Raw genomic sequence first — 72,089 nt, 5'->3', positions numbered from 1 at the left:
AGCAAGAATAAAACCACTAAATTTAAACATGTGGAACATTTCACCAAAACAGTTTTCGCAATTCATAGATGTGAAATAGATATCCTTGATTAGGAGCAATTGTTAAGAGCGTGTCTTGGCTTATTTGTCAATAAAAAGTTGCACTTTCGCCTACTGCGAGAGCCATTAGCAAAAATATAAAAGTCGCAGAAAGCTACAAGAAATAACAATTGTTGTTTTATCGGGCCAATATATTGTAGCAAATGTTCCCATGTACAAAGGTTGGCTCCCTCCGTGGACTAGGTCTATTACTATTAACTTCAGAGGTTTGTAGCTGCGATTAGCTTGTGTATTCACATTGCTCCGGCGTTGGGTAAAGTCTCTGTACTAGATGGAACACGTCATCTTTCTCGGTGGTCTTGTGCCTCAAGCAGCAATCTGTAGATGTGTCTTGCCTCTCTGGAGTCAAAAACATCTAGTGACCCCATTGCAGCTGCCACAGCTGAGCCTATTTTCTTACTCTCACAATCTACACGTTAGATACTTGTGGATATTGTTATGAAAGAGGATTCGAATTTTCCTGCAGTAAGTTTTCCGGTACCGCGAAAAATTCTGCCTTTCCTCTTCCAGAAAGTTATTTGTGATTGCATTTTCCCTCTTCTTAGGGTAAAAATTCTGGTGCTATCGCTCTGGCAATAACAACTGGCCCTGAATTCAATTCAATTCAGTTTATTTGGACATACATAGGTGGTACAGGATGTCCACGAAGCGCGGCAAAAGGAGGCAACAATGCCTCCTGACAGGGCCTTCACCTCGGGATCGCACATTATGACAGCAGGTCGGCATGACAAAATACTGCACTACATTGTGAATTCAAAGAAATCAGTGCAAATTCAGACATTCAATGCTGTGTCACATATGACAAATCATCCTATGATTTGATATTACACATTGATTACATGATTCTAATTCATGGAAACAATGATGTAGATAATCATTCAAATTGCACTTGCTCAAGTTAAAAGAAAGGTACAATTCTAAGCAAAAGAGGCAGGAGAAGAAAGCATGATTTTTATGTTTTGGTAAATTTGGAAAGGGTTTTGCAATCATTTATGCAGTTTATAGTTAAAGGATAAGTGTCACAGAGTGTAACTATTTGGTTGTCTATGATCTGAGTACCATAATTTGTGCGTGACTTCGACCGAACCGTAGATACGGTGCGCAAGTTATAGATAACGTTCCTGTTTTAGTACTTAGTACAGAAGGATGTAAAATGATGCCTAATCTTATGAAAAACCAGTGCAGCCAATGAGAAACTGTAAAGTTGATAGCACGGCAGTAACTTTACTGTGTCGTACAGGGATTCTTTGGTAACAGGTGCAGAATGGAATACCGTCTTCAACGCCCTGAATTGAAGCGAAAAAATGCGGTCTGAATCTGATTTGTTACATGTACCCCGAACTAGCTGAAAGTACATAAAATAGGAATGAACTACGGAAAAATAAATCTGCTTTCTCAAACGCAGAGGTGAAAGATATTTTACGCGTTGCAACAAACCGATAGACCTAGATGCTTTCAAACGAACCTGATCCGCGTGATCTGTCCATGTTAGTTCATATTTGAAACAGACGCCCAGGAAGCGGCAAGAATTTGCTGGTGATGTATTGGTATTATAGATCTGTAGTTGGATGTGATGATTCAAGGGTTTGTTTTAGGGGCGAAAAATAATGTATTGTGTTTGCTTTATATTTAAGTCAAGTTCGTTGTTATTTAACCAGATCTGTAGCTGACTCAGCCACTGATTTGCATATTATTCAAGAGAGGCTAGGTTTGGACCAGACAAGAAGACAGTGTCATCCGCGTTAAGGATAATATCAGGTGTCAGGGGGATGTTAATGAGGTCATTGATGTATAAAATAAATAACAAAGGCCCAAGAATAGATCCTGCCGGCACACTGCACTTAATTATTCCTATATCTGACAGAAATTGATTCATACTAGTATATTGTTTTCTTCCTTTCAGATAACTATATATCAGCTCATGTGCTATTCCTCTCATACCATACTTTCCCAGTTTTTCTATCAGAATTTCATGTTTAATAGAATCAAAGGCTTTTCGGAAGCCAAGAAAAATGTCTAGTGTATGTAGTATCTGTTGAAAAGTTTTCCAAAATGCTGTCCTTTATGTATAGCAGTGGTGTCTCCGTTGAATTCCCAGCCTAAAATCCTTATTGTTGTTTACATATTATATTATGAGCATTTAAAAATTTCTTTAACCTCGTGTACATTATGCGTTCTGCGATCTTAGAAAAGAGCGGCGAAACAGAAATAGGCCTGTTATCATTGAGATCATTTTTTCCTCCTCCTTTGAATATTAAGGTTACACGCGCAACTTTCATTTTATCAGGGAATATACCGGTCTCTAATATGAGATTACAAATATATACTAGAGGACTCACAAGTAATGGAAGTACGGCCTTGATGGGGCGTCTACTAATATCGTCATTTCCTGGCGAGCACCCATCCTTCATTGCCTTTACAACACTTTCAACTTCTTCCTCCGATGTAGGTATCAGAAACAGTGAATTGCTATTAGTGGAAGGAACATATGAAGCGATAGGCGTTAACGCTTGGCTCATGCGTGAACAATTTGGTGAACCTGCATTGAGAAAATGTTCATTAAACTTGTTTGCAAGTGGCACACGTGAAAATCTCTTACCGTCGATGTAAAAATCCAGCGGAAAGCGTGCTTTGCCACCTATTATGATGTTGTTAGCTGTTTGCCAATATAATTTAGGACTATTCATGACTGTGGTAAATTTGTTGTCGTAGAAAGCTGATTTTACTTTCTTAAGGTCTGAAGTTAAGTTATTACGGAATTTTTTAAATTCCGTGAAATGAACCGGACCTTTCGTTTTATAAGACGAGAAAACAGCCAGTTTTTTTCTGTTTATGCGTCTGTATAATGCCGGAGTAATGCACTATTTTCTTATCCTCCTCTGCTTTTTTATAGGCAGGAGTGGAAAAGCAATGTTATAGTGGTGAAGCACTTTCTCTAAAATAATGTTATATGCCTTACACGGGTTGCTTTCACTATATATGTCATCCCAGACTACGTCAGCCATCAGTGAATGGAACTGCGCAATGTTATTTTCACGGATTATTTGTCGGAGGAATTTAGTTCTATCCATTTTTTTCACCGAGGAAAAGAAGGCAAAAAAGGAAGGTGATCACTTAAGCTCGTCAGAAGTACACCGGATGTTACTTTATTTAAAGGTAAATTTGTAAAGCACAAGTCTATGAGCGTTTCAGCGTGTTATCTACAATATTTTCACAACCATATGATAACATCAACTCGAGGAGGTGCACCTGGCTAGCACTGTTTCTTAAGAAATCAATCTCCATGTCACCAAATATAATAACATGTAGTTTATTGAAGGTAGCATATTCAAGAAAAGACTCAACGTAAGTAAGAAAGGTGCTATCTAATCCGTGAGGGGGCCGGTACGTGAGAAGTATAATGGCATTATGGTTGGTCACACCAACTGTCTCAAAATCATCACACACTACGGTGAATTCCGGAAGAACCCCGTAATCAATGTCTTGTTTTATATACAAAGATACGCCGCCGCCACGTCTTTCTTTCCTAAATACAGAGACGCTGTCATAACTTGTTAACTGTGTAACATCGCTATTTGACGTATACCATGTTTCTGTAAATCCAATTATGTCAAAGTGACATTTTATGAGCTCGAGATTAGCCTTAATTTCATCAATCTTATTTCTGAGGCTTTGTGCAATTAAATGATACAAGGAGAAATATGTGGAATAGCTATTTTCATTTATGAACGCGTTAAGGGAGTCGCTAGTAAAATTCAGCGTGAGGGTTAATAACAACAGCACAATGAAAAAGAAACCAACTTAAGCAGTTAGCTCAAGGTCTTGTTCAGAGGCAATCCTTATTGCCCTTGCGCCAGGTTCTTTCCTTAAAAGACCCTTCCATCGGAACACCACTAAAATTGGTAGCCTTATTCGCGTGCTCTTGATTTGGCAAGCCATAAAAGCTTTCTGTCCAGTGCCGTCAGATTATCGAAATAGGAAATGTCTTTGTCACACTTCTTCACAACTTTACACTTTGCAAGCCAATTTACTTTCACCGATTGGCGGCAAAAGCTTATCAGAATGATCGGCACTTTGTTCACAGGTGCTGGCAGGCGATGCAAACCGTCCACATCACGATCATTCAGCAGAGGCAGCTCGAGTTTCTTAGCAAGATTATTCAGTTTTCCGAAAGGTTTTCTTTTTCCGTGAATGATACATCGTGAATTTTGATGTTGTGACGCCTACTGTATTGCTGCAATTTGGTTAGTTCCTTAGTTAGCCTTGCAACTTCATTTCTGTCTTGGTGCGCCTCTAAGAATTCTACTCTCTTGCTAAGGCTCTCGATCTGCCCCTCATGTCTGTCAGAAGTTTGTAGGAAAGCATCATACTTGTCTGACACATGTTCAACAAGCTTTCCAATGTTACCGACAGTTTCCTTTAGGTTTCACAAGTCTTCCACTTTGGCACCCGACACCCTTTGGCACCCTTTGGCACCCGACACCCACATACACTGGGTACCAGGGCATCATGGCATGACAGGAAATGAGGCGGCACACGCCGCTGCCCGCGAGAATACCAGCCGGCTTTTCCTGCCATCCCACTCCATGCCGGCCACCAACGTTGATGACATCGCCCTAAAGTACTCGGAGCTTTCGCAACACCACCGAGACTGCAGAAGAATGTACGTTTCACCACACAATAATCCGAGCGAAGAAGTAATCCAGCGCCGCCTACAGACCAACACCAACTTACACGCAATAATCATGCGCAGACTATATCCTATGCAGGGGCCCTATAACGTAAAACTATTCCAATGTGTTTTTATTTCAATCTTCTGACGTCAAATTTGCATAACCGTATACGCAAGCATCGGGGGGTCACCCGCCGGGTTATCTGAACAGACCAATCAAACGCTCTCCTCGTTCTTAGGAGGTCACTTTTGTTTGCTTGAAAAACGAATAACATTGCCTATACTGAGCGGCTTGTCTTATCTAATTGGCTCACAAGAGGCGAGGAGTACGCTCAAGTGGAGAGGGATTCGATAAGGCCGAGCCACTGCCCTGAAAATCGATAACCGGATGAAGAGAGTGGTGCCGGCGTCTGTGAATGTTCCGCTTTCCCATATTTAGCTTGCGGTGACTCGTCAACAATCACGGCGGCATGCAAATAAAGCATAAGAATGACGCTAAAACGGATCCTCAGGAAAGGAGGGTTGGCAGAACGAGGTCGTAAACGGGCCGAAAGTGCTCGAAAATGTTATATGGCCACATAGAAAGCTTTATTACACGCAAATAAACGCATGCTCTTGGACAGGTGCGAGTAGCCGGTGCCTGAGCGATCGGCGCAGCGGTCATTTATTTCTTTCGGAACGGGGCAGCCTGCGGCTATTCAGAAGAAAATTCACTTTTGTTCCGCATTCTAATGCATCTTTATGACGTGCACGTCACTCTGGCGCGGTGAGTTCTTGTGGTTTTGTGACCTCGCGTGAGAAGCAGGTGAAATGGGCGCAGCCCGAAAACTTTTGACCTATGGCAGAGGGCTAATGGCGAAGAGGCGTCGAATCAGAAATGACTATTTTTCTTTTGTTCGGTGGACACGTTATATCTGATGAGGAGATATCGCGGTTTTCGTGACGTCGCGTGTGAAGCATGTAATAGGGGGGCGGCCCAAAAAGGTTTTGACCAATCGCGGAAGGCTGATTGCAAAATTGGAATAGAAAAGTTTGAAATAGTTTTACGTTATAGCGCCCCAGTACTCGTACATATGTCCCAGACACCGTGCAACAAATGTTCCAGGATTGCCCACTGCGTTACAGATCCGTAGACGACAACACACAAGCCCCTCAAGACGAATCCAAAGAAAGCCGCCCCATGCAAGCACAAGAAGAGCGCCCCAGCCCATCGCGGATCCCTACGACAACTGAAACGTGGGAGGCCAAGCTCTCCTCTGATGACCTGGACGACCAACGCAGTCTCTTCGCCCGGGCCAAGGAGGCAGCCCAAGCCAGAGGGTTCTTGGAATAATTAATCCTCTTCCTAGGGGGAACCGGTTTCTGACTCCGATTACCGTCTCAGAAATAAAAGTTTAGTTCTCTCTCCCCTTGTGCGCCCAAGTAGACCTCAACACGGATTGTGAACCTCGTCTAGGGGTATCCTTTCGTTTTTTTCTTCCTTGGGGGCTGTCCGCAAAATATATAAGCCCATATCGTTCAACGTTTTTTCCAAAGAAGAAGCTCCTAAAAGCTTAACCATCAGAATAGGACAATATTATTGTCTCAAAAATATGCGCACTTATTAATCTCGAAAACTCACGGATGTATAATGCAAAAGGACCTGACATATTTCTCGGCGATTTCCGGTTTCTGTCAATTTCCATGTTTTGCTTCTCGCATTCTTGTGTCAGCTCTGCGTGTGCTGCGAGTTACTGCGTCTATTATGGTAAATGTTTTCACAAATATAGTTTTGACAATGAGCGCATCTCTGCTTTCAATAATAAAGGTTTATATCACTGCGCGAAACCTGGAAGTACTGTGGAAAGTACTGTGGCTATGACGTAAAAATATTCCAAACTTTTCTATTCCAATTCTGCAATCAGCCCACCACGATTGGTCAAAAACTTTTTTTGGGCCACCCCCACTTCACCTGTCTCTCACGCGACGTCACGAAAGCCGCGATGGCTCCCCATCTAATGTGACCTGCACACATTGAGTATGCATAATTTGACCGAGCAAAAGAAAAATAGTTATTTCTGAGTCGACGCCTTTTTGCCATTAGCCCTCGGCTATTCGTCAAAAGTTGTCGGGCGGCACCCACTTCACCTGCCTCTCACGCAACGTCCCAAAACCGCAAAAACTTGCTGCGTCAGAGTGACGCGTACGCGTTAAAGATGCATTAATATGCCGAACAAAACTGAATTTTCTTCTGAATAGCGGCAGACTGCCCCGTTCAGAAAGGAATAAAAGATGGCTGCCGCCGATCGCTCCGGCACTGGCAACTCGCCCTTTCCAGTGAGCATGGGTTTATTTGCGTGTAATTAAACTTTTTGCGTGGCCGTGTAACGTTTTCTAGAACTTTCGGTACGTTTACGACCTCGTTATGCCAACATTTATTGGCTGAGGATCCGTGTTAGCGTCATTCTTAGGCTTTCGTTGCATGCCGCCGCGATTGTCGACGAGCCACCGCAAGCTAAGTAAGAGAAAGCGGACCAATCGCAGACGCCGGCACCAGAATCTTTATCCAGTTATCGATATTCAGTGCAGTGGTTCGGCCCCGTCGATACCCTCTCCACTTGAGCATGCTCCTCGCCCCTTGTGAGCCAATAGATAAGACAATCCGTTGAATGCAGGCAATGTTATTCGTTTGTCAAGCTAACAAAAGGGATCTCCTATGAACGAGGGGATCATTTCATTGGTTAGTTCAGACAACCCGGCGGGGGACCGCGTGATGCTTGCGTCGGCGGTTACGCAAATTTGAGGTCAGGAGATTGGAATAAAAACATATTGGAATAATTTTACGTTATACGGCCCCTTATCTCTAAATGCAGAAGCCGAAAATAATTTTTGAATCCTGCAGAATTTTCGCATTTTCATGGGGCGAACCAAATTCCTCGTACATTGAGTGCTACCGCATATTTGCTCATCCTGGGCCAATCGACTCGATTGGCGAACTTCGACACAACGCTAAAGATTGCTTAAATTTATTGAAACACTTAGCTATCTCTGCGTGCTTTAACGACGGCCTGCACTGTTCCCTTGACCAACACATTACATCGCTAATTTCTTGAGAATCGCATCTGGTAGCATAATTTAGTGAACCTCTTCAACAAAACTACGTTTCCCGTAGATTGCAACATACGAGCCCGATCAACATATATTCTTTTTATAAGCCGACAGACTGAAGAAGACGGACAAAACGTTAACTGGTATTTCCCTTCAGTGGAGCTCTGCCATCCAGCTTTTGTGCAACACACGCTTGCGCTGTTTTAATGAGGTTCTTCAATTACGTGAGAACATGTCCTCGCGCAAACCTGTTTGAAGCGTTGTTTTTTCAATATGCAGTTGAATCTAAGCAGAACCGCTTTATCTGAACTAGAAGAAAACGGTAAAAGAAAATGTTTCAGTTTGACAATAGGTTTCTGCAATACGAAAATATTCACTGCTAGGACACGTATCACAGGTTTCGGGCGATGATGCTTATGGAGTAACATCTTTTAATGTAGGACGTACAATGTTAGATTAGTTCACTGTCGATTTTTGTTTCGGCTAGGTAATTCTCAGAATCAAGTTCTAACCGACTTATTCATTATCACTGTTGTTTAAAAATACAGTAACAAGCTACGGACGAGATTCAAAACCTAATTGTTTAAAAATGCATAATTTTCTATGGCTTGCATGGCGACAGTAGATAATAAATAAATTGAGCTGAAGAACAAAGCATGCTGAAACAATGCTCATGTGGTTGAGCTGAAGCTCACTTGCAGCAGTGAAATGCCTTTACGTGCTAGACAGTTTCTTGTATTTAAATTCTACTGCAAAATGAGAAGTAGAGATGCAGCCGCATGAGTCATCATTCTTGCTTTTATTAACTTGAAACTCATCACGAAAATTGTTACCATCTGAAGTGTTAGGAAATTTACTTAGTCGCATTTTGAAATTACGCAAATGTTTGGGAGGTTGGAATTCAACAACGCAAACCTCTTTGCAGAAATGTTATCACGCGGTCACGGGAAGAGGTAATAACTAAAAAATTCGCTTACAAAAAATCATGTGCTCACAGAACATAGGCCCGTCATAAAAACAATATCGGCGTTCATCATTACGAGAGGCGCACTAGGTGGCGAAAATGCATGTGAAGGAGTTCCTGAACGGCTGGTACCAGTAGACAACATAAAAGTTTTTCTTTCACCTGCCGTCTAGCAGGGAGAATGTTCGTGAAGCATCGGGACTCTCGTGTTGAAAAAAGCTCTAATTGAAGGTTATAACAGCGCAGGATCGAGTACACACTATTCATACTGCTGTGCCAAGCGTTGAGACTTGGGCTAGCACTTAAGCCAGTGATCCACCAGGTACATTAACTAGTACTTGCGGGAATAGGAGAGATAGAAGAAAGGTTTATTTTAAATTATTTACTTTGGTCGCAGATACTAAAGCCGACTCCTACCAGGAACAGTGGAAATATCTGAGGTCACATCAGGCCACACCAGCCTTCCCACTGTATCATTGTGTCCACTTTTAATGCACTCGTCTTCCCTAGGGGGCCAGATAATTGAATACCGTGTCTGTATCTCGGCCAATCATATTCGCCGAGCCCTTTTTCAGCTAGTGAGGTCTCACTGACGGCGAGCTTGCAGCAACCCTTCACGGTTGTTACCGCGTCTACAAAATCTAGGGGCCTTTGTCACATTGAAGAGAGCTTCGTTGTTGTCCCGTCAACAGTACGCGCCAATCGGCGTCGACGCGTTGACCGACGCTGATGAAGGAGGGGTGCATCGTCGCAAGCACCTAAGGAATGCCTTTTGCCGTGTTGAGCAGTAACAGCATGTAATGCAAGAAGCCGCGCATCAAATAATAAAACAGCTTTAGATAGTTTAAGCGAGCATCATGACAACTAATTGAGTGAGACGTGTCACTTGAAAGCGGATTTCCTAAAAATTTTATTGGTGCAGGATGGCTTTAGTTATTGTCCACTTCTGCAAGTCTTCATATGTCCTGGGCTATTTAGCAAGCATCCTGCAACCTGCAAAAAGAAGCACATGCTCAGAGCTAAAATTTTAAAGATTTATTATATTTTGTCATGAAACTATATTACTTGCAGTTCGCATTTGAAATAAACAAGTGACAAATAAATAACTAGGAAAATTGTTGCGCTGAATAACACTCACATTGTTAGTTTCAGTTGAGAAACATAATGTTCCAGAAAGTGTACGGGAATAGAGCGCTGGCGTTAGCGGAATTTATAAAAGGACAGCAAGCGTAATGCGAATATGTGGGTTCATATTGTTGTTGTACCCTCAAAACATCCTACAACAACGCCAACAATATGAAACCTCGTCTTCGCATTACACATAAAACGCTTGTAGGTGTCCTGTCCTAAACATTGTTTTTGGTCCACTTTCGCTGTCATTTGTTTGTTATTTGTGTACTTCTGTTCGGAGCTTTAAATGATTTCCCCTATGGTGTACTTCGCGTCAGTGTGTGGTGGCTTCAAATATCATGACAGCGGGCTGCCAAGTGCAGTGGGTTCTTGTTCATATCGTCTCTCATTCATATCAAACTCCTCTCTCTGTCACTCTCTCTCTCTCTCTGTATATATATATATATATATATATATATATATATATATATATATATATATATATATATATATATATATATATATATATATATATATATATATAGAGAGAGAGAGAGAGAGAGAGAAAGAGAGCGAGAGAAAGAGAGAAAGAGAGAGAGAGGAGTTCCTGCTAATTTTATCCCGATATTAAAAATATTCCCATGCACTCTAAGATGCCGCCACCAAATCCATGTTACTCCCTTTTGTATCTGTGTTGTCACGCTGTCTTTTGTATTTTGCCTAACTTGATGATTAGTCAAGATTAAGTGGCCGGCGTCTGAACCAACGAAGCAAAGCAACAAATTCTATGAGAAATGTTGCAGAGCGGTTGCAAACTGTCCGAATAAACACTTTCTCTCTTTCTATCTATTAGGTATTGATATTAGGTATTAGGTGTCAGCTTAGTGCGGAAGCCCGGGAAACACAAAAAGAAAGAACACCACGCAATATGCCCGCTTACGCGTCTTCATAGCAGTTGACCATCCTTTGTCAATGTATCTCACTTTGAGAAAGGCTACCAGAAGGTAGCGTTTCTTCAAAACTTCAGCTACCTGTAGGTAAGCCAAGTTTTTTGTCAGTTACGTGAAATAAAGATGGCCGGAAACGAGCAATGTACACCCATGTGCGCCGGCCCTTCCTTTGCACGCTTAGATGGTAGGCCTTGTAAACAGTAACAGATGAGCCGACATCTCCAATATCCGACCTTTGACTTTACACGGATGTATGATTCACAAGTATTTCTTGTCTCATAAACAGTTACCACTTCCTATGAGGGTTGAAGTTGTTGATAAATAATGTATCGAATCATATGCTGCTACATATGTCCTGGCGTTTTTTTTTTTTTCAGAATGCGCAAGTAATGCTTCCAGATAATTTTCTGTATTTCGAGGAGGCAAAATCCACAACCTTTGGCGGTGTCGCTTTGATTATTGATGCACTACTGCGTGATGTTATGTCCGTAGCATTCGCTGCACGTTCATGGCGCATTTTTGCCGTCGTTCTCGCCGTGGCGGTCAGTCTGATATTTCTCATAAATTCAAAGCCTGTTAAGAGCATTGCCGTGCGGCGGGGGTATGTGCGAGTGGAAGTAGCCGAGGGGGAGGTTCAATCTTGTGTGCGCAAGGGACAAAAGTGTGGAGGAAGCGTGCCGGCTTCCGTCACCCATGAGGTACAGGGGCAAGGGAAGGAAGGATGCGTAATTGGATGGGATTGTTGGGGCGCTATAAGGTAAAACTATTCCAAACTATTCTATTCCATTACTGCTGTCACCCCTCCACGATTGGTCAAAACTTTTTTTTGACCACCCCCACTTCACCTGTCTGTCACGCGATATCACCAAAACCGCGATACCTCCCCATATGATGTGATGTGTACACACTGATTATCCATGATTTGACAGAAAAAAAAAAAACAGTTATTTGTGATTCGGCGCTTTTCGTCATTAGCGCCCGGCTATTGGTCAAAAGTTTTCGGGGTGCACCCACTGCGCCTGCCTGTAACGCGACGTCAAAAAACCGTGAAATCTCAAAGCGTCAAAATGACGCGTACGCATTAAATATGCATTAATACGCCGAACAAAATTGAATTTTCTTCTGAATAGCCGCAGGCTGCCGCGTCCCGAAAGGACTAAAAGATGGGTGCCGTCGATCGCTCAGGCGCTGGCTACACGCACCTGCCGGAGAGCATGGGTGTATTTGCGTATAATGAAACTTCTTGCGTGGCCGTGGAACATTTTTGAGCACTTTCGGCACGTTTACCACCTCTTTCTGCCAACTCTTCTTTGCTGAGGGCCAGTTATAGCGTCATTTAGAAATTTCCGTTGCACGCCGCCGTGATTTTCGACCAGCCACCGCAAGCTAAGTAAGAGAAAACCGACCAATCGCAGACGCCGGCACCACCCCCTTCGGCTGGTTATCAGTTTTCAGTGCACTGGCTGTGCCTCATCGAATCCCTCTCCCCTTGAGCGTTCTCCTCGCCTCTTGGCAGCCAATTAGATACGAAAAGCAGCTCACTGTATGAAATGTTATTCGTTTTTCAAGCAAATAAAAGTGACCTCCTATGAACCAGGAGAGGGTTTGATTGGTTTCTTCAGACAACCCTGCGGGTGACCGCGCGGTGCTTGCGTCGGTGTTGACGCAAATTTGACGTCAGGAGATTGGAACAGAAACTTATTGGAATAGTTCTGCGTTATCGGGCCCTTGTACATCGGCAGCGACTTTGCATGCCGCGTCCGCTCGCGGGCTTTATCGTCAATGCGATATGCGCTAGGGATAGAGTCTAGATGGGCCGACGGCTCATACCCTTGCATGTGCTGTGTTCTCGCCATTCTGTTTGCGTCAAGGCGTTGGGCAGCGCAAAGGTCACTTCGCTCGCTGTTCGTACCGCGCTATCCGATGTGAGCGTTTTGACAGAGGGTATCCTAAGTCTTCGAATAAGCGAATGTTCACATCTTTGTACGGCCCATAAAACTTCTCTTCTTACTAAGTATCAATCGCTCTACTAATTGGCTGTCGGAGCAGATGCTTCACCTTCCCGGTGAAACTGCGACTTTTTTAGTGAACCTTTTGCAATTGCGGTCAATGCTTGAACTCTAGAAAGTGCTTTTATATATGGACAAAAGTGTAACAATCAAAAAACTCACGTAAGTGCACCTGGTCGAGACGTCCGTATTGCGGGGCGTTCTCAGGGTGTTACTCCACGTTGTCAGAGCGCCCTGATTATTAAAAAGGCGGTACGCGAGAGATGCATTGTCAGTTTAGCTTAATATTTTACGCTACATATCATACACATTAAGGCTTACGTTTATTCATGGCAATATTTCACTCTATTGAGCTGTTGTGGCATATGCATTTGAAAGAATCAATTCAGAAATTTGACAACGGAACTGACCATAAGGGCGGTCTCGTGCCATTTCTTCCTGGGCTACTGCCATCTGGAGAAGCCCTGCAATGAGCATGCAGCATTAGTGCAACATTCAAGTCGTGTGTTAACCTCCTGTTCCGAATAGATTGTTTCTGATGTACTAATCTCATACATGTTAAGTGAGGAAGAATGTAAATTCCAGTGCCTTTAATTTGAGTATTATTATCTTTCATGATATTGTTGATTTGCGTGATTTCCTGCTGCTCAGTCATTCATATTTTATGAATTGCGTCCTCAATTTGCTCTATAGACTATCCTTGCAATCGCTAATGTGTCTGAAAATTATGCCTAGTTAACGGACAACATCAACAAATTACCGCTGCGCCTATGAATTATTAGTTTCGTCTGAAGATATTACAAACCACAGCACGAGATCAAAGACGAGCGCTCGTGAACAAAACGCAATTCCTCTAAGAAAGATAAAACTGCTAGAATGGAATATGTACACTCACCAAGAGCGAAGACGGCGCTCAACGCCACTTGGAGAAGGAGTGCAGACAGCTTGGCCATAGCGGCTGCATGGATGAAATAATGAGAACCGTCTTGTTAGTACGAAACCTGCTGTGTTCTAAATATGGTTGCACTAAGACGGGAGAATGAATACAGAAAAGCAAAGTGACTATGAAAAGCAACAGTTTGGTGACAGTTCGGGCGGTGTGGCGTCTAGAACTCTGTGAAGCTCAAGGACTAGCCATGACCAAATATTGGAAGTTTCGAATACGAATCGAATATAGCGCGTAAGCTATTTCTATTTGAAAAATGATTATTTTGTGTTTTGGAATTTTGAAATACATGGATTTCTTAACATAACACTGCTAAACTATTGCGACGGTTCTTCGTCTTCTAACTATATCATCCTAAACAATCAAGACTGAAATGATGGCAAATGTTTTCATAGGAATGCACAAAGCAAATGGACAATAGGCATTTCGTTCTTCATTTCATTGCGCAAGCTCACGGGCAAAACTGTGAGACTTTCTCGCAAATCATTATTTTGTGTTTTCGGAAGTATAGGCATGTAGCATTCGTATCTTTCACGCTGCGACCAGTAATGTATTTTACGTTTGTTTTGCACGGGCACATTTACTTTTCGTTAGAGTGCAGAAGTTGTCGAGCAGCTTTTTCTTTTTCACCACGACGCCTGTTCCTTTTTTTATAAGACGACCTTTTATATAGAGTTTTTTTTTCAGGTCAATCATATGCAGCAGCCAATAATTATTGAAAATCATTTTTGAAAAGACGTCTTGGGTATATTTCGGCTGTTTTGATGAAATGAAATGTTTTAAGGACTCACACTCTTTCATCCGATGCAGTGGAATATAAGCGGGAAACCAGGCCTGCGGATGGGGATTTGTTAATAATGTGCTCAAACATCTTCCATGACTAGGGTGTGAGAGATATCGGCCTGTAGTTAGACCTAAGTTTTTTACCACCTGGCTTATACAAAGGCAGGAATTTTGGTGTTTTCATTTAGTTGGTTCTTCAACAGATTCTAACGATTTCAGGAATATTATGGTAAGGTACTGAGCTGTCCATAGGGAGTATCTTACAAGGAAAGAATTCGGCATTCCATCTGAACCTGTACACTTTTTGTGTCGAGATTCAAGATCAGGTTTAATACACTATCAGAACTTACGATGTTGCGTAATTTATTAGTTTGCGTATCGCAACTAAGCTTTGGAACTACATATTTATCGAAGGTGAAAAGAGACTAGAAGTAAGAGGTAAAAACGTTAGAAACTACGGTGGGGTCGTTAGTAATAGCGTCGTTAATCTTGAAAGAGGCACTGCGCCTTGCACTAGGTGAGCGTCATGTCCAGAACCTGCGAGAATTTAAGTAGTAGAGGGAGCTGCACTGAAAAATAGAAATATTTAGCATTATTATTACTAGTACGAAGTTCCTCCTTGCGCTTTTTACAAAGGAACGCGAAGCGCTGAATTTGAATGCGGTGATTTATGTAGTCCATTGATACAATTTTTCCCCAATGATTCGAGCACTAAGCAGCTATACGAATATTTTATTTGCGTTACAGAGGCCTAAACACCGGTGGAAAAAAATATGATTTTCAAATGTCGAGCCTGCGCGAAAAAAGACGAACCGCAAATCCTTTTTGAAACGGAATATGTTCTATGATATCAACGCACTTACGGACAGGCCGGCAGCTTCTTTGATTCTGAACGCAAGACAGGCTCAGATGCAGCGTCTATCTTTAATGAGTCCGATCCAAAGTGGTTTGGTATATATACCAACTCGAGGAATTTCGAGAATGTTTTTTTTTTTCCTTTTGACCACAAAGGAAGCCTTCGCCTATGATAATGGTTATTATTACTATGAAATGAGCTGGGTTGACATTACTTTGAAAGAACTATTTAAAACGAGGTCTGTTAGCTCATTCATTTAGACGCATGATGCTACGTATGACTGACATACCTAGTTTTCAGCTTGCGACTTTGCGTCAGCGTTATTCTCATAGCAACGATAACATTTGAAGGCGATACAGAATTATTTTTTTAAAAGGCGTATGTTCACTGAATTCGTTGATTGTTATACACTATGCGCAGTTGGCTCCACCAGAACAAAGGCAGCTTCACGTACTTAATTAAAAATAGTTATCGTTGACTCTGCTTTCCACTTCGTAGTTTCATGTTTGCGGCTGCTTATGTGACCTTTAGAGTTACCTTGGCACGTGCCTATGTATGAATGCATGAAGAATATCGATTGCGCATGGTTGCTTTCGGATTCCGCGATGCCAGAACTAACGCCGTTTGCTGTCGCCCTTACACCACGGCCGCATGAAAACAGAGACGGAGTAAAATACTTTACCAGCTTTCCTCCAATAAGCAAGCACTTTGAGGAGGTTGGCATGTTAGGCCTGGTGCAAAGCATAGAATTTGGTTTTAAATATTGGATGCGCGCAGCTTCTACTAGATAGAAGATTACAGAACGCATTGTTGCTCTTTGTTAAGCTCGCATAAGGTTTATCACCTGGTTTCTTCTTAATAAACACAAATTAATGCTAAATAGAGGTGGGACTTTTTTTGCAAAGTCTATCATGTTGGCTGACGCACGCGTTCTCTTTTCAAACAGCAGCATGCCACTTCGTTCCAAATTTTAAAAAACTGAGCGATTGCCAATGTTGTTATAGCCGTTCTCGCAGTGTTACGTTCACAATAAAAAGGACGTTTACATTGTAGAATACAGTAAACAACTAAATATGCAGAGTTTTACACTGATGCAATTTTCTCTATTTCAAGAGGATATGATGCAACTTGCCCGGCATTAGAATAAAATCAATGAAAATATTCCTGCTCCGTATTGGTTCACGAACCGAAGCAATATCTTTGGAAATGTATTTTCTGCCACCCAACGGCTGCAATCTTCAAGTACGCCTGACGTCACTTCAGCTTTTCTTAATGTTTTCAGTACGATTCTCGTCATTCTTGGGCACATCGAAAGCAGGTCGGGAGCATCTGTATATGTTTTACGATCCCAGCACAGGGGGCGCTTGAACTTGGTCGTCTATCGCCAAAGCGCTAGGCAGGGGGCAACTGATCGGGGAAAGGCTACTCGGATCGTAAGCCTCCAGTTGAATAGTTCCTGCGCCTATGTAAGGCTGCTGAGAAGGAAGCACACACAAGAATGAATGAAGCTTCTCATGTTCCGCCTGAGGGTAGATTTCAATTTTTCTGTAGAGCGCGCCGATCCAAAACCAAAATGCTGTACCGACAGCATAGCTACATCCATGAGTGCTGCTTTCCTGTAACACACGCAGGCTCACTTGCCCCCAGGCAAATCTAACCGAAGAAAGAAAAACAAAAGGAAGAAAACGGTGTACCTTCCGTTTGTTTTTCTTTCTTCTGTTGGATTTGCCTGGGGCGGGTGAGCCTGCGTGTGTTACTCACATTTGTTCCGTTTCTTCTCGTTTGCCACTCGCAAGAATGCCTTAGAATAGAGTATAAAGTCACTGCTGTATCGTTCTTGTGATGAACCTTGCTGATGTTGCATAAGGTGGCTTTGGAGTTACAAACTTGTTCCACCTTTAGCCATGTCCTTCGCGACAATGTACGCCAATGGTCTTGTACAAACCACACAACAGCAAGCGCAACAGTGAGAGGAGACGACCGATAATACAGGAAAGCATCACTCATGGATATAGCCATGCTGTCGGTACAGTATTTTGGTTTTGGATCGGCGCGCTCTACAGAAAAATTGAAATCTACCCTAAGGCGGAACATGCAAAGCTTCATTCATTCTTGTGTGTGCTTCCTTCTCAGCAGCCTTACACAGGCGCAGGAACTATTCAATTGGATGCCTACGATCCGAGTAGCCATTGCCCGATCAGTTGCCCCCTGCCTAGCGCTTTGGCGATAGACGACCAAGTTCAAGCGCCCCATGTGCTGGGATCGTAAAACATATACAGATGCTCCCGACCTGCTTTCGGTTTGCCCAAGAATGACGAGAATCGTACTGTAAACATTAAGAAAAGCTGTAGTGACGCCAGGCGTACTTGAAGACTGCAGCCGTTGGGTGGCAGAAAATACATTTCCAAAGATATTGCTACGGTTCCAGAACCATGACGGAGCAGGAATATTTTGATTGATTTTCTTCTAATGCCTTACAAGTTGCACCATATCCTCTCGAAATAAAGAAAATTGCATCAGTGTAAAACTCTGCATATTAAGTTGTTTAATATATTCTACAATGTAAACGTCCGTTATTTTGTGAATGTAACACTGCGAGAACGGCTCTAACAACATTGGCAATCGCTCTGTTTTTTTAATATTGGAACGAAGTGGCATGCTGCAGTTTGAAAAGAGAACGCGTGCATCAGCCAACATGATAGACTTTGCAAAAAAAGTCCCACCTCTATTAAGCATTATTTGTGTTTATTAAGAAGAAACCAGGTGATTAACCTTATGCGAGCCTAATAAAGAGCAACAATGCGTTCTGTAATCTTCTATCAAGTAGAAGCTGCGCGCATTCAATATTTAAAACCAAATTGTATGCTTTGCGCCAGGCCTAACATGCCAACCTCCTCAAAGTGCTTGCTTATTGGAGGAAAGCTGGTAAAGTATTTTACTCCGTCTCTGTTTTCATGCGCCCGTGGTGTAAGGGCGACAGCAAACGGCGTTAGTTCTGGCGTCGCGGAATCCGAAAGCAACCATGCGCAATTGAAATTCTTCATGAATTCATACATAGGCACGTGCCAAGGTAACTGTGAAGGTCACATAAGCAGCCGAAAACATGAAACTACAAAATCGAAAGCAGAGTCAACGATAACTATTTTTCATTAAGTACGTGAAGCAGCCTTTGTTCTGGTGGAGCAAACTGCGCATATTGTATCACAATCAACGAATTCAGTGAACATACGCCTTTTAAAAAAAAAAATTCTGTATCGTCTTCAAATGTTATCGCTGCTATGAGAATAACGCTGACGCAAAGTCGCAAGCTGAAAAATAGGAAAAAATAGGTATGTCAGTCATACGTAGCATCATGCGTCTAAATGAATGAGCTAACAGACCTCGTTTTAAATAGTTCTTTCAAAGTAATGTCAACCCAGCTCATTTCATAGTAATAATAACCATTATCATAGGCGAAGGCTTCCTTTGTGGTCAAAAGGAAAAAAAAACATTCTCGAAATTCCTCGAGTTGGTATATATACCAAACCACTTTGGATCGGACTCATTATAGAAAGACGCTGCATCTGAGCCTGTCCTGCGTTCAGAATCAAAGAAGCTGCCGGCCTGTCCGTAAGTGCGTTGATATCATAGAACATATTTCGTTTCAAAAAGGATTTGCGGTTCGTCTTTTTTCGCGCAGGCTCGACATTTGAAAATCATATTTTTTTCCACCGGTGTTTAGGCCTCTGTAACGCAAATAAAATATTCGTATAGCTGCTTAGTGCTCGAATCATTGGGGAAAAATTGTATCAATGGACTACATAAATCACCGCATTCAAATTCAGCGCTTCGCGTTCCTTTGTAAAAAGCGCACGGAGGAACTTCGTACTAGTAATAATAATGCTAAATATTTATATTTTTCAGTGCAGCTCCCTCTACTACTTAAATTCTCGCAGGTTCTGGACATGACGCTCACCTAGTGCAAGGCGCAGTGGCTCTTTCAAGATTAACGACGCTATTACTAACGACCCCACCGTAGTTTCTAACGTTTTTACCTCTTACTTCTAGTCTCTTTTCACCTTCGATAAATATGTAGTTCCAAAGCTTAGTTGCGATACGCAAACTAATAAATTACGCAACATCGTAAGTTCTGATAGTGTATTAAACCTGATCTTGAATCTCGACACAAAAAGTGTACAGGTTCAGATGGAATGCCGAATTCTTTCCTTGTAAGATACTCCCTATGGACAGCTCAGTACCTTACCATAATATTCCAGAAATCATTAGAATCTGTTGAAGTACCAACTAAATGAAAACACCAAAATTCCTGCCTTTGTATAAGCCAGGTGGTAAACAAATTGTGTCTAACTACAGGCCGATATCTCACACCCCAATCATGGAAGATGTTTGAACACATTATTCACAAATCCCCATACGCAGGCCTGGTTTCCCTCTTATATTCCACTGCATCGGATGAAAGACTGTGAGTCCTTAAAACATTTCATTTCATTAAAACAGCCGAAACTTACACAAGACGTCTTTTCAAAAATGATTTTCAAGAATTATAGGCTGCTGCATAGGATGGACCTGAAAAAAAACCTCTATATAAAAGGTTGTCGTATAAAAAAAAAAGAACAGGCGTCGTGGTGAAAAAGAGAAAGCTGCTCGACAACTGCTCCACTCTAACGAAAAGTAAATATGCCCGTGCAAAACAAACGTAAAATACATTACTGGTCACAGCGTGAAAGATACGAATGCTACATTTTTGTACTTCCGAAAACACAAAATAATGATTTACTAGAAAGTCTCACAGTTTTGCCCGTGAGCTTGCGCAATAAATGAAAAACGAAATGTCTATTGTCCATTTGCTTTGTGCATTCCTATGAAAACATTTGCCATCATTTCAGTGTTGATTGTTTAGGATGATATGGTTAGAAGACGAAGAACCGTCGCAATAGTTTAGCAGTGTGATGTTAAAAAATCCATGTAGTTTCATAATTCCAAAACACAAAATATTCATTTTTCAAACAGAAATAGCTTACGCGCTATATGCGATTCGTATTCGAAACTTCCAATATTTGGTCATAGCTAGTCCTTGAGCTTCACACAGTTCTAGACGCCACACCGCCCGAACTGTCACCAAACTGTTGCTTTTCATAGTCACTTTGCTTTTCTGTATTCATTCTCCCGTCTTATTGCAACCATATTTAGAACACAGCAGGTTTCGTACTAACAAGACGGTTCTCATTATTTCATCCATGCAGTCGCTATGGCCAAGCTGTCTGCACTCCTTCTTCAAGTGGCGCTGAGCGCCGTCTTCGCTCTTGGTGAGTGTACATATTCCATTCTAGCAGTTTTAACTTTCTTAGAGGAATTGCGTTTCGCTCACGAGCGCTCGTCTTTGATCTCGTGCTGTGGTTTGTAATATCTTCAGACGAAACTAATAATTCATAGGCGCAGCGGTAATTTGTTGATGTTGTCTGTTAACTAGGCATAATTTTCAGACAAATTAGCGATTGCAAGGATACACTATAGAGCAAATTGAGGACGCAATTCATAAAATATGAATGACTGAGCAGCAGGAAGTCACGCAAATCAACAATATCATGAAAGATAATAATACTCCAATTAAAGGCACTGAAATTTTCATTCTTCCTCACTTAACATGTATGATATTAGTACATCAGAAACAATCTATTCGGAACAGGAGGTTAACACACGACTTGAATGTTCCACTAATGCTACATGCTCATTGCAGGGCTTCTCCAGATGGCAGTAGCCCATGATGAAATGGCACGAGACCGCCCTTATGGTCAGTTCCGGTGTCAAATTTCTGAATTGATTCTTTCAAATGCATATGTCACAACAGCTCAATAGAGTGAAATATTGCCATGAATAAACGTAAGCCTTAATGTGTATGATATGTAGTGTAAAATATTAAGCTAAACTGACAATGCATCTCTCGCGTCATCATCAGCCTAGTTACGCCCACTGCAGGGCAAAGGCCTCTCCCATACTTCTCCAACTACCCCGGTCATGTACTAATTGTGGCCATGTTGTCCCTGCAAACGTTTTAATGTCATCCGCCCACCTAACTTTCTGTCGCCCCCTGCTACGCATCCCTTCCCTTGGAATCCAGTCCGTAACCCTTAGTGACCATCGGTTATCTTCCCTCCTCATTACCTGTCCGGCCCATGCCCATTTCTTTTTCTTGATTTCAACTAAGATGTCGTTTACCCGCGTTTGTTGCCTCACCCAATCTGCTCTTTTCTTATCTCTTAATGTCACACCCATCATTCTTCTTTCCATAGCTCGTTGCGTCGTCCTCAATTTCAGCAGAACCCTTTTCGTAAGTCTCCAGGTTTCTGCCCCATATGTGAGTACTGGTAACACACAGCTGTTATACACTTCCTTTCGAGGGATAGTGGCATCCTGCTGTTCATGATTTGAGAATGCCTGCCAAACGCACCCCAGCCCATTCTTATTCTTCTGGTTATTTCAGTCTCATGATCCGGATCCGTGGTCACTACCTGCCCTAAGTAGATGTAGTCCCTTACCCCTTCCAGTGCTTCGCTACCTATCGTAAACTGCTGTTCTCTTCCGAGCCTGTTAAACATTACTTTAGTTTTCTGCAGATTAATTTTCAGACCCACCCTTCTGCTTTGCCTCTCCAGGTCAGTGAGCATGCATTGCAATTGGTCTCCTGAGTTACTAAGCAAGGCAATATCATCAGCGAATCGCAAGTTGCTAAGGTATTCTCCATCAACTTTTATCCCCAATTCTTCCCACTCCAGGCCTCTGAATACCTCCTGTAAACATGCTGTGAATAGCATTGGAGATATCGTATCTCCCTGTCTGACGCCTTTCTTTATAGGGATTTTGTTGCTTTCTTTGTGGAGGACTACGGTGGCTGTGGAGCCGCTATAGATATCTCCCAGTATCTTTACATATGGCTCATCTACACCCTGATTCCGTAATGCCTCCATGACTGCTGAGGTTTCGACTGAATCAAACGCTTTCTCGTAATCAATGAAAGCTATATATAACGGTTGGTTATATTCTGCACATTTCTCTATCACTTGATTGATAGTGTGAATATGGTCTATTGTTGAGTAGCCTTTACGGAATCCTGCCTGGTCCTTTGGTTGACAGAAGTCTAAGGTGTTCCTGATTCTATTTGCGATTACCTTAGTAAATACTTTGTAGGCAACGGACAGTAAGCTGATCGGTCTATAATTTTTCAAGTCTTTGGCGTCCCCTTTCTTATGGATTAGGATTATGTTAGCGTTCTTCCAAGATTCCGGTACGCTCGAGGTTATGAGGCATTGCGTATACAGGGTGGCCAGTTTCTCTAGAACAATCTGACCACCATCCTTCAACAAATCTGCTGTTACCTGATCCTCCCCAGCTGCCTTCCCCCTTTGCATAGCTCCTAAGGCTTTCTTTACTTCTTCTGGCGTTACCTGTGGGATTTCGAATTCCTCTAGGCTATTCTCTCTTCCACTATCGTCGTGGGTGCCACTGGTACTATATAAATCTCTATAGAACTCCTCAGCCACTTGAACTATCTCATCCATATTAGTAACGATATTGCCGGCTTTGTCTCTTAACGCACACATCTGATTCTTGCCTATTCCTAGTTTCTTCTTCACTGTTTTTAGGCTTCCTCCGTTCCTGAGAGTCTGTTCAATTCTATCCATATTATAGTTCCTGATGTCCGCTGTCTTACGCTTGTTGATTAACTTAGAAAGTTCTGCCAGTTCTATTCTAGCTGTAGGGTTAGAGGCTTTCATACATTGGCGTTTCTTGATTAGATCTTTCGTCTCCTGCGATAGCTTACTGGTTTCCTGTCTAACGGAGTTACCACCGACTTCTATTGCGCACTCCTTAATGGTTCCCATGAGATAGTCGTTCATTGCTTCAACACTAAGGTCCTCTTCCTGAGTTAAAGCCGAATACCTGTTCTGTAGCTTGATCCGGAATTCCTCTAGTTTCCCTCTTACCGCTAACTGATTGATTGGCTTCTTGTGTACCAGTTTCTTCCGTTCCCTCCTCAAGTCTAGACTAATTCGAGTTCTTACCATCCTATGGTCACTGCAGCGTACCTTGCCGAGTACGTCTACATCTTGTATGATGCCAGGGTTCGCGCAGAGTATGAAGTCGATTTCATTTCTAGTCTCACCATTCGGGCTCCTCCACGTCCACTTTCGACTAACCCGCTTGCGGAAAAAGGTGTTCATTATCCGCATATTATTCTGTTCTGCAAACTCTACTAATAATTCTCCTCTGCTATTCCTAGAGCCTATGCCATATTCCCCCACTGACTTGTCTCCAGCCTGCTTCTTGCCTACCCTGGCATTGAAGTCGCCCATCAGTATAGTGTATTTTGTTTTGACTTTACCCATCGCCGATTCCACGTCTTCATAAAAGCTTTCGACTTCCTGGTCATCATGACTGCATGTAGGGGCATAGACTTGTACCACCTTCAATTTGTACCTCTTATTAAGTTTCACAACAAGACCTGCCACCCTCTCGTTAATGCTATAGAATTCCTGTATGTTCCCAGCTATTTCCTTATTAATCAGGAATCCGACTCCTAGTTCTCGTCTCTCCGCTAAGCCCCTGTAACACAGTACATGCCCGCTTTTTAGCACTGTATATGCTTCTTTTGTCCTCCTAACCTCACTGAGCCCTATTATATCCCATTTACTACCCTCTAATTCCTCCAATAACACTGCTAGACTCGCCTCACTAGATAGCGTTCTAACGTTAAACGTTGCCAGGTTCAGATTCCAATGGCGGCCTGTCCGGAGCCAGGTATTCTTAGCACCCTCTGCAGCGTTACAGATCTGACCGCCGCCGTGGTCAGTTGCTTCGCGGCTGCTGGGGACTGAGGGCCGGGGTTTGATTGTTGTATTCATATAGGAGGTTGTGGCCAAGTACTGCACCAGGGTGGCCAATCCTGCTCTGGTGAGAGAGTGCGTTACCGGTTCTGGTCACCGGGATCAGGCCGCACTCCAGGCCTGTTTGTGCAATTTTCTCAACACACGGTTTTTTTGTTTGTATTTCCCGGTGGAGAATTGCGCGGCACTGGGATTTGAATCACGGTCCTCTTGCACTGGAGACGGATACTCTACCGTCCCCGCAGGAGTTAAATTAAAAATTGAATTATGGTGTTTTGCGTGACAAAACCACTTTCTGATTATGCACGCCGTAGTGGAGGACTCCGAAAATTTCGACCACCTGGGGTTCTTTAACGTGCACCTAATTCTAAGTACACGGGTGTTTTCGCATTTCGCCCCCATCGAAATGCGGCCGCCGTGGCCGGGGTCCGATCCCGCGACCTCGTGCTCAGCAGTCTAACACCATGACCACTGAGCAACCACGGTGGGTCCCGCAGGAGTTGTACGCCTCATTTAACCTACAGTGGTGCCCTATTTGATCAGTCAAGGTGGACCAATCTGAGCTCGGTTATACCGCATGGATGGCACTCGGCTAGAGAACCTGGTATTTATGACCTGCACATGTGTGGCCACACATAATTGAGGATATATAATTATTATTTTTTTTTAAAGGAGGGTTTCCGTACAGTGATAAAAAGAAGGAAAATACATTAAAAGAAAAAGAAAAAGAAAGGAAGAAAAAAAAGGAACGTAACATGTGATTTGAACTCGTGATCCTTCAATGTTGCCCGGAAAGGTAGCTCAGTCGGTTGGTTCGTAAAGCCAACGGTTATTTTCAAGCGCCAAAGCTCCTGCTCCGAGCCTCATACTTATGTGGAAAGGGACTGATGTTGTCCAGGCATAATTTCTAGGAAAAATGGCCGCCAGAGGAGCAGCGTGAACTCGAGCGGCTTTATACACTAGGAAAACTGCCTTAAAATATTTAGACTTGAGGGGAAGCTTCGTTAACAAACTATAACACGGCAATCAGCACTCGTATACGACGAGAGAAATTATTGAGACGTGGGAAATTCCCTTGAAATAAATCTGGTTTGCGAGACAAATGCTTGTATGTATTGAATCTCTTAAAAGATGAGGGGGGAAATATGCGCTCACCGAGAGGGCATCTTCAGCACGAGACCACCGCGAGGCCCCTTACTGAGATGTAGAGAGCTTCGCGGCCGGAACGAAATCTCCCCTCTCCGTCGGCCCAGGGTGGAAAACGCGCTTTCCGATCGCTCAAGGTTGCGCGGATATTGTGTAGCTCTAGCGTCTAGGAAAAAGCTTAAACAGGTGCGGGGGCGCCACGCATAGCGTGGGAAGCTAGCCGCCGGAATAGCTATCTCAAGTACTGCTGCTGGCGAGGGCGAAATACCTTCGTGTAATTATAATAACCCTAATAGGACTTCTTTCAAAGAAACAACAAAGAGAAGAAAAAGAAAAGGGAAACGGCTCAGAAGGCTATACTACGAGAGCTATGACTGATACTTTTCTATATATATGTATTCATCTCATCTATGGGATCGCATGCGCGCGCTGTTGGTTTTAAAGCGCAACCGTGGTAGGGAAACGGAAGGCGATATAAGCATGCGTGTCCATGATACGCACACGACAAACTGCCTTACAATATTTAGAATTGATATATATATACACACACAAAAGCCAATATAGGCTGCTCGACACTATCTCGCGCGTTTTTATAGCGAAGTACATCAGAACCGACTCGTCGTTCCACAACAACCATTTCCGGAGTGATCGCCAGATATATGCCGAATAACTTCCTGTCATTCAATAAGAATGTCTCTCTTTCATGCAGCCTACCAATTCGCGCTGTTTCGGTTTAGACAAAACAATTTATCATTCGAGGCGCACTTGCCAAGTTTTCCTCCAGTTAAAACTGCCTGCGATGCCTATAGTGCAGCTCTTATCTCGCTCAACATACACAGTTCTATATATGTGCATCCGGTGCAATGCTTTCCGCTGTATCAGCAATTTCAATGTCATGGCCGATCATGTAAGCAAAAGTAGCTGTTTACTATTTACAATATCCAGAATTGATCAAACGTGAAGTTGTCACCGGCATTCTGAGTGGTTGGAAGGCATAATTTCTTTGAAAAATGGCCGCCAGAGGAGCAGCGTGAACTCGAGCGGCTTTATACACTAGGAAAACTGCCTTAAAATATTTAGACTTGAGGGGAAGCCTCGTTAACAAACTATAACACGGCAATCAGCACTCGTATACGACGAGAGAAATTATTGAGACGTGGGAAATTCCCTTTAAATAAATCTTGGTTTGCGAGACAAATGCTTGTATGTATTGAATCTCTTAAAAGATGAGGGGGGAAATATGCGCTCACCGAGAGGGCATCTTCAGCACGAGACCACCGCGAGGCACCTTACTGAGATGTAGAGAGCTTCGCGGCCGGAACGAAATCTCCCCTCTCCGTCGGCCCAGGGTGGAAAACGCGCTTTCCGATCGCTCAAGGTTGCGCGGATATTGTGTAGCTCTAGCGTCTAGGAAAAAGCTTAAACAGGTGCGGGGGCGCCACGCATAGCGTGGGAAGCTAGCCGCCGGAATAGCTATCTCAAGTACTGCTGCTGGCGAGGGCGAAATACCTTCGTGTAATTATAATAACCCTAATAGGACTTCTTTCAAAGAAAAAACAAAGAGAAGAAAAAGAAAAGGGAAACGGCTCAGAAGGCTATACTACGAGAGCTATGACTGATACTTTTCTATATATATGTATTCATCTCATCTATGGGATCGCATGCGCGCGCTGTTGGTTTTAAAGCGCAACCGTGGTAGGGAAACGGAAGGCGATATAAGCATGCGTGTCCATGATACGCACACGACAAACTGCCTTACAATATTTAGAATTGATATATATATACACACACAAAAGCCAATATAGGCTGCTCGACACTATCTCGCGCGTTTTTATAGCGAAGTACATCAGAACCGACTCGTCGTTCCACAACAACCATTTCCGGAGTGATCGCCAGATATATGCCGAATAACTTCCTGTCATTCAATAAGAATGTCTCTCTTTCATGCAGCCTACCAATTCGCGCTGTTTCGGTTTAGACAAAACAATTTATCATTCGAGGCGCACTTGCCAAGTTTTCCTCCAGTTAAAACTGCCTGCGATGCCTATAGTGCAGCTCTTATCTCGCTCAACATACACAGTTCTATATATGTGCATCCGGTGCAATGCTTTCCGCTGTATCAGCAATTTCAATGTCATGGCCGATCATGTAAGCAAAAGTAGCTGTTTACTATTTACAATATCCAGAATTGATCAAACGTGAAGTTGTCACCGGCATTCTGAGTGGTTGGAAGGCATAATTTCTTTGAAAAATGGCCGCCAGAGGAGCAGCGTGAACTCGAGCGGCTTTATACACTAGGAAAACTGCCTTAAAATATTTAGACTTGAGGGGAAGCTTCGTTAACAAACTATAACACGGCAATCAGCACTCGTATACGACGAGAGAAATTATTGAGACGTGGGAAATTCCCTTGAAATAAATCTGGTTTGCGAGACAAATGCTTGTAAGTATTGAATCTCTTAAAAGATGAGGGGGGAAATATGCGCTCACCGAGAGGGCATCTTCAGCACGAGACCACCGCGAGGCACCTTACTGAGATGTAGAGAGCTTCGCGGCCGGAACGAAATCTCCCCTCTCCGTCGGCCCAGGGTGGAAAACGCGCTTTCCGATCGCTCAAGGTTGCGCGGATATTGTGTAGCTCTAGCGTCTAGGAAAAAGCTTAAACAGGTGCGGGGGCGCCACGCATAGCGTGGGAAGCTAGCCGCCGGAATAGCTATCTCAAATACTGCTGCTGGCGAGGGCGAAATACCTTCGTGTAATTATAATAACCCTAATAGGACTTCTTTCAAAGAAAAAACAAAGAGAAGAAAAAGAAAAGGGAAACGGCTCAGAAGGCTATACTACGAGAGCTATGACTGATACTTTTCTATATATATGTATTCATCTCATCTATGGGATCACATGCGCGCGCTGTTGGTTTTAAAGCGCAACCGTGGTAGGGAAACGGAAGGCGATATAAGCATGCGTGTCCATGATACGCACACGACAAACTGCCTTACAATATTTAGAATTGATATATATATACACACACAAAAGCCAATATAGGCTGCTCGACACTATCTCGCGCGTTTTTATAGCGAAGTACATCAGAACCGACTCGTCGTTCCACAACAACCATTTCCGGAGTGATCGCCAGATATATGCCGAATAACTTCCTGTCATTCAATAAGAATGTCTCTCTTTCATGCAGCCTACCAATTCGCGCTGTGTCGGTTTAGACAAAACAATTTATCATTCGAGGCGCACTTGCCAAGTTTTCCTCCAGTTAAAACTGCCTGCGATGCCTATAGTGCAGCTCTTATCTCGCTCAACATACACAGTTCTATATATGTGCATCCGGTGCAATGCTTTCCGCTGTATCAGCAATTTCAATGTCATGGCCGATCATGTAAGCAAAAGTAGCTGTTTACTATTTACAATATCCAGAATTGATCAAACGTGAAGTTGTCACCGGCATTCTGAGTGGTTGGAAGGCATAATTTCTTTGAAAAATGGCCGCCAGAGGAGCAGCGTGAACTCGAGCGGCTTTATACACTAGGAAAACTGCCTTAAAATATTTAGACTTGAGGGGAAGCTTCGTTAACAAACTATAACACGGCAATCAGCACTCGTATACGACGAGAGAAATTATTGAGACGTGGGAAATTCCCTTGAAATAAATCTGGTTTGCGAGACAAATGCTTGTATGTATTGAATCTCTTAAAAGATGAGGGGGGAAATATGCGCTCACCGAGAGGGCATCTTCAGCACGAGACCACCGCGAGGCACCTTACTGAGATGTAGAGAGCTTCGCGGCCGGAACGAAATCTCCCCTCTCCGTCGGCCCAGGGTGGAAAACGCGCTTTCCGATCGCTCAAGGTTGCGCGGATATTGTGTAGCTCTAGCGTCTAGGAAAAAGCTTAAACAGGTGCGGGGGCGCCACGCATAGCGTGGGAAGCTAGCCGCCGGAATAGCTATCTCAAGTACTGCTGCTGGCGAGGGCGAAATACCTTCGTGTAATTATAATAACCCTAATAGGACTTCTTTCAAAGAAACAACAAAGAGAAGAAAAAGAAAAGGGAAACGGCTCAGAAGGCTATACTACGAGAGCTATGACTGATACTTTTCTATATATATGTATTCATCTCATCTATGGGATCGCATGCGCGCGCTGTTGGTTTTAAAGCGCAACCGTGGTAGGGAAACGGAAGGCGATATAAGCATGCGTGTCCATGATACGCACACGACAAACTGCCTTACAATATTTAGAATTGATATATATATACACACACAAAAGCCAATATAGGCTGCTCGACACTATCTCGCGCGTTTTTATAGCGAAGTACATCAGAACCGACTCGTCGTTCCACAACAACCATTTCCGGAGTGATCGCCAGATATATGCCGAATAACTTCCTGTCATTCAATAAGAATGTCTCTCTTTCATGCAGCCTACCAATTCGCGCTGTTTCGGTTTAGACAAAACAATTTATCATTCGAGGCGCACTTGCCAAGTTTTCCTCCAGTTAAAACTGCCTGCGATGCCTATAGTGCAGCTCTTATCTCGCTCAACATACACAGTTCTATATATGTGCATCCGGTGCAATGCTTTCCGCTGTATCAGCAATTTCAATGTCATGGCCGATCATGTAAGCAAAAGTAGCTGTTTACTATTTACAATATCCAGAATTGATCAAACGTGAAGTTGTCACCGGCATTCTGAGTGGTTGGAAGGCATAATTTCTTTGAAAAATGGCCGCCAGAGGAGCAGCGTGAACTCGAGCGGCTTTATACACTAGGAAAACTGCCTTAAAATATTTAGACTTGAGGGGAAGCTTCGTTAACAAACTATAACACGGCAATCAGCACTCGTATACGACGAGAGAAATTATTGAGACGTGGGAAATTCCCTTGAAATAAATCTGGTTTGCGAGACAAATGCTTGTATGTATTGAATCTCTTAAAAGATGAGGGGGGAAATATGCGCTCACCGAGAGGGCATCTTCAGCACGAGACCACCGCGAGGCACCTTACTGAGATGTAGAGAGCTTCGCGGCCGGAACGAAATCTCCCCTCTCCGTCGGCCCAGGGTGGAAAACGCGCTTTCCGATCGCTCAAGGTTGCGCGGATATTGTGTAGCTCTAGCGTCTAGGAAAAAGCTTAAACAGGTGCGGGGGCGCCACGCATAGCGTGGGAAGCTAGCCGCCGGAATAGCTATCTCAAGTACTGCTGCTGGCGAGGGCGAAATACCTTCGTGTAATTATAATAACCCTAATAGGACTTCTTTCAAAGAAAAAACAAAGAGAAGAAAAAGAAAAGGGAAACGGCTCAGAAGGCTATACTACGAGAGCTATGACTGATACTTTTCTATATATATGTATTCATCTCATCTATGGGATCGCATGCGCGCGCTGTTGGTTTTAAAGCGCAACCGTGGTAGGGAAACGGAAGGCGATATAAGCATGCGTGTCCATGATACGCACACGACAAACTGCCTTACAATATTTAGAATTGATATATATATACACACACAAAAGCCAATATAGGCTGCTCGACACTATCTCGCGCGTTTTTATAGCGAAGTACATCAGAACCGACTCGTCGTTCCACAACAACCATTTCCGGAGTGATCGCCAGATATATGCCGAATAACTTCCTGTCATTCAATAAGAATGTCTCTCTTTCATGCAGCCTACCAATTCGCGCTGTGTCGGTTTAGACAAAACAATTTATCATTCGAGGCGCACTTGCCAAGTTTTCCTCCAGTTAAAACTGCCTGCGATGCCTATAGTGCAGCTCTTATCTCGCTCAACATACACAGTTCTATATATGTGCATCCGGTGCAATGCTTTCCGCTGTATCAGCAATTTCAATGTCATGGCCGATCATGTAAGCAAAAGTAGCTGTTTACTATTTACAATATCCAGAATTGATCAAACGTGAAGTTGTCACCGGCATTCTGAGTGGTTGGAAGGCATAATTTCTTTGAAAAATGGCCGCCAGAGGAGCAGCGTGAACTCGAGCGGCTTTATACACTAGGAAAACTGCCTTAAAATATTTAGACTTGAGGGGAAGCTTCGTTAACAAACTATAACACGGCAATCAGCACTCGTATACGACGAGAGAAATTATTGAGACGTGGGAAATTCCCTTGAAATAAATCTGGTTTGCGAGACAAATGCTTGTATGTATTGAATCTCTTAAAAGATGAGGGGGGAAATATGCGCTCACCGAGAGGGCATCTTCAGCACGAGACCACCGCGAGGCACCTTACTGAGATGTAGAGAGCTTCGCGGCCGGAACGAAATCTCCCCTCTCCGTCGGCCCAGGGTGGAAAACGCGCTTTCCGATCGCTCAAGGTTGCGCGGATATTGTGTAGCTCTAGCGTCTAGGAAAAAGCTTAAACAGGTGCGGGGGCGCCACGCATAGCGTGGGAAGCTAGCCGCCGGAATAGCTATCTCAAGTACTGCTGCTGGCGAGGGCGAAATACCTTCGTGTAATTATAATAACCCTAATAGGACTTCTTTCAAAGAAACAACAAAGAGAAGAAAAAGAAAAGGGAAACGGCTCAGAAGGCTATACTACGAGAGCTATGACTGATACTTTTCTATATATATGTATTCATCTCATCTATGGGATCGCATGCGCGCGCTGTTGGTTTTAAAGCGCAACCGTGGTAGGGAAACGGAAGGCGATATAAGCATGCGTGTCCATGATACGCACACGACAAACTGCCTTACAATATTTAGAATTGATATATATATACACACACAAAAGCCAATATAGGCTGCTCGACACTATCTCGCGCGTTTTTATAGCGAAGTACATCAGAACCGACTCGTCGTTCCACAACAACCATTTCCGGAGTGATCGCCAGATATATGCCGAATAACTTCCTGTCATTCAATAAGAATGTCTCTCTTTCATGCAGCCTACCAATTCGCGCTGTTTCGGTTTAGACAAAACAATTTATCATTCGAGGCGCACTTGCCAAGTTTTCCTCCAGTTAAAACTGCCTGCGATGCCTATAGTGCAGCTCTTATCTCGCTCAACATACACAGTTCTATATATGTGCATCCGGTGCAATGCTTTCCGCTGTATCAGCAATTTCAATGTCATGGCCGATCATGTAAGCAAAAGTAGCTGTTTACTATTTACAATATCCAGAATTGATCAAACGTGAAGTTGTCACCGGCATTCTGAGTGGTTGGAAGGCATAATTTCTTTGAAAAATGGCCGCCAGAGGAGCAGCGTGAACTCGAGCGGCTTTATACACTAGGAAAACTGCCTTAAAATATTTAGACTTGAGGGGAAGCTTCGTTAACAAACTATAACACGGCAATCAGCACTCGTATACGACGAGAGAAATTATTGAGACGTGGGAAATTCCCTTGAAATAAATCTGGTTTGCGAGACAAATGCTTGTATGTATTGAATCTCTTAAAAGATGAGGGGGGAAATATGCGCTCACCGAGAGGGCATCTTCAGCACGAGACCACCGCGAGGCACCTTACTGAGATGTAGAGAGCTTCGCGGCCGGAACGAAATCTCCCCTCTCCGTCGGCCCAGGGTGGAAAACGCGCTTTCCGATCGCTCAAGGTTGCGCGGATATTGTGTAGCTCTAGCGTCTAGGAAAAAGCTTAAACAGGTGCGGGGGCGCCACGCATAGCGTGGGAAGCTAGCCGCCGGAATAGCTATCTCAAGTACTGCTGCTGGCGAGGGCGAAATACCTTCGTGTAATTATAATAACCCTAATAGGACTTCTTTCAAAGAAAAAACAAAGAGAAGAAAAAGAAAAGGGAAACGGCTCAGAAGGCTATACTACGAGAGCTATGACTGATACTTTTCTATATATATGTATTCATCTCATCTATGGGATCGCATGCGCGCGCTGTTGGTTTTAAAGCGCAACCGTGGTAGGGAAACGGAAGGCGATATAAGCATGCGTGTCCATGATACGCACACGACAAACTGCCTTACAATATTTAGAATTGATATATATATACACACACAAAAGCCAATATAGGCTGCTCGACACTATCTCGCGCGTTTTTATAGCGAAGTACATCAGAACCGACTCGTCGTTCCACAACAACCATTTCCGGAGTGATCGCCAGATATATGCCGAATAACTTCCTGTCATTCAATAAGAATGTCTCTCTTTCATGCAGCCTACCAATTCGCGCTGTGTCGGTTTAGACAAAACAATTTATCATTCGAGGCGCACTTGCCAAGTTTTCCTCCAGTTAAAACTGCCTGCGATGCCTATAGTGCAGCTCTTATCTCGCTCAACATACACAGTTCTATATATGTGCATCCGGTGCAATGCTTTCCGCTGTATCAGCAATTTCAATGTCATGGCCGATCATGTAAGCAAAAGTAGCTGTTTACTATTTACAATATCCAGAATTGATCAAACGTGAAGTTGTCACCGGCATTCTGAGTGGTTGGAAGGCATAATTTCTTTGAAAAATGGCCGCCAGAGGAGCAGCGTGAACTCGAGCGGCTTTATACACTAGGAAAACTGCCTTAAAATATTTAGACTTGAGGGGAAGCTTCGTTAACAAACTATAACACGGCAATCAGCACTCGTATACGACGAGAGAAATTATTGAGACGTGGGAAATTCCCTTGAAATAAATCTGGTTTGCGAGACAAATGCTTGTAAGTATTGAATCTCTTAAAAGATGAGGGGGGAAATATGCGCTCACCGAGAGGGCATCTTCAGCACGAGACCACCGCGAGGCACCTTACTGAGATGTAGAGAGCTTCGCGGCCGGAACGAAATCTCCCCTCTCCGTCGGCCCAGGGTGGAAAACGCGCTTTCCGATCGCTCAAGGTTGCGCGGATATTGTGTAGCTCTAGCGTCTAGGAAAAAGCTTAAACAGGTGCGGGGGCGCCACGCATAGCGTGGGAAGCTAGCCGCCGGAATAGCTATCTCAAATACTGCTGCTGGCGAGGGCGAAATACCTTCGTGTAATTATAATAACCCTAATAGGACTTCTTTCAAAGAAAAAACAAAGAGAAGAAAAAGAAAAGGGAAACGGCTCAGAAGGCTATACTACGAGAGCTATGACTGATACTTTTCTATATATATGTATTCATCTCATCTATGGGATCACATGCGCGCGCTGTTGGTTTTAAAGCGCAACCGTGGTAGGGAAACGGAAGGCGATATAAGCATGCGTGTCCATGATACGCACACGACAAACTGCCTTACAATATTTGGAATTGATATATATATACACACACAAAAGCCAATATAGGCTGCTCGACACTATCTCGCGCGTTTTTATAGCGAAGTACATCAGAACCGACTCGTCGTTCCACAACAACCATTTCCGGAGTGATCGCCAGATATATGCCGAATAACTTCCTGTCATTCAATAAGAATGTCTCTCTTTCATGCAGCCTACCAATTCGCGCTGTGTCGGTTTAGACAAAACAATTTATCATTCGAGGCGCACTTGCCAAGTTTTCCTCCAGTTAAAACTGCCTGCGATGCCTATAGTGCAGCTCTTATCTCGCTCAACATACACAGTTCTATATATGTGCATCCGGTGCAATGCTTTCCGCTGTATCAGCAATTTCAATGTCATGGCCGATCATGTAAGCAAAAGTAGCTGTTTACTATTTACAATATCCAGAATTGATCAAACGTGAAGTTGTCACCGGCATTCTGAGTGGTTGGAAGGCATAATTTCTTTGAAAAATGGCCGCCAGAGGAGCAGCGTGAACTCGAGCGGCTTTATACACTAGGAAAACTGCCTTAAAATATTTAGACTTGAGGGGAAGCTTCGTTAACAAACTATAACACGGCAATCAGCACTCGTATACGACGAGAGAAATTATTGAGACGTGGGAAATTCCCTTGAAATAAATCTGGTTTGCGAGACAAATGCTTGTATGTATTGAATCTCTTAAAAGATGAGGGGGGAAATATGCGCTCACCGAGAGGGCATCTTCAGCACGAGACCACCGCGAGGCACCTTACTGAGATGTAGAGAGCTTCGCGGCCGGAACGAAATCTCCCCTCTCCGTCGGCCCAGGGTGGAAAACGCGCTTTCCGATCGCTCAAGGTTGCGCGGATATTGTGTAGCTCTAGCGTCTAGGAAAAAGCTTAAACAGGTGCGGGGGCGCCACGCATAGCGTGGGAAGCTAGCCGCCGGAATAGCTATCTCAAGTACTGCTGCTGGCGAGGGCGAAATACCTTCGTGTAATTATAATAACCCTAATAGGACTTCTTTCAAAGAAACAACAAAGAGAAGAAAAAGAAAAGGGAAACGGCTCAGAAGGCTATACTACGAGAGCTATGACTGATACTTTTCTATATATATGTATTCATCTCATCTATGGGATCGCATGCGCGCGCTGTTGGTTTTAAAGCGCAACCGTGGTAGGGAAACGGAAGGCGATATAAGCATGCGTGTCCATGATACGCACACGACAAACTGCCTTACAATATTTAGAATTGATATATATATACACACACAAAAGCCAATATAGGCTGCTCGACACTATCTCGCGCGTTTTTATAGCGAAGTACATCAGAACCGACTCGTCGTTCCACAACAACCATTTCCGGAGTGATCGCCAGATATATGCCGAATAACTTCCTGTCATTCAATAAGAATGTCTCTCTTTCATGCAGCCTACCAATTCGCGCTGTTTCGGTTTAGACAAAACAATTTATCATTCGAGGCGCACTTGCCAAGTTTTCCTCCAGTTAAAACTGCCTGCGATGCCTATAGTGCAGCTCTTATCTCGCTCAACATACACAGTTCTATATATGTGCATCCGGTGCAATGCTTTCCGCTGTATCAGCAATTTCAATGTCATGGCCGATCATGTAAGCAAAAGTAGCTGTTTACTATTTACAATATCCAGAATTGATCAAACGTGAAGTTGTCACCGGCATTCTGAGTGGTTGGAAGGCATAATTTCTTTGAAAAATGGCCGCCAGAGGAGCAGCGTGAACTCGAGCGGCTTTATACACTAGGAAAACTGCCTTAAAATATTTAGACTTGAGGGGAAGCTTCGTTAACAAACTATAACACGGCAATCAGCACTCGTATACGACGAGAGAAATTATTGAGACGTGGGAAATTCCCTTGAAATAAATCTGGTTTGCGAGACAAATGCTTGTATGTATTGAATCTCTTAAAAGATGAGGGGGGAAATATGCGCTCACCGAGAGGGCATCTTCAGCACGAGACCACCGCGAGGCACCTTACTGAGATGTAGAGAGCTTCGCGGCCGGAACGAAATCTCCCCTCTCCGTCGGCCCAGGGTGGAAAACGCGCTTTCCGATCGCTCAAGGTTGCGCGGATATTGTGTAGCTCTAGCGTCTAGGAAAAAGCTTAAACAGGTGCGGGGGCGCCACGCATAGCGTGGGAAGCTAGCCGCCGGAATAGCTATCTCAAGTACTGCTGCTGGCGAGGGCGAAATACCTTCGTGTAATTATAATAACCCTAATAGGACTTCTTTCAAAGAAAAAACAAAGAGAAGAAAAAGAAAAGGGAAACGGCTCAGAAGGCTATACTACGAGAGCTATGACTGATACTTTTCTATATATATGTATTCATCTCATCTATGGGATCGCATGCGCGCGCTGTTGGTTTTAAAGCGCAACCGTGGTAGGGAAACGGAAGGCGATATAAGCATGCGTGTCCATGATACGCACACGACAAACTGCCTTACAATATTTAGAATTGATATATATATACACACACAAAAGCCAATATAGGCTGCTCGACACTATCTCGCGCGTTTTTATAGCGAAGTACATCAGAACCGACTCGTCGTTCCACAACAACCATTTCCGGAGTGATCGCCAGATATATGCCGAATAACTTCCTGTCATTCAATAAGAATGTCTCTCTTTCATGCAGCCTACCAATTCGCGCTGTGTCGGTTTAGACAAAACAATTTATCATTCGAGGCGCACTTGCCAAGTTTTCCTCCAGTTAAAACTGCCTGCGATGCCTATAGTGCAGCTCTTATCTCGCTCAACATACACAGTTCTATATATGTGCATCCGGTGCAATGCTTTCCGCTGTATCAGCAATTTCAATGTCATGGCCGATCATGTAAGCAAAAGTAGCTGTTTACTATTTACAATATCCAGAATTGATCAAACGTGAAGTTGTCACCGGCATTCTGAGTGGTTGGAAGGCATAATTTCTTTGAAAAATGGCCGCCAGAGGAGCAGCGTGAACTCGAGCGGCTTTATACACTAGGAAAACTGCCTTAAAATATTTAGACTTGAGGGGAAGCTTCGTTAACAAACTATAACACGGCAATCAGCACTCGTATACGACGAGAGAAATTATTGAGACGTGGGAAATTCCCTTGAAATAAATCTGGTTTGCGAGACAAATGCTTGTATGTATTGAATCTCTTAAAAGATGAGGGGGGAAATATGCGCTCACCGAGAGGGCATCTTCAGCACGAGACCACCGCGAGGCACCTTACTGAGATGTAGAGAGCTTCGCGGCCGGAACGAAATCTCCCCTCTCCGTCGGCCCAGGGTGGAAAACGCGCTTTCCGATCGCTCAAGGTTGCGCGGATATTGTGTAGCTCTAGCGTCTAGGAAAAAGCTTAAACAGGTGCGGGGGCGCCACGCATAGCGTGGGAAGCTAGCCGCCGGAATAGCTATCTCAAGTACTGCTGCTGGCGAGGGCGAAATACCTTCGTGTAATTATAATAACCCTAATAGGACTTCTTTCAAAGAAACAACAAAGAGAAGAAAAAGAAAAGGGAAACGGCTCAGAAGGCTATACTACGAGAGCTATGACTGATACTTTTCTATATATATGTATTCATCTCATCTATGGGATCGCATGCGCGCGCTGTTGGTTTTAAAGCGCAACCGTGGTAGGGAAACGGAAGGCGATATAAGCATGCGTGTCCATGATACGCACACGACAAACTGCCTTACAATATTTAGAATTGATATATATATACACACACAAAAGCCAATATAGGCTGCTCGACACTATCTCGCGCGTTTTTATAGCGAAGTACATCAGAACCGACTCGTCGTTCCACAACAACCATTTCCGGAGTGATCGCCAGATATATGCCGAATAACTTCCTGTCATTCAATAAGAATGTCTCTCTTTCATGCAGCCTACCAATTCGCGCTGTTTCGGTTTAGACAAAACAATTTATCATTCGAGGCGCACTTGCCAAGTTTTCCTCCAGTTAAAACTGCCTGCGATGCCTATAGTGCAGCTCTTATCTCGCTCAACATACACAGTTCTATATATGTGCATCCGGTGCAATGCTTTCCGCTGTATCAGCAATTTCAATGTCATGGCCGATCATGTAAGCAAAAGTAGCTGTTTACTATTTACAATATCCAGAATTGATCAAACGTGAAGTTGTCACCGGCATTCTGAGTGGTTGGAAGGCATAATTTCTTTGAAAAATGGCCGCCAGAGGAGCAGCGTGAACTCGAGCGGCTTTATACACTAGGAAAACTGCCTTAAAATATTTAGACTTGAGGGGAAGCTTCGTTAACAAACTATAACACGGCAATCAGCACTCGTATACGACGAGAGAAATTATTGAGACGTGGGAAATTCCCTTGAAATAAATCTGGTTTGCGAGACAAATGCTTGTATGTATTGAATCTCTTAAAAGATGAGGGGGGAAATATGCGCTCACCGAGAGGGCATCTTCAGCACGAGACCACCGCGAGGCACCTTACTGAGATGTAGAGAGCTTCGCGGCCGGAACGAAATCTCCCCTCTCCGTCGGCCCAGGGTGGAAAACGCGCTTTCCGATCGCTCAAGGTTGCGCGGATATTGTGTAGCTCTAGCGTCTAGGAAAAAGCTTAAACAGGTGCGGGGGCGCCACGCATAGCGTGGGAAGCTAGCCGCCGGAATAGCTATCTCAAGTACTGCTGCTGGCGAGGGCGAAATACCTTCGTGTAATTATAATAACCCTAATAGGACTTCTTTCAAAGAAAAAACAAAGAGAAGAAAAAGAAAAGGGAAACGGCTCAGAAGGCTATACTACGAGAGCTATGACTGATACTTTTCTATATATATGTATTCATCTCATCTATGGGATCGCATGCGCGCGCTGTTGGTTTTAAAGCGCAACCGTGGTAGGGAAACGGAAGGCGATATAAGCATGCGTGTCCATGATACGCACACGACAAACTGCCTTACAATATTTAGAATTGATATATATATACACACACAAAAGCCAATATAGGCTGCTCGACACTATCTCGCGCGTTTTTATAGCGAAGTACATCAGAACCGACTCGTCGTTCCACAACAACCATTTCCGGAGTGATCGCCAGATATATGCCGAATAACTTCCTGTCATTCAATAAGAATGTCTCTCTTTCATGCAGCCTACCAATTCGCGCTGTTTCGGTTTAGACAAAACAATTTATCATTCGAGGCGCACTTGCCAAGTTTTCCTCCAGTTAAAACTGCCTGCGATGCCTATAGTGCAGCTCTTATCTCGCTCAACATACACAGTTCTATATATGTGCATCCGGTGCAATGCTTTCCGCTGTATCAGCAATTTCAATGTCATGGCCGATCATGTAAGCAAAAGTAGCTGTTTACTATTTACAATATCCAGAATTGATCAAACGTGAAGTTGTCACCGGCATTCTGAGTGGTTGGAAGGCATAATTTCTTTGAAAAATGGCCGCCAGAGGAGCAGCGTGAACTCGAGCGGCTTTATACACTAGGAAAACTGCCTTAAAATATTTAGACTTGAGGGGAAGCTTCGTTAACAAACTATAACACGGCAATCAGCACTCGTATACGACGAGAGAAATTATTGAGACGTGGGAAATTCCCTTGAAATAAATCTGGTTTGCGAGACAAATGCTTGTATGTATTGAATCTCTTAAAAGATGAGGGGGGAAATATGCGCTCACCGAGAGGGCATCTTCAGCACGAGACCACCGCGAGGCACCTTACTGAGATGTAGAGAGCTTCGCGGCCGGAACGAAATCTCCCCTCTCCGTCGGCCCAGGGTGGAAAACGCACTTTCCGATCGCTCAAGGTTGCGCGGATATTGTGTAGCTCTAGCGTCTAGGAAAAAGCTTAAACAGGTGCGGGGGCGCCACGCATAGCGTGGGAAGCTAGCCGCCGGAATAGCTATCTCAAGTACTGCTGCTGGCGAGGGCGAAATACCTTCGTGTAATTATAATAACCCTAATAGGACTTCTTTCAAAGAAAAAACAAAGAGAAGAAAAAGAAAAGGGAAACGGCTCAGAAGGCTATACTACGAGAGCTATGACTGATACTTTTCTATATATATGTATTCATCTCATCTATGGGATCGCATGCGCGCGCTGTTCGTTTTAAAGCGCAACCGTGGTAGGGAAACGGAAGGCGATATAAGCATGCGTGTCCATGATACGCACACGACAAACTGCCTTACAATATTTAGAATTGATATATATATACACACACAAAAGCCAATATAGGCTGCTCGACACTATCTCGCGCGTTTTTATAGCGAAGTACATCAGAACCGACTCGTCGTTCCACAACAACCATTTCCGGAGTGATCGCCAGATATATGCCGAATAACTTCCTGTCATTCAATAAGAATGTCTCTCTTTCATGCAGCCTACCAATTCGCGCTGTTTCGGTTTAGACAAAACAATTTATCGTTCGAGGCGCACTTGCCAAGTTTTCCTCCAGTTAAAACTGCCTGCGATGCCTATGGTGCAGCTCTTATCTCGCTCAACATACACAGTTCTATATATGTGCATCCGGTGCAATGCTTTCCGCTGTATCAGCAATTTCAATGTCATGGCCGATCATGTAAGCAAAAGTAGCTGTTTACTATTTACAATATCCAGAATTGATCAAACGTGAAGTTGTCACCGGCATTCTGAGTGGTTGGAAGGCATAATTTCTTTGAAAAATGGCCGCCAGAGGAGCAGCGTGAACTCGAGCGGCTTTATACACTAGGAAAACTGCCTTAAAATATTTAGACTTGAGGGGAAGCTTCGTTAACAAACTATAACACGGCAATCAGCACTCGTATACGACGAGGGAAATTATTGAGACGTGGGAAATTCCCTTGAAATAAATCTGATTTGCGAGACAAATGCTTGTATGTATTGAATCTCTTAAAAGATGAGGGGGGAAATATGCGCTCACCGAGAGGGCATCTTCAGCACGAGACCACCGCGAGGCACCTTACTGAGATGTAGAGAGCTTCGCGGCCGGAACGAAATCTCCCCTCTCCGTCGGCCCAGGGTAGAAAACGCGCTTTCCGATCGCTCAAGGTTGCGCGGATATTGTGTAGCTCTAGCGTCTAGGAAAAAGCTTAAACAGGTGCGGGGGCGCCACGCATAGCGTGGGAAGCTAGCCGCCAGAATAGCTATCTCAAGTACTGCTGCTGGCGAGGGCGAAATACCTTCGTGTAATTATAATAACCCTAATAGGACTTCTTTCAAAGAAAAAACAAAGAGAAGAAAAAGAAAAGGGAAACGGCTCAGAAGGCTATACTACGAGAGCTATGACTGATACTTTTCTATATATATGTATATATGTATATGTATATATGTATATATATGTATATATATATGTATATATATGTATATGTATATGTATCTCTCGCGTACCGTCTTTTTATTAAGCAGGGCGCTCTGACAACGTGGAGTAACACCCTGAGAACGCCCCGCAATACGCAAGTCTCGACCAGGTGCACTTACGTGAGTTTTTTGGGTGTTACATTTTTGTCCATGTATATAAGCACTTTCTAGAGTTCAAGCATTGACCGCAATTGCGAAATGTTCATTAAAAAAGTCGCAGTTTCACCGGGAAGGTGAAGCATCTACTCCGACAGCCAATTAGTAGAGCGATTCATGCTTATTAAGAAGAGCAGTTTTATGGGCCGTACAAAGATGTGAACATTCGCTTATTCGAAGACCTAGGATACCCTCTGTCAAAACGTTGACATCGGATAGCGCGGCACGAACAGCGAGCGAAGTGATCTTTGCGCTGCCCATCGCCTTGACGCAAACAGAATGGCGAGAACACCGCACATGCAAGGGTATGAGCCGTCGGCCCACCTAGACTCTATCCCTAGCGCTTATCGCATTGACGATAAAGCCCGCGAGCGGACGCGGCATGCACAGTCGCTGCCGAAGTACAAGGGCCCTATGACGTAAAACTATTCCAATAAGTTTCTGTTCCAATCTCCTGACGTCAAATTTGCGTCAACACCAACGCAAGCACCGGGCGGTCACCCGCAGGGTTGTCTGAAGAAACCAATCAAACGCTCTCCTGGTTCATAGTAGGTCACTTTTGTTTGCGTCAAAAACGAATAACATTTCATACACTGATCTACTTTTCGTATCTAATTGGCTGCCAAGAGGCGAGGAGAACGCTCAAGGGGAGAGGGATTCGATGAGGCTGAGCCAGTGCACTGAAAATTGCTAACCAGCCGAAGGGGGTGGTGCCGGCGTCTGCGATTGGTCGGTTTTCTCTTACTTAGCTTGCGGTGGCTGGTCGAAAATCACGGCGGCGTGCAACGGAAGTTTCCGAATGACGCTAAAACTGGCCCTCAGCGAAGAAGAGTTGGCAGAAAGAGGTGGTAAACGTTCCGAAAGTGCTCAAAAAAGTTACACGGCCACGCAAGAAGTTTCATTATACGGAAATACACCCATGCTCTCCGGAATGTGTGAGTAGCCAGTGCCTGAGCGATCGACGGCACCCATCTTTTATTCCTTTCGGAACGCGGCAGCCTGCGGCTATTCAGAAGAAAATTCAATTTTGTTCGGCGTATGAATGCATATTTAATGCGTACGCGTCATTTTGACGCTTTGAGATTTCACGGTTTTTTGACGTCGCGTTACAGGCAGGCGCAGTGGGTGCATCCTGAAAACTTTTGACCAATAGCCGGGCGCTAATGGCGAAAAGCGCAGAATCACAAATAACTGTTTTTTTTCTGTCAAATCATGGATAATCAGTGTGTAAACATCATATCATATGGGGAGGTATCGCGGTTTTGGTGATATCGCTTGACAGACAGGTGAAGTGGGGGTGGTCGAAAGAAAGTTTTGACCAATCGTGGAGGGGTGACAGCAGTACTGGAATAGAATAGTTTGGAATAGTTTTACCTTATAGCGCCCCAACGATCCCATCCAATTACGCATCCTTCCTTCCCTGGCCCCTGTACCTCATGGGTGACGGAAGCCGGCACGCTTCCTCCACACTTTTGTCCCTTGCGCACACAAGATTGAGCCTCCCCCTCGGCTACTTCCACTCGCACATAACCCCGCCGCACGGCAATGCCCTTAACAGGCTTTGAATTTATGAGGAATATCAGATTGACCGCGACGGCGACAACGACGGCAAAAATGCGCCATGAACGTGCAGCGAATGCTACGGACATAACATCACGCAGTAGTGCATCAATAATCAAAGCGACACCGCCAAAGGTTGTGGATTTTGCCTCCTCGAAATACAGAAAATTATCTGGAAGCAAAACTTGCGCATTCTGAAAAAAAAAACGCCAGGACATATGTAGCAGCATATGATTCGATACATTATTTATCAACAACTTCAACCCTCATAGGAAGTGGTTACTGTTTATGAGACAAGAAATACTTGTGAATCATACATCCGTGTAAAGTCAAAGGTCGGATATTGGAGATGTCGGCTCATCTGTTACTGTTTACAAGGCCTACCATCTAAGCGTGCAAAGGAAGGACGGGCACACATAGGTGTACATTGCTCGTTTCCGGCCCTCTGTATTTCACGTAACTGATAAAAAACTTAACTTACCTACAGGTAGTTGAAGTATTGAAGAAACGCTACCTTCTGGTAGCCTTTCTCAAAGTGAGATACCTTGTCAAAGGCTGGTCAACTGCTACGAAGACGTGCAAGCGGGCATGTTGCGTGGTGTTCTTTCTTTTTGTATTTCACGGGCTTCCGCACTAAGCTGACACCTAATACCTACTACCAATACCTAATAGATAGAAAGAGAGAAAGTGTTTATTCGGACATTTTGCAACCGCTCTGCAGCATTTTTGATAGAATTTGTTGCCTTGCTTCGTTGGTTCAGACGTCGGCCAGTTAATCTTGACTAATCATCTAATTAGGCAAAATACAACAACACTGATACAAAAGTGAGTAACATGGATTTGGTGGCGGCATCTTAGAGTGCTTGGGAATATTTTTAATATCGGGATAAAGTTAGCTAGAACTCCTCTCTCTCTCTTTCTCTCTTTCTCTCTCTCTCTCTATATATATATATATATGTACGGAGAGAGAGTGAGAGAGAGAGGAGTTTGATACGAATGAGAGAGGATATGAACAAGAACACACTGCACTTGGCAGCCCGCTGTCATGATATTTGAAGCCACCACAGACTGACGCGAAGTACACCATAGGGGAAATGATTTCAAGCTCCGAACAGAAGTACACAAATAACCAATAAATGACAGCGAAAGTGGACCAAAAAACAACTTTTAGGAGAGGACGCCTGAAAGCGTTGTATGTGTAATGCGAAGACGAGGTTTCATATTGTTGGCGTTGTTGTTGGATGTTTTGGGGGAACAACAACAATTTGAACCCACATATTCGCATTACGCTTGCTGTCCTTTTACAATTTCCGCTAACGCCAGCGCTGTATTCCCGTACACTTTCTGGAACATTATCTTTCTCAACTGAAACTAACCAGGTGAGTGTTATTCAGCGCCACAATTTTCCTAGTTATTTATTTGTCACTTGTTTATTTCAAATGCGAACTACAAATAACAGAGTTTCATGACAAAATATATTAACACTTTAAAATTTTAGCTCTGAGCATGTGCTTCTTTTTTCAGGTTGCAGGATGCTTGCTAAATAGCCCAGGACATATGATTACTTGCAGAAGTGGACAATAACTAAAGCCATCCTGCACTAATAAAATTTTTAGGAAATCCGCTATCAAGTGACCCGCCTCACTCTATTGGTGGTCATGATGCTCACCTATACTTTCTAAAGCTGTTGTATTATTTGTTGCGTGGCTTGTTGGATTACATGCTGTTGCGGCTCAACACGACAAAAGGCATTCCTTTGGTGCTTGCGACGATGCACCCCTCCTTCATCAGCGTCGGTCAACACGTCGACGCCGATTGGCGCGGACTGTTGACGGGACAACAACGAATCTCTCTTCAATGTGACAAAGGCCACTAGATTTTGTAGACGCGGTAACAACCGTGAAGGGTTGCTGCAAGCTCGCCGTCAGTGAGACCTCACTAGCTGAAAAAGGGCTCGGCGAATAGGATTGACCGAGATACAGGCATGGTATTCAATTATCTGGTCCCCTAGGGAAGACGAGTGTATTAAAGTGGACACAATGATACAGTGGGGAGGCTGGCGTGGCCTGATGTGACCTCAGATATTTCCACTGTTCCTGTAAGGAGTCGGCTTTTGTATCTACGACCAGAGTAAATAATTTAAAATAAACCTTTCTTCCATCTCTCCTATTCCCGCAAGTACTAGTTCATGTGCCTGATGGATCACTGGCCTAAATGCTAGCCCAAGTCTCAACGCTTGGCACAGCAGTATGAATAGTGTGTACTCGATCCTGCGCTGTTATAACCTTCAATTAGAGCTTTTTCAACACGAGAGTCCCGATGCTTCACGAACATTCTCCCTGCTAGACGGCAGGTGAAAGAAAAATATTTATGTTGCGTACTGGTACCAGCCATTCAGGAACTCCTTCACATGCATTTTCGCCACCTAGTGCGCCTCTCGTAACGATGAACGCCGATATTGTTTTATGACGGGCCCATGTTCTGTGAGCAAATGATATTTTGTTAGCGAATTTTTTAGTTATTGCCTCTTCCCTTGGCCGCGCGACAACATTTCTTCAAAGAGGTTTGCGTTGTTGAATTTCCAACCTCCCAAACATTTGCGTAATTTCAAAACACGACTAAGTAAATTTCCTAACACTTCAGATGGTAATAATTTTCGTGATGAGTTTCAAGTTAATAACAGCAAGAATGATGACTCATGCGGCTGCATCTCTACTTCTTATTTCGCAGTAGAATTTAAATACAAGAAACTGTCTAGCACGTAAAGGCATTTCACCGCTGCAAGTGAGCTTCAGCTCAACCACATGAGCATTGTTTCAGCATGGTTTGTTCTTCAGCTCAATTTATTTATTATCTACTGTCGCCATGCAAGCCATCGAAAATTATGCATTTTTAAAGAATTAGCATTTGAAACTCGTCTGTAGCGTGTTACTGTATCTTTAAACAACAGTGATAATGAATAAGTCGGTTAGAACTTGATTCTAAGAATTACCTAGCCAAAACAAAAATCGACAGTGAACTAATCTAATATGGTATGTCCTACAATAAAAGTTGTTACTTCATAAGCATAATCGCCCGAAACCTGTGGTACGTGTCCTACCAGTGATTATTTTCGTATTGCAGAAACCTATTGTCAAACTGAAACATTTTCTTTTACCGTTTTCTACTTGTTCAGATAAAGCGGTTCTGCTTAGATTCAACAGCATATTGAAAAAACAACGCTTCAAACAGGTTTGCGCCAGGACATGTTTTCACGTAATTGTAGAACCTCATGAAAACAGCGCAAGCGTGTGTTGCACAAAAGCTGGATGGCAGAGCTCCGCTGAAGGGAAACACCAATTAACGTTTTGTGCGTCTTCTTCAGTCTATCGGCTTATAAAAAGAATATGTTGATCGGGCTCATATGTTGCAATCTACGAGAAACGTAGTTTTGTTGAAGAGGTTCACTAAATTATGCTACCAGATGCGATTCTAAAGAAATTAGCGATGTAAAGTGTTGGTCAAGGGAACAGTGCAGGCCGTCGTTAAAGCACGCAGAGACAGCCAAGTGTTTCAATAAATTTAAGCAATCTTTAGCGTTGTGTCGAAGTTCGCCAATCGAGAGGATTGGCCCAGGATGAGCAAATATGCGGTGGCACTCAATGTACGAGGAATTTGGTTCGCCCCATAAAAATGCGAAAATTCTGCAGGATTCAAAAATTATTTTCGGCTTCTGCATTTAGAGATAAGGGGCCGTATAACGTAAAATTATTCCAATATGTTTTTATTCCAATCTCCTGACCTCAAATTTGCGTAACCGCGGCCGCAAGCATCACGCGGTCATCCGCCGGATTGTCTGAACAAACCAATGAAATGCTCCCTTCGTTCATAGGAGATCACTTTTGTTTGCTTGAAAAACGAATAACATTGCCTGCATTAAACGGCTTGTCTTATCTATTGGCTCACAAGGGGCGAGGAGCATGCTCAAGTGGAGAGGGTATCGACGGGGCGGAACCACTGCACTGAATATCGGCAACCGGATGAAGATTGTGGTGCCGGCGTCTGCGATTGGTCCGCTTTCTCTTACTTAGCTTGCCGTGGCTCGGCGACGATCGCGGCGGCATGCAACGAAAGCTTAAGAATGATGCTAACACGGATCGTCAGCAAAAAAATGTTGGCATAACGAGGTCGAAAACGTGCCGAAAGTTCTAGAAAACGTTACGCGGCTACACAAGAAGTTTTATTACACGCAAATAAACCCATGCTCACTGGAAAGGGGGAGTAGCCTGTGTCGGAGAGATCGGCGGCAGCCATCTTTTATTCCTTTCTGAACGGGGCAGCCTGCGGCTATTCAGAAGAAAATTCAGTTTTGTTCGGAAAATAATGCATCTTTAACGCGTACGCGTCACTCTGGCGCAGCAAGTTTTTGCGGTTTTGTGACGTTGCGTGAGAGACGGGTGAAGTGGGTGCAGCCCGAAAACTTTTGATGAATATCCGAGGGCCAATGGCAAAAAGGCGTCGACTCAGAAATGAGTATTTTTCTTTTGCTCGGTCAAATTATGCATGCTCAATGTGTGCACGTCATATCAGATGGGGAGCCATCGCGGCTTTCGTGCATGACGTCCCGTAAGAGACAGGTGAAGTGGTGGTGGCCCAAAAAAAGTTTGGAATATGTTTACGTTATAGCCACAGTACTTTCCACAGTACTTTCAGGTTTCGGGCAGTGATATAAATCTTTATTATTCAAAGCAGAGATGCGCTCATTGTCAAAACTATATCTGTGAAAACATTTACCATAATAGACGCAGTAACTCGCAGCACACGCAGAGCTGACACAAGAATGCGAGAAGCAAAACATGGAAATTGACAGAAACCGGAAATCGCCGAGAAATATGTCAGGTCCGTTTGCATTATACATCTGTGAGATTTCGAGATTAATAAATGCGCATATTTTTGAGACAATAATATTGTCCTAATCTGATGCTTAAGCTTTTGGGAGCTTCTTCTTTGGTAAAAACGTTGAACGATATTGGCTTATATATTCTACGGACAGCACCAAAGGATGAAAAACACGAAAGGATGTTCCTAGACGAGGTTCACAATCCGTGTTGAGGTCTACTTGGGCGCACAAGGGGAGGAGAACTAAACTTTTGTTTCTGAGACGGTAACCGGAGTCAGAACCCGGTTCACCCTAGGTGAGAGGATTAATTATTCCAAGAACCCTCTTGCTTAGGCTGCCTCCTTGGCCCGGTCGAAGAGACTGCGTTGGTCGTCCAGGTCATCAGAGGAAAGTTTCGCCTCCCACGTTTCAGTTGCCGTAGGGATCTGCGATGGGCTGGGGCGCTCTTCTTGTGCTTGTATGGGGCGGCTTTCTTCGGAGTCGTCTTGAGGGGCTTGTGAATTGTCGTCTACGGATCTGTAACGCAGTGGACAATCCTGGAACATTTGTTGCAGGGTGTCTGGGACGTCGCAATGGGGGCATCTGTACGAGTACTGTGGCTCTATAAGGTAAAACTATTCCAAACTTTTCTATTCCAATTTTGCAATAAGCCTTCTGTGATTGGTCGAAACCTTTTTGGACCACCCCCCTTTCACCTGTTTGTCACGCGACGTCACGAAAACCGCGATATCTCCTCATCTGATATAACGTGTGCACCGAACAAAAGAAAAATAGTCATTGCTGATTCGACGCCTCTTCGCCATTAGCCCTCTGCCATTGGTCAAAAGTTTTCGGGCTGCGCCCATTTCACCTGCCTCTCACGCGAGTTCACAAAACCGCAAAAACTCACCGCGTCAGAGTGACGTGCACGCCATAAGATGCAATAATATGCGGAACAAAACTGAATTTTCTTCTGAATAGCCGCAGGCTGCCCCGTTCCGAAAGAAATAAATGACGGCTGCGCCGATCGCTCAGGCACCGGCTACTCGCACCTGTCGAAGAGCATGCGTTTATTTGCGTGTAATAAAGCTTTCTATGTGGCCATGTAACATTTTCGAGCACTTTCGGCCCGTTTAAGACCTCGTTCTGCCAACTCTCCTTTGCTGAGGATCCGTTTTAGCGTCATTCTTATGCTTTCTTTGCATGCCGCCGCAATTGTCGACGAGTCACCGCAAGCTAAATATGGGAAAGCGGAACATTCACAGACGCCGGCACCACTCTCTTCATCCGGTTATCGATTTTCAGTGCACTGGCTCGGCCTTATCGAATACCTCTCCCCTTGAGCGTGCTCCTCGCCTCTTGTGAGACGATTAGATAAGACAAGCCGCTCAGTGTAGGCAAAGTTATTCGTTTTTCAAGCAAACAAAAGTGACCTCCTAAGAAGAAGGAGAGCGTTTGATTGGTCCGTTCAGAGAACCCGGCGGGTGACCCCCCGATGATTGCGTATGCGGTTATGCAAATTTGACGTCAGAAGATTGGAATAAAAACACATTGGAATAGTCTTACGTTATAGGGCCCCTGCATAGGATATAGTCTGTGCATGATTATTCCGTGTAAATTGGTGTTGGTCTGTAGGCGGCGCAGGATTACTTCTTCGCTCGGATTCTTGTGTGGTGAAACGTACATTCTTCTGCAGTTTCGGCGGTGTTGCAAAAGCTCCGAGTACTTTAGGGCGATGTCATCAACGTTGGTGGCCGGCATGGAGTGGTATGGCAGGAAAAGCCGGCTTGTATGCTCTCGGGCAGCGGCGTGTGCCGCCTCATTTCCTGCCATGCCATGATGCCCTGGTACCCAGTGTGTGTGGGTGTCGTGGAGTGGGGCGCGTGCGATGTGATTTCTAAGTAGTTTGACTGCGGTTTCTGATATGCGTCCTTTTTGATAGTTGCGAGCTGCTGCTTGGCAGTCTGTTGGGATTACTGCTACTGCTACTAAACAACCGATACTTGTCTTTCAAAGAACTTTCAAATGAGGAATCTATGAAATGTGTTGAGTGTTGTCAATGCTACCACCTTGGCAAATGTTCTGGCATAAGTGAACGCGTGTTCAAGACGAAAAATAAGGAAGCAAAGAGCACATTGAAGTGTCCAACATGTAGCATGTACGCTTCGCGCAAAGTGCAACGTAGGAATGACTTACCTGCAACTATCATTAAACAAATTGCTGCGATTAAAGGCAGTCTGGTAAATCTAAGTGCCAAAGTGGAACACTTGTGAAACCTAAATAAACTGTCGGTAACATTGAAAAGTTTGTTCAACATGTGTCAGACAAGTATGATGCTCTCCTACAAACTTCTGACAGACATGAGGGGCAGATCGAGAGCCTTAGCAAGAGAGTAGAAGTCTTAAAGGCGCACCAAGACAAAAATGAAGTAGCAAGGCTAACTAAGGAACTAACGTAATTGCAGAAATACAGTAGGCGTCACAACATGGAAATTCACGATGTATCATTCACCGAAAAAGAAAGCCTTTCGGAAAACTGAATAATCTTGCTAAGAAACTCGAGCTGCCTCTGGTGAATGATCGTGATGCGGACGGTTTGCATCTACTGCCAGCACCTGTGAACAAAGTGCCGATCATTCTGATAACCTTTTCCCGCCAATCGGTGAAAGCAAAATGACTTGCAAAGTGTAAAATTGTGAAGAAGTGTGACAAAGACATTTCCTTTTTCGATAATCTGATGGCACTGGACAGAAAGCTTTTATGGCTTGCCAAATCAAGAGCATGCGAATAAGGCTACCAATTTTAGTGGTGTTCCGATGGAAGGGTCTTTGTGAGGAAAGAACCTGGCGCAAGGGCAATAAGTATTGCCTCTGAACAAGACCTTGAGCTAATTGCTTAAGTTGGTTTCTTTTTTATTGCTGCTGTTATTAATAACCCTCACGCTGTATTATACTAGCGACTCCCTTAACACGTTCATAAATGAAAATAGCTATTGCAAATATTTCTCCTTATATCATTTAAATGCACAGAGCCTCAGAAATAAGATTGATGAAATTTAGGCTAATCTCGAGCTCATAAAATGTCACTTTGACATAATTGGATTTATAGAAACATTGTACATGTCAAATAGCGATTTTACACAGTTAACAAGTTATGACAGCGTCTCTGTATTCAGGAAAGAAAGACGTGGCGGCGGCGTATCTTTGTATATAAAACAAGAGATTGATTACGGGGTTCTTCCGGAATTCACCATTGTGTGTGATGATTTTGAGACAGTCGGTGTGACCAATCATAATGCAATTATACTTCTCACGTACCGAACCCCTCACGGATTAGTTTGCACCTCTCTTACTTACGTTGAGTCTTTTCTTGAATATGCTACCTTCAATAAACGACATGTTATTATATTTGGTGACATGGATATTGATCTATTAAGAAACAGTGCTAGCCAGGTGCACCTCCTGCATTTGATGTTATCATATGGTTGCGAAAATATTGTAGAGAACACGCTGAAAAGCTCATAGACTTCTGCTTTACTAATTTACCTTTAAATAAACTAACATCCGGTGTAATTCTGACGAGCTTAAGTGATCACGTTCCTTTTTTTTTCCTTCTTTTCGTTGGTGAAAAAAATGGATAGAACCAAATTCCTCCGACAAATAATCAGTGAAAATAACATTGCGCAGTTCCATTCACTGATGGCTGACGTAGTCTGGGATGATATATATAGTGAAAGCAACCCGTGTAAGGCATATAACATTTTTTTAAAGAAAGTGCTTCACCACTATAACAGTGCTTTTCGACTCCTGCCTATAAAAAAGCACAGGAGGATAAGAAAATATTGCATTACTCCGGCATTATACAGACGTATAAACAGAAAAAAAACTGGCTGTTTGCTCGTCTTATAAAAACGAAAGGACCGGTTCATTTCACGGAATTTAAAAAATTCCGTAACAACTTAACTTCAGATTTTAAGAAAGCAAAGTCAGCTTACTACGACAACAAATTTTCTACAGTCATGAATAGTCCTAAATTATTGTGGCAAGCAGCTAACAAGATCATAAAAGTTGGCAAAGCACGCATTCCGCTGGATTTTTACATCGACGGTAAAAGAGTTTCAGGTGTGCCACTTGCAAACAAGCTTAACGTACATTTTCTCAATGCAGGTTCACCAAATTGCTCACGCATGAGCCAAGCGTTAACGCATATCGCTTCATATGTTCCTTCTACTAATAGCAATTCACTGTTTCTGATACCTACATAGAATGAAGAAGTTGTAAGTGTTGTAAAGGCAATGAAGGATGGGTGCTCGCCAGGAAATGACGATATTAGTACACGCCCCATCAAGGTCGTACTTCCATTACTTGTGAGTCCTCTAGTATATATTTGTAATCTCATATTAGAGACCGGTATATTCCCTGATAAAATGAAAGTTGCGCGTGTAACCTTATTATTCAAAGGAGGAGAAAAAAATGATCTGAATGACTACAGACCTATCTCTGCTTCACCGCTCATTTCTAAGATACCCGTACGCATAATGTACACGAGATTAAAGAAATTTTTAAACGCTCATAATATAATATGTAAACCACTATATGGATTTTAGGCTGGGAATTCAACGGAGACAGCACTGCTATACATAAAGGACCGCATTTTGGAAAACTTTTGAACAGAAACTACATACAGTGGACATTTTTGTTGGCTTCCGAAAAGCCCTTGATTCTATTAAACGTGAAATTCTGATGGAAAAACTGGGAAAATATGGTATGAGAGGACTAGCACATGAGCTGATATACAGTTACCTGAAAGGAAGAAAACAATACACTAGTATGACTCAATTTCTGTCAGATATAGGAATAATTAAGTGCAGTGTGCCGGAAGGATCTATTCTTGGGCCTTTGTTATTTACTTTATACATCAATGACCTCATTAACATCCCCCTGACACCTGATATTATCCTTTACGCGGATGACACTGTCTTCTTTTCTGGTCCAAATCTAGTCTCTCTTGAATAATATGCAAATCAGTGGCTGAGTCAGCTACAGATCTGGTTAAATAACAACGAACTTGACATAAATATAAAGAAAACACAATATATTGATTTCCGCCCAAAAAATAAGCCCCTCAATCATCACATCCAACTACAGATCTATAATACCAATACATCACTAACAAATTCTTGCCGCTTCCTGGGCGTCTGTTTCAAATATGAACTAACATGGACAGGTCACGTGGATCAGGTTCGTTTGAAAGCATATAGGTTTATCGGTTTGTTGCAGCGCGTGAAATATCTCTCGCCTCTGCGTTTGAGAAAGCAGATTTATTTTTCCGTAGTTCATTCCTATTTTATGTACTTTCAGCTAGATTCGGGTACATGTAACAAATCAGATTCAGACCGCATTTTTTCGCTTGAATTCAGGGCGTTCAAGACGGTACTCCGTTCTGCACCTGTTACCAAAGAATCCCTGTGCGACGCAGTTAAGGTACTGCCGTACTATCAACTTTACAGTTTCTCATTGGCTGTACTTATTTTTCATAAGATTAAGCATGATTTTACATCCTTCTGCACTAAGTACTTAAACAGGAACCTTACCTATAACTTGCGCACTGTATCTATGGTTCGGTCGAAGTCACGCACAAATTATGGTACTCAGATCATATACAACCAAATAGTTACTCTCTGTAACACTTATCCTTTAATGATAAACTGCGCAAATGATTGCAAAACCCTTTCTCAATTTAAGAAAAAAAAATATCATCATCAGCCTGGTTACGCCCACTTGAGGGCAAAGACCTCTGCCATACTTCTCCAACTACCCCGGTCATGTACTAATTGCGGCCATGTTGTCCCTGCAAAGTTCTTAATCTCATCCACCCACCTAACTTTCTGCCGCCCCCTGCTACGATTCCCTTCCCTTGGAATCCAGCCCGTAACCCTTAATGACAATCGGTCATTCATGTCCTGCCCATGCCCATTTCTTCTTCGTGATTTCAGCTAAGGTGTCATTACCTTGTTTGTTCCCTCACCCGATCTGCACTTTTCTTATCCCTTAACGTTACACCCATCATTCTTCTATCCATAGCTCGTTGCGCCGTCCTGAATTTAAGTAGAACCCCTTTCATAGGCTTCCAAGTTTTTGCACCGTCCATGAGTACTGGCAAGACACAGCTGGTTATACACTTTCTACTTAGGTCACTACCTGCCCTGAGTAGATGTATTCCCTTACCATTTCCAGTGCCTCGCTACCTATTATAAACTGCTGTTCTCTTCCGAGACTGTTAAACAATATTTTAGTTTTCTGCAGAATAATTTTTAGGCCCAAACTTCTGCTTTGCCTCTCCAGGTCAGTGAGCATGCATTGCAATTGGTCCCCTGAGTTACTAAGCAAGGCAGTATCACCAGCGAAGCACAAGTTCCTAAGATATTCTCCATTAACTCTTATCCCCAATTCTTCCCAATCCAGGTATCTGAATACCACCTATGAAAATGCCGTGAATAGCATTTGACAGATCGTATCTCCCTGCCTGACGCCTTTCTTTATTGGGATTATGTTGCTTTGTTTCTGGAGGACTACGGTGGCTGTGCAACCGTAATAGATATCTTTCAGTATTTTTACGAACGGCTCGTCTACACGCTTATTCTGTATGACTAGAAAGATACTGCATAATTGGCAGATGTGCGGCAAAATATGCTTGGCTTATAATTCCACACAACATTATCAAGTAATGAGCATCTGAGTAAAGGGTTCCGGTTAGTACAGCGTGTAATCAATCCTCGCAGCAGAAATTTTAGTCATTTTAGTGCCCGCAAAAAATGAGTGAACATCATTCCTTTGCAATAAATTATGTTCTCACCCGCGGCGGAAAACTTGCATACGCCTTCCCAATGTGACCTTACAACTAAAATCAACCCCAAATAGAAATACGCACGAAGTGAAAACTCGCTTTACTTCGACTAGTTTTATCTCCTGCCTTCCCCGTTTTCTCCCCAAAATATTCACGAGTGTTTTGGAGCGCAGCTCTTAGGTGCACGTTCCCGCGTTTCGTGTCGCCGTTGGCCTCGCTGTTTTGCCTCGGCGTATCCAGCTCCGCAGCCGGGGCCAGCGTGCTGCTCTAGCTGCGCGCGCTCCTGGTGCTTCTCCCGCGCACGGCGCAAGCCTTGCTCTCCGCTTCTCCTCTAGAGCCGGATTGCGTGTTCTCGCCTATGTTCGCACCCCGTGCCCCCGCGCAGCGCGGTTGCCATGGCTCTCACCGCTACTGTCCTCTCCGACCTCGCCATTGCTTGTCATGCTGTCTTGGCACTGCCGCGCTGCAGGCGGCGGGCGCTACTATTCGCCTCGAATGTAATCAACGGCTCTTCGATCCTACGCATCTGCGTCGTGGCGCGGTACGGCTCCCAGCCGTGTCTATCGCTTCCCCGTTTGCACGGCGCGTTGCTCAGTGGCATTTGGTGTCTATGGCAGTGCTTGCGCCTGGCTGTCCTTCTCCTGCCTCCACTTTTGCCCTATACCTGCCATTTCCTAGCGCAGTACCGTGGCAGTAACCCGAAATACAGTTATAGCGTTTCGTTCTCTTGCATCTACTTTCCACTCCAACTTTGTACGGCCACATTGAGGCCTCTTTGTGACGGAGTGAGTGTGTGACCTCTACACAATATCGCGGCTGTCCACTCGTTTCCTCATCTCATCTAAGACGAAACATCATCATCATCATCATTAGTCTAGTTACGCGCACTGCATGGCAAAGGCCTCTCCTATACTTTTCCAACTACCCTGGTCATGTACTAATTGTGGCCTTGTCATCCCTGCAAACCTATTATTCTCATCCGCCCACCTAACCATTACCGCCCACTGCTACGATTCCCTTCCCTTGGAATCCAGTCCTTAACCCTTAATGACCTTCGATTATCTTCCCTCCTCATTACATGTCCTGCCCATGCCCATTTCTTTTTCTTGATTTTAACTAAGATGTCAATAACTCGAGTTTGTTTCTTCACCCAATCTGCTTTTTCCTTTCCCTTAACGTTACCACTACCATTCTTCTTTCCATAGCTCGTTGCGTCATCCTCAACTTCAGTATAAAAGTTTTCGTAAGCCTCTAGGTTTCTGCCCCGTACGTGAGTACTGGTAAGCCACAGGTGGGTATACGCTTTTCTCGTGAGGGATAATGGCAACCTGGTTTTCATGATCTGAGAATGCCTGCCAAACGTACCCCAGCCCATTGTTATTGTTCTGATTGTTTCAGTGTCATGATCCGGATCCGCGGTCACTACATGCCCTAAGTAGATGTATTCCCTTACCACTTCTAGTGCCTCGCTAGCTATCGTAAACTGCTGTTCTCTTCCGAGACGGTTAAACATTAGTTTTGAAGAAACAATAAATAAAAATTGGAGGACGCTTAAGCTTCGCCTTCAAGAGTGGAACGCGACAGCGTTCCCGTCGACCCGCCAAGGGGTATTGGGCTACGGCGCAGCGACTACCCGCCCCGCATCGGACGCGGTGAGCTTCGAGCAACGCAGCGTTCGGCGCGACAACGAAATGCGCGCCTCAGGAAGCGACGCACGCCTGAGCCTTAGAAACAGCTCGTTTCTAAGGTAACACCGCGTTCACTAGAGGCGCTTTTGTACCGCTTTGAAGCATCGAACTCGTGGCTCAGTGGTAACGTCTCCGTCTCACACTCCGGAGACCCTGGTTCGATTCCCACCCATCCCATCTTGGAAGTTGCTTTTTATTTATGAAGTGCCTGCCGTGATTTATCGCTCACGGCCAACGCCGCGGACGCCGACGCCGACACCGACGCCGACGCCGACGACACCGGCTTTTCTGCGACACGAGCTCCTTAACGCTATCGCGTTAATAATTGCTAATCTACCCCCTTCTTCTCTGCGGCGGTGAGCCAATAGACAATTTTGGTGCTGCGCCATGATACAGCACGCAGGAGCTTTGCGGAAGATAGCAGCGCGCGTCACGTGGGGGCTTTTAGTACTGGGAAACGCTTACGTAAGCGGGCGAGCGTCGTTAGACGCTGGGCGCGTCGGAGGGCTTTGGTCGCGTCCACCACCGCGTCGAACCATTGGTCGAACTACAGACGTTGTTCTCGCCAACGTAACGTAACGTAATGTAACGTGTGCCCACGTTCCCGCTACGTCGGACACGTCGGATTATGCCTTGAAGAGACACCAAACTTGATATGTACGCAATAAACTAATCATGTTGACAAAAATAAAAACCGAGTACTCGCTTCCTGAGGGTGGCACGATCATTTGCGACGAACTGCGCTAACACGAGGTCAATACTGTCGCGCAAACCGCGCACGCTGAGCACTTTCAAAAAAACAAAGGTGATATTTTTTGGTATGTCCACCGTGTAGAATCCTCGAATGGTGTCTACAGGTTCACTTCAAGCAGTAAAGCCAGGTCGTAGGCCATGAAATAGTATCGCCTTCAGCTGGTCTCCTTTGACGCCGCCATTTTGCGAAATTCTTTTGTATGGCGCCTTACTGAACAAACGAGAACCACCAAAGCAGCACACAAGGCTCCCCACGTACGCACGCAAGAATTGGATGCATGCGTACGCAGCGGCCGCTTAGGCATCATGCACCGTTCACATTGCGTTCAGCACATGCGAACTTTGCAGAACGTAGCGATCTTACGTACGCAACGCTGTCGCGTACACAGCGTAAGTAGAATTAAAAAACTTGGAGGACGCTTAAGCTTCGCCTTGAAGTGTCGAACGCGAAAGCGTTATCGCAATCCTTTCGCACCGCCCACTCATTCGCTCGGCATGCTCAAGAGTAACACAAAGACAAAACGTGCGCCTGGGTAAGCGGAACGAACCAAAGAACTCGGTGTCGCGGAGGGAGAAACGATATGCGCGAGCCAAACGTCGTGATCGGCACGGACAGCCGGGTCGCGACGCACCATGAAGGCGGACGCGACCATGGGGCTGACACCTAGATGGGTTGGTCCTCTAGCTTGCTTGGAGCTCCACGCAGGCGCATGACTCCTCGCTAGCAGCACGGCGCACATCGCAAGGGATGCTTTCTCACTAGACGCGCTATGGCGCAGCAATCAGGTCAGAGGCCTCCCGCATCGGACGCTGCATCTAGGAATCGCGCGGTGAGCGGAAAGAGGAGCCGCGTCGCCTAAACCGAGGGTTCGAGTGACGGACGCTGGAAGTAGGAAGGGGAGAGAGCGAGAAAACCTATTAAACGCAAGGGTATTGTAGCATCCTCGCACCAGTCCCCGCACGGGCGCAATACGCTCAAACGAGACGAAGGGGAGAAGCGGGCGAGTGTCGCACCGCCTGTCGGGGCAGCGCCGTAGCTTGCGAAGAGGGGGTCTTCTGTGTTGCCGCAATATGGCTCTGCGTGTGCGCCAAGCGAAGAAGAAATGTAGCAGAAACATACTTTGCTACGTGTTTAAATGCCATTTCTGCAATTTACACGCTCATAATTACCGATATACACAGCAGTATATCTTTTTACGGCATGCTTCTCAGGTAACACCGCGTTCACTAGAGGCGTTTTGTCCCGCTTTAAACCATCGAACTCAACAATTGTATCAACAATAGAGGAATTTAGCAACGTATCAGGAGGAGGAATGAACTCCGCAAAAAGCTTAGCGGTTTGGCTAATGGTGCTATACTCCAGAACAGTTTGCAGGCGTTAAGTGGACCGGTGTCCCGCGAAAGTATCTCGGCATGCCACTAGGCGCATATAAATTTAGCGCAGACTATTGGAAAGAACGGGTTTCGGCCCTGCAAAATTACGCCCAGACATTCGTTCCATACCGACTTTCGATTTTTGGTGAAGCCGAGGCCTGCAATGAGTTCTTGGCGACAAATATTTACTATGTATTGCAAGATATAGATTGTGCCAGGCTCTGCATCCAACGCTTTCACCGAATCTTTGCAACCTTCGTATGGTCTTCAACTTTTGAGCCCATGAGGCGATACAATATTTTCAGGCCCTTTAGTGAAAGTGGGATGGGTTTAGTACATCTTTATGTGCGGCGAATAGTGTCTCGTTTCTTCTTTTATTCGCGATACATAGCATCCTATAATTCGGTCATTCATGCAAGTCCCACTTGTTAATGCGTTACCTGATTTAATTGTTTCTTCCAAATTTTGTGGGGGCTCATGCAAGAAGCTTACTTCGCGGTTCGTTCCTGACAGTGCGGTTTTCCACTGAATACTTGTACTCTGTGTCGCGTAAAACGTTATACAAGGATTTACTGTCTTTGCTTTATCCACCTCCATTTTACCGATCACCATACATTCAAGGGCCAGGTTACGATGTACTAAAGCGAGTTCGTAAGATGTACATATCCCCTTGCTGCAAAACATTCTTTTATAAACTTCATAGTGAAACCATATCGGTGAAAACATGGGTACACAAAAAAGGGTATCTTTGTCTCTTCTGTTAACTGTCGCCTTTGTGACGTGACAGGGACGACTGAACATTGTTTTATTAGCTGCACAGACGCCATACTATGTTGGGATGTCCTCCAACGCACTTAAAAAAACACTTTGAGCTTAACGCTCATACTGTGCGATACCTGCTGCCGACCTGTGATAATATTGCACCTTTCGATATGTTTTTTTCTCATCGGAATACGCAGTTTGTAGAAAACGCGAATGATAGACCGAAACGCTGAAACGGTCCTACCTAGCAGGGCACATTTCATCCAAATGACACTACAGCTAAAAGAGGTTCCCAGCCGGACTTACCACCCTTCTAAAGGTGCCTAAAGGTGCCTATCCTTACCACCTTTCTAAAGTGAAACCAACATTTATACCCACAGTATCAAGGATGCCTTTTCTCTGAGTGACGATAATTGTGCTCTCCATTCTCTGACTATGCAGAAGTGGTGAATGTCGGGTTGTTGCTACTGTAATAAATACCATGAAAGAAAGAAAAAAAAGTCATAGCTGAGAGGTCGCGTCACCGACTCGCACTCCGGAGACCCTGGTTCGATTCCCACCAAGCCCATCTTCCAAGTTGTTTTTTTTATTTATGAATTGCCTTCCGCCATTTTTCTCTTACGGCCAACGCCACCGACACCGACGACACCAACTTGCCTGTGGCACGAGTTCCTTACCGCTGTCGCGTTAAAACTGTCTAGATTATAACTTGGCGCGATGGCAAGTAGCTGGAACGCTGGCTCGATAGCGGCGGATGCCGGCGTGTGCTGCCCAATGTGAAATGTGGAACCGCCTTCATTCGGCACTGCGAATTCTGTATACGGTTGCCTGTTGTAGAAGAAAGGCAAGAGCTGCGCTCAAAGATCGCATTTCCAAGAAGCGTAATTGGCGGCCAATTTATTTTTCATTCTTTATTATCATACATGTTATTAGGCGTCTTGTAAACTACGTTAGTGTATAGTACCGACATTGAGATTCTAGGTGACATTGTGAAACGGTGGTGAGTGAACGTTTGTAGAAAGAAAATGTGTCTTACTTCATTATTGTTAACGCCATGTGATCGGGATTTCACATTTTGAGATTATTACAATTTCTAGTAGGTAAAATTTTTGAGGTTTACGTGCTTCAACCAGGACCTGAATAGAAGGCACGTCTCAAAGTTGGCGACTCCAGTGATGGAGAGTGCATTAACGTGCACCGGTATAGAAATAAACAAGGTTTATTTTAAGTTTCGCCTCCATGTAAGCGCCGCTGCAGCCGCCGGGATCGAACTCGCTACCCAGATCTCATCACAATAAAAATATTTGTTCTTACAGGCATTCGCGAGGAAATATAGGCTTCGCTTATACCACGATAATGTTTAGAATAAAAAAAGCCACGAAGAACATCGTGAGCCACTCTACCCTCTGAAGCTAAAATACCAGTGAGGCTGTGTAGCACACGCGTGAAGGGTCATACAGAATTTGCAACTGTAGGAACACATTTGTTGTCTTGAGCGGTGGTCATCGTGTCTAACGGTACGCATGAATATATATTTTTACACATGCGGGTTGGATCATGTTATACATTCGTTACATACATTAATGTTTTTCTATCGCGATATATAGATAAAAAGAATTTGATACCAAAACAATCTCACCGACTGGCAGTGGGCCATTGCCGTCAGTGCCTTTGCAGAGGGAGAGGCAGTATCTGAACGTTGGCATAGTGAGCTGCAGCCGAGCGACCTGAGGAGACCATGATGACCAACGCGCGAGCAGCCGTAGGAGCACGTTCGTGTAGTTACAGCGAGGTTCGCGAACGATCCTGCTGTTGTAGAAGACGCCGAGGCACGTGGAAGCAGCGCCACGAGTAATTTTTTTGTTTAAGTAAATATTAGAAGGAGGTTGGCGCCTTTATGGATGGAATGAGCTACTCCGTCTAACTTGGCAAACGAAACAACTTTGCGTGAAAAGGGTGAATAGTGACACATAATATGATACTCAGTAGAACACAGGCTGAATAAAAAATAAACAGACCAACAGTACGTGAATCGAAAAGCTTTGGCAACGAGTTCAGTACTCGTATGCATATATAACGTAAGACATCTTGAACAGCCAAAACACACAACACATGAAATATACTGCAGGTGCAGAACAGAAATATAGACATTGCGTAAAAGTTGCGATCACTACATAAATCAATTTCGAACCCATAACAATGTTTATGTTACTCACTTAGTATCTTAGGATCATCTCAAACGTAATATTTTCCCATAATGTTGGTGTCCTCTAAAAACTTTCTCAGATCTGCTCTTTCCTGAAGGCCCGTAGTTGGCCATGGGCCAAGTATCTTTTTTAGGTTGAGTGGTTTTCTGTCTAACATTAACAAATTTGCTTGCAGTGCCCTTCTTTGTGGATCGTATTTCGTGCACTCGAGGAGAACGTGATGCACGTCTTCGTTTGGATGGCCACAAGAACACTGCGGACTAGATAAACGATTTATTCTGCACAAGTAGTGCATCGTAAATGCTGTATCAAGCCGCAGGCGGCGTACCAATGTCTAAAGATTTCTGTTTTCACGTAGATTTTCCGGCATTGATAAGTTTATGCAAGGGTCTATAAAGTATAACTCGGAATTCTTAGTTTGCTGCTCAAACCAGATAGTTTCGCTGAGGCGACAGGAAATCTGTCTCAGGATCAGATGGACTGCACTACGCAATAGAAGAAGATTGGTTGTCTCCGCGTTATTGTGATTGCTATTCGCATCTGTGTCCGCTACAGTATTACCAGGAATATTTCAGTGCCTAGGTATCCACTGAAATGCAATCATATGTTTCATTACGATTGCTTTTGTAAGTTCTTTGAGCGTCTCATACAATTGGAAAGTTTTCATAGAATTTTTCTTTTTGCACTGTAGTATTGCGAGAACAGCTTGCGAATTGCTAGAGATAACCCATTTTTTCAAATTCTTTTCTTGTGGCATGAAACGCAAAGCACACAGGATTGCAAACCATTCTGCAACGGTGCAAGTTATCTCTCGGGATAATTTAAATGTTTGCTGTAGCGCTAAATGTGGGATGACGAATGCTGAAGTCACGTAATTTTGATGACGCGAACCATCTGCATGCACATCGATGCACTGGGGATATAATGAGTAAACGTGGAACAGTACCAGTTGTTGTGCGTCAAGTATGAACATTTTTCTCTTAGATATAATCCCATCAATCCATACTTCTTGTTTAGCACATAATAAAATCCACGGTGGGTAACTAACATCGACGTTGCACAAATATTATCTTGGTGCAATGTTTTACGTTCTCCAACAGCATTGTGAAATTTGCTGTTGTTTCTTTCGCTAAGCGCAGGGTTTAATGGATGCTTCTCGTGTTGAGTTAAGATGCGACACCTATGTCGGCATGTTTCAACCATTCGTTTGACCGGAAGTGGTGGGTGACGAGCTTCAGCAATAACTAAAGAACTCCAGGTAGCCTGCGGAACCCCAAGCCACACTCGCAGCTTCCTCGCCAGTAAACGTTGAAGACGTTGCTCAGACGTTTGTGATAAACCATGGAGAATAGGTGACGAGTAAGCAATTTTTTTTTGTTTTATCAGTGCGTTATGGGGGGGGGGGACTTGTAGTAGTGAAGAGAGTGATCCCCCCCACGTTGTGCCTGCGATTGGCCGAAGTAGGTTTAATACAGCATTAATCTCCTTTTCAATTGGGCGGATCTGCGCTGCCCATGTCAGCTGGCGGTCAAGAATAACTCCAAGACACTTATGCTCTTTGACAAACGTCAAAGTTTGCCCATTAGGCGTAAGTTAGAAATTATTCATCTGGCGTCTAGTCAAAGGAAGTACAGTAGTCTTTGCGCTTGAACGACTGATGCACCTTTCTTTCAAAGTGGCGTCGATACTATCAAGTCTCTCTTCCAGCGTTGTTTGAATGTTTTGTATATGAGATCTTGAGGCCCAACTGCAGATGTCTGCGTACAGAGAATACTGTAGACCAGAGGGGAGCTATTGTGTCAAAGCTTCCATGACACAGTTGAATAAAACGGACTGACAAAACTGCCCTGCGGAATGCCCTGCATGATGCTGTGCTAATTACTCTTTCGTTCGATTGTTTGCATAAATATTTCTCTATCTTTCCAAAAATGTGATACCTACCGCTGTGTTCAACCGTGTAGGCTAAGCTCTAACATACCAGCAAGGACGTGTATGTTACAAAGAGTGTCGAATGCTTTTTGAATCTCTAAGGATACTGCTTCTGTAACATTTCCACAAATTCATTCACGTTCAACGCATGTGGCAGTGTCTAATACTGCATGCAGTGCACACGCATTTTCTCGAAAACCAGTGATCTAGTTGGAAAGTACATTTGTATGTTCACACCACCATTGTGGTCGACTGTCTATCATCTTCTCCATTAGTGTGGAAAAAGAGCTTGTGAGACTGACGGGTCAATAGCAGTCAATACATAGGGGAGTCTTTCCTGGTATCAGTACTGGAAGTACCCGAGCAAATTCTCCGAATCTGGAAGAGTCTCTCTAATTCTGATATCAGTAAATATCTCCAAAAGAGCCATTCTTCCTGCTGGACCTAGGTTCATTAACATCACATACGTAACACCATCTGGGCCTGCGGTGGTATTTGGACGGCTTGAGGAAAGAGCACATTTCAATTCATTTAAACTAAACTCACAGTCAATTGATGATGTTGTGATGTAAAGCACGCACAAACCGTCTGTTGTGCTAGTGTTGTCGAACTTATAAATTGTAGGCAAGCAAACGGAATTCCTGGTCTGGATATAAGTTGAGAGATTTCATCAGCAACAGATATTTCTGAAGGGCTTCGTGCTGCGGCAAGGGCTCGGAAGGGATGACTCTGGGTAAGTGGACCAGTAAAAGATCGGATAACTGACCATATTCTGGGAACTGGAGTAAACGGAGACAACGACGCGCAGTATTCTCACCATCGTCTCGTACCTAATTTTTGTAAGCGTCTGCGCGAAGTTGACTGAACTTTCCGCGGCATATTATAGTGATCCAGTGTTCCTCTACGGCCGTAAGCACGTTGTGTGCGTCTTCTAATTGCTCTTATACATTATTATTCCCGTCGAATGCAGCGTATACACTTCGAACAAGGACTTGCGTAGTGCAGATCTTGTAAGACTCAAAAAATGTGCTTGCAAAACTTGAAAAGTTCCGATTTTCGCCCAACGAGTTACTTAAATAGTGACGAAAGCTTTGCGAATTAGTATATCTTGAGTAGCGCCAGGTACCTTCACTTTGTATGAGGCGATGTTTTACCACGATCGGAAAATGATCACTACCGTGCGTTTCTATGTATGCCTGTTGACCGTTCAACTCCATCAAGAACGTCTTGTGAGAACAACGCAACATCTATACAGCTTGAGTATCGAAATCCCCGCAAGAACTTTGGAGAGCTGTCATTTGACACAATCAGATTACTGTTTTCTGCGGCAGACACTATAATGCTTCCGCGGGAATCATTATATTACCTGCACCAGATGATGTTATGTGCGTTGAAGACTCCACAAATAGCACATGTGAGTTTGAAAGGGGGTTAACCGAGGGGCCCGATTTTTATTAGTCATATGATGAGAAGCCAACAAACACTGACACCACGGACAACATAGGGGAAATACGTGTGCATAATAAATGGAATGTAGAAACGATAAGTTAATGAAAATTAAAGTGGATGAACAAACAATTTGCCGCAGGTGGGAACCGAACCTACAACTCTTTCTTCTCGTTTATTACATAACGAGGGTCTCGAATCCGGCAACATTGATGTCTTCAGGTGGCATATGTGGGTTTATTGACCAGTTGCCTTCACCCTATAAGATCACGTTTTCGTGACGCCTGCGGCAACAAGGACGTTCCACGTCCGCCGCCAAGGTCTGTGAGTGGTGGCGCTGGCTAACACTCCCGGGGTTCTACTAGTACACATAAATACCTAAGAAAGTGGATGGGAAAACAGCGCTGCTGTAGCTCAATTGGTAGAGCATCGCACGCGAAATGCCAAGGTTGTGGGTTCAGTTCCCACCTGCGGCAAGTTGTTTTTTCATCCACTTTAATTTCCATTAGCTTATCATTTCTACATTCCATTTATTAAGCACAAGTACTTTCCCCTATGTTGTCCTTGGTGGCAGTGTTTGTTGGCTTCTCATGATATGACACATGTGAGTTTATGATACGAAACACATTCACCTAACTGTCCGCTGATATTTTGCTAGAACATTGTAGACAAATACTGATCACTGTGACGCTTCTATTTCTAAAAGATGTCTTGCACGCTACGAACTCCGGTACATCTAAATCGCTCGACTGCATTAAACAGGACGGCAGGTCTTTTCTCACGCGTAACATCGCTCTGCTACTTCCAGCAACGCGCGATGATTGATATATAGCATATATTTGAAAGACTAAAGTCATTTCGTACGCCTGCCTCCTGTATACAGAAAACAGGAAAGTTATGTTGAGCTAGTAGTTTGCGAAAATGAGCTGACCTATTTCGAAGGCTATTAGCATTCCATGGAAAGATAAACACATTATTGCAACAATTATTCACTGTAAGCCAGCCGTGGAGCTGTTGGTGGTTGTGGGGGCGCCAACGATTCCATATAAAGCAGTACTTTTAGCTCTGGTAGGATGTTCACGTGTACCGTAGAATGGCACAGAGAATTGGACGCAGACCTGTGAATAGCATGGGCGGGATCATCTGTGCCACGGGTATAGACGCGTAATAACCAAACGACGCTGAAGCTCTATCTATGCTCGAAGCAGGTCGCTGAAGAGCTGACTGAGATTCTCGCTGAGATGACTAGTGTGGTTGAGGCGAATGCAGCGGTTAGATGAGGTTGGTGTGTCAATGGCAGAGGGCGTTGCTGAGAAGGTTCGAGAATTTCCCTCGATGCCTGGGCAAGATGAATAGTATTCTCTGAAAGTGGATGGTGTCGCTCGCTGTCGGAGCGTTTTCGACCTGAATGCTTTAGAGCTGCAGAATAGTTAAAATTGACGCCTTGCTTTTTTCTTTGTTGGTAGTTGGAGGCCCGTATCTTACCGTATGAAGGCTGGGTGGGGGCGCATTACGAAAAGTCAGCACTCCGTATTTCAAGTCATGTCTGCGTAATCTTGAGGCACCTCTGCTCTGACAGCACCCGGAGTAGGGAGCTCTATGGTTTCCGCCACAGTTGGCACACTTTTGCTGACACACAAACTTGCACTCTGAATGGTAGTTGTCTTCTGAGCATATCTTGCAGCCACGTGGACTGGGGCAGTTCTTCGATAAATGTACAAATCGCTCACAGTTGTAGCATCTCAAAGCACGGTCATGGTAATCTTCTACGGAATGACTCGTGAAACCCATATACACTCCTTGAGGCATTGGCTTTTCACATCTGAAATGGAGAGTGATGGCTCTCAGAGGGCGCGATTCTAGCGCTCAGTCTTCTTGAAGATTATAGCGCGCCTGATGACGGGCAGATGTCACTACAAAATCCTTCAGGAAGTCAACCAGTTGTTCTTCCACATTCTCAACTGGCACATGGCGAATCCTGCCAACATTGTTGACATGCCGGAAGGATTGGCTTGACTCCAAAACCAGCCATTTCCCTCATCGACAGTAGAGGTTTTGGAGATGAGACTGAATAACGTTGACAGAGAAACTTCCATGTCCATTCACGCGGTATGACTGTACATTTTCCTTTGCCGCGGAAACAATTTGCGACGCGGCGCGGTTTGGATTCAGTTGCGAAAAGTTGCGTTCTTCCTGTGAGGGTCGAAAACACCTGGAATTCCCCCAGGCCACTTCTCTTTATACATCACCAAGAATCGCAGTTTATGTCTTCGACTTCACTTAACTCATAGGTAAATGTCCTGTCGTCCTCAACCCGTGGTTTCTTGGCTTCACGTTCGCTTGTCTCAACCATATTCACTGAAGGTGCGCTGGAAGCTAGTGCAGCCGGCTTGATGACATTAGGCCCGTGTTGTCGCACTCCCGAGTGCGGTGCCGATTCTACGGCGCTCATGCGGCTAGGAACGCGCTGTCGGACATATTGCTCGTGCCCGTGTTCTTTGCTGCCTACCACTGTGGTAGGCATAGATGCGCTGCGGAGTGCAACAAAATGACACGATATTGTGCGTGATCTTTAGCACATAGGTATCCCACGGGATGTCTGTTCTCTCTGGACAACAATGAAATTTTCATACAGCACTGATTCTTCGAAGAAAACAGACAATAATATCTCACCGAAAAAGCAGCGGCGGCTGGTTGGGACTTCTTCCACGAGCCATCGCTCATCGTGATAGTTTTTTCTTACACAGGTTTATTCACGAGCACGAAAAAGGCACGCAAACCTTGGCATACATAGCTTCGCTGTAATAGAACCCCGTTCATTGCCTCTTCTCTCAGCACAGCAAAAAAAAAGGCAGAAAGCTCACATAGCTCTGAATGTTACACATTAGGAAAGTTTCGCAGTGTCAGGCTTTCTGTGAAAGCCTCCAATACTGTTCTCGAGGGAAGTGGTGCCGATGCTGTTCGCGCACGACGGCGTCTATAATTCGCTTTTCTTAGGTCTACTTTCTTAGGTCTACCACTGTAAATAGCACGGCTGCCAGGACTCTAACCGTTGGTTCGGGCTGCCTTGTTCCCTGCGTCTTGCGAGCCTTTGTGGACAATCAAATTTGTGTTGAGACTTTATCATCGTAAAGCTGCGTTTTGCGTGTCGATGGTGCCGTCATAAGCTGGACTGAGGGGGGGGGGTGTCTCATGATACACAACTTGACCTGAGATCTAGCCTAAACTTAGCCCCATATTTCACTTTAGTCCCTTCCTCAACTGTTAACACATTACTGGTAGCTCCTTCGTAAGCATCACTGCCGTGATAGCGAAATGCACACCACCATGCCGTGTCCGCCTCTGCTTTCCGGCTTAGCAGCTTCTCTTCTCTAGTATCTTTAGTATTTCATGTTAACGATATTAATTAACCCATTAAATACCAGCGTGACCATATGGTAACGTTAGTCTGAACAGTGCATTTGAATGAATTAAGATTAACAAAACAGCACCAAAATCGCCTTTTACATGACGTTAGACAAATGAGAGTTCGATTTATGGATATCAAGTGGCAGCAGGCGTGAATCGTTTTGCGGGAGTCCCTCGCAAGGGCGGGAATGAGCGTTGCTGTGCGAGTAGCGTCGCCATGCATCACTCCAAGGGGTAATGTTTTTTTTTCATTAGTTGTTTGAGCAATAGTCGGATATCCTTACCTCCATATTGATCTTTGAATATGGGACCTTCGATGAGCATTTGTGAAAGATTAATGTTTGATTTTTTACTGAATGAGCATGTTATTTTGCGCGTTGCCATATGGTCACGCTGGGCCTTTAGGCTATCTTCTTTTTATTTTTTTAACTGCATTCTGATCTATTGCATGGCTACTGGCGCGTTCCCGCAGTAGTTATTTCTTATTTTATTGTCTGTCTAGGTTGATGTTGGAATAAATAGCAAAGATACTCGAAGAAGACGATGATGACGTGTCAGTGATTTATATCGACCCGCGAGAGGCTAGCACCTATTCGGATGAAAAGTCGGCCGATGAAGACTCAGGCGGGCTCATTGACAATCTAATCGGGCGGCAGCTATGAGCCGTCGCTGAAACCGTTTTCACTGACGGACGCCACATTGGTGGATCCGACTCGAACGATGTAGACTCCGTCGGGCTAGGTGGCGGAACATGAGAGGTTTCTTCTGCTCTAGTTGATGTGGCCATTCCTGCGAAATTATGCACTGCTTCTAAGTGGACGAACGGTGATCTCCAGAAAAGCCTTGGCATATTTCCCTACCCAAACGTTGCTGCTTACAGGGACTTTTCAACTGTTGAGTTGATCGAAATCTTTTTTGTCGAAGCCGTCGTGGAGCTGATAGTCGAACAAATAAGATAGTCTGCATTATATTTCAATGTGCCCGTTACGGAGGTTATCAAAGAAGAATTAGGTTTCCTTGGAGTGCTCGTTTTGTCCGGCTAAAACCACTTGCCAGGTAAAAAGTGCTATTGGGACAGCGGCTTGGATATGCGCAATACGATGGCCTACAATGCTATGCGAAGAAATCGCTTCGTACAGATAATGCTATTCCTTCACTGTGCGAAATGCAAGCCTAACGCTTAGGGACAAGTTGGCAAAGTTGTACCCATTGATGGCACTATTGAAAGCAAGGTTTCTGGAGCACTTTCATCCTGTGCGTCACCTGAGATATGACGAAAATGTGATTCACTATTATGGTCGTCATGGCTGTAAACAGTTTATACGCGGAAAGCCTATCCGCTTCCAGTATAAAGTATGGTGCCTAAATGCCAAGAACGGATACCTTGTAAACCTCAAAGTGTATCAAGGGAAGCAGAGGATCCCAGAACATATGAAAAATATGAAAAGGACTGCGGAAAAGCAGCGGCGCCACTTCTTCAAATGGTGGATGAACTCGCAGCGTAGACGCACGACCTTTCTTTCTTTTTCTATTTTGATAATTTATTCACAGGCATGCAGCTACTCAGGCATCTCAAGGCACAGGGCTACGAAGGCCCGGGCACAGTGAAGCAGAACCGTGTTCCCAAAGAGTGCCTTATCGCTCGACCACAATTCGTGAAGCGCCAAACTCGCGAGCACGGAGAGCCCGTGCTGAGCAACAATGGCATAATTGTTGTCCGCTGGATGGACATTCCTGTATTAATGATCGTAAGCACCATTCACGGTGTAGAGTCAATGTCATCTGCAGAGCGGCACTCTCATGTTCAGAAGAAGCAAATCAAGGTGGCCCGCAAGAAACACTGTTGCTCAGTAGATGTTTTATGGGAGGTACGGACCAGATGGATGCAAACCTAGGCGCCCTTAGGATTTTAATTCGTGCCAAAAGTGATGGTGGCCGATTTTCACTTGACTTTGTAATGTATCTATCTGCAACGCACTGGCACTAATTGGTAGCACAGGGTTCAATGTCACGCAGGTGGAATCCCGTGGGCAAATTGCACAAAGCTTCCTGATGCGATGGGACAACAAGCATAGACAAACTGGTCAACGCAGAATACTAAGGGCTGGTGATGTCCTGACTGGCACACGGTATGACCAAGTGGCCCACTTTGTTTCACCAATGCATAATGGCAAGAGGTGGAGGTGTGCATGAGATAATTGCAACAGAAATGTACAAAACGCACAAAGTATGACGACGGCATGTGTATTCCATGATTTAAACCATACCACACTAAATAAGTGCTCGACTATTCGCTACGTGTGTTTTTTGGGATGTTTCGTGGCTTGAAATAAACGTTTTTCACTACGCGTATTTTGCTGTAGCATAAAGGCCCAGTGTGACCATATGGCCACGGGCTATATTTCAAAAAATAATTAGGCAAGAGCAATGATTTTTTGCCTGCGAATTATTAGTACAAAGATAAGTTAATATACTAGATTTATTCGAGATAGCAAGAACAAAAAGAAACCGGTCCCTAATTTGTTAAAGCTCAAGAAAGGTAAATTCTAGACATCTAAATTGAGATTGTTTAGTTATGAATGCATCTGTAATGCATGACTTGCGCCAGACCTCAGGTACTTGGGCCTGCGATTCAGGTGATGGCAGAGATTTCATGTTCGGCACATTTAGAAAATCTTGCTTCATCAGTAATCCTGCAGTTCACAGTAATTTTCAGAATCGCCCCAACGTATTGGTTCGACAACCAAGTTTTTAACCACCACATATATATCCGAGCCTCATCACGAATCGAAACCTGAAATAAAACCTGAGGCGGAAAAATTTGTGCCTTAGGGAACGTTCGAAATGACGGGGTACTGCAGACAACGTTACATAATATCCATGAGGCAATAGCACATGTACAAAGAGACGCTGCAATTATAAAGGCGTCCTTGGAACACAAGTATACACGTAGCTTTACTCCCCTTTACCATTTATGCGTAAATATCTCTTACCGAAAAGAACTGCTTATTCTGTATATCAAGATTTTATTT

At 44.1% G+C, this 72,089-nt stretch overlaps 2 long non-coding RNA genes across 3 annotated transcripts; one reads left to right on the top strand and one right to left on the bottom strand.

Annotated features, from left to right (window-relative positions):
* Positions 1-9,713: 9,713 nt before the first annotated feature.
* On the bottom strand, positions 9,714-15,578 carry LOC142582009 (uncharacterized). The gene is made up of 5 exons (XR_012828355.1): positions 15,484-15,578; positions 13,787-13,849; positions 13,302-13,355; positions 13,054-13,125; positions 9,714-9,815 (listed from the first exon to the last, which is right to left on the bottom strand). It is a non-coding gene; the product is annotated as an uncharacterized LOC142582009 (long non-coding RNA).
* A 5,142-nt stretch (positions 15,579-20,720) lies between these two features.
* Positions 20,721-45,412, top strand: LOC142582007 (uncharacterized). 2 transcript variants are annotated; one of them, XR_012828354.1, is made up of 4 exons: positions 20,721-20,782; positions 21,214-21,267; positions 42,120-42,191; positions 45,312-45,412. It is a non-coding gene; the product is annotated as an uncharacterized LOC142582007 (long non-coding RNA). The 2 variants fall into 2 exon arrangements; XR_012828353.1 differs by having other exon boundaries at positions 42,117-42,191.
* The last annotated feature ends 26,677 nt before the right edge of the window (positions 45,413-72,089 follow it).

The sequence above is a fragment of the Dermacentor variabilis genome, chromosome 5 (assembly GCF_050947875.1).
Source record: "Dermacentor variabilis isolate Ectoservices chromosome 5, ASM5094787v1, whole genome shotgun sequence".
Lineage (NCBI taxonomy): Eukaryota > Metazoa > Arthropoda > Arachnida > Ixodida > Ixodidae > Dermacentor > Dermacentor variabilis.
This window is presented reverse-complemented; position numbering and strand designations above follow the sequence as displayed.